Source organism: Neoarius graeffei, chromosome 20, assembly GCF_027579695.1.
Source record: "Neoarius graeffei isolate fNeoGra1 chromosome 20, fNeoGra1.pri, whole genome shotgun sequence".
Lineage (NCBI taxonomy): Eukaryota > Metazoa > Chordata > Actinopteri > Siluriformes > Ariidae > Neoarius > Neoarius graeffei.
In genome coordinates, this window is record NC_083588.1 from 54,531,650 (window position 1) to 54,603,738 (window position 72,089).

Consider the following 72,089-nt stretch of genomic DNA (forward strand, 5'->3'; position numbering starts at 1 on the left):
TTGTTTGCTTATCACCGCGGTGAAAACTGGCTAAGAAGGAAAGCCCCCAACTCTTTCAAAGAGCTAGCAAGCCATCTGACAAACTGCTAATTGTTACCCTCGTGATTACGAAGTGTTAATGCTCATCTGAATAGCCCTAAACGGCTTAACAGTGGACTTGAAAACACAGTCGTTAAAGGTGTGAAAACCGAAAGCCCTGACGAAGTTAAAAAGCATCTTATGGTGCATTCCAAGTCACTGTTGGACAATCCTCACTCATGCCATTATAAAAGTTTCAAGCAAGCTAAAAGGAAAATCTTTCTGGCTATAGCTGAAGTTAAATGAGTCACAAACAAAACGAAATACAGTGCTCAAATGAAATTGTTTTATTGACTACAATTCACCAGCTACAAAAAGTGAATAAATAACAACAACAAAAGGAAAAAAAAAAAGTAAACACTTGAGAATGACTGAAGAATTACAAGGCGCCACAGCAGAGCCTGTACAGGCTGATAAAGCCCCACAGTGGCTACAAGCATTACTGGATAACCAAAATCAGCAAACAAAACAACTGCAAATGATGCTGGCCCCCGTCCTAACACACATAAGTGGAAATCCAGTTACACATCAAGCATTACCCCCTTTTGCTGCTCCCACTGTAGATGGGGAAGATAGTGCACAACACTCCACATTGCACAGTCTTGTAGCTGAGCCAGGTAATGTTCCCTCTGCCCCTTGGGGAATGTCAGCAAGACCAAGCAGCCATACTAGTGGTCCTTTTGCATCCGAGCTGAATGTCATTAACCAGCGGGCTCGCAGCTCTGGTCCGCCTAGGCTTAATCTTAACTCTGAACCTGTTGTTAGACGTAGAAATGGCGGAAACTCAGAGCGTGAAGGCCAACACACATTTCCTTACCAAGACGGCCAAAGACTGAACAGCTTAGCTCGCAGTGGCCAACAGTTTATGCAAGATGTGCACAGGCCTAAACTTGCCATATATGACGGTAAAGAAGACTGGGATGCCTTTTTGTTACCTTTCGAGTGCCTGGCCAGGAAATATGGATGGACTGCTCCTGAGAGAGTAGATAGGCTGTTAGAATGCCTAAGAGGCGCTGCAATTACAGTAGGTATGTCTGCTCACTGCCAGAGCGTATAAGAGAGGATTATGTACTGCTAGTAGAGCAACTTACACAGCGGTTTGGACTAAAAGATCCCCCCACTACAGTAAGGAGAAAATTAGGCGAGCTTCGGCAAGGTAAAGAGACAACAGCTGAATTTGCAGAAGAAGTGCGCCGTCTTGTCACATTTGCATACCCAGGAGTAGACCTCCAACTACAAGATCAGCTCGCAACAGATGCCTTCCTGAAAGGTTTACGAAATCAAAAAGTGGCCTATGAAGTTATGAACCGGGACCCAAGCTCCCTAGCGGAGGCACAGAAGAGCGTAGAAGCCCATGAACATAACTTTAAAGTGACTGTGGGTCGTGACACTGAAATTAAAAATAGAACAAGGCGCATTTCGTGGGCTGATGAAGATTTTGCTGCCAGTGAAGATTGCACTGCCTCTTCACGTAGAGTACAGACTCCTCAGTATGTGACCACTGATCAGTTTACTGCACTGAAAGATGAAATTAAGACTCTCACAAAGATAATAGAAAAGTTGCAGTTGCAGTTGGGAAGTCTGCAGTCTACACACGCTGTGCACCAGCGAGCAAAATCCCCAGTGCAATCTCACATAGTAGCTCAGCAGCATGTGCAGTCAGACCGAACACGCTCTCGGTCACCAAGCCCAAGTCGTGGGGCACCTGCTACATGTTTCCTGTGTGGCGAACAGGGACATTTCAGGAGGGACTGCACAAAGTCGCTAAGCCCAGCGCCTGCTCACAACCATGGTGAAAACCACCTAGGCAATCATGTGCAGTCCAACAGCACATATGAGCTAAAACTGAGCTGTGCTAAAAGCAAAGGTGAGAGTCTGCAGATTCCCATAACTGTAAATGGCATTCCAACTGAGGCTGTGGTGGATACAGGAGCTCAGACAACCGTAATATCAGAGGCGCTGTACCAGAACTGTTCAGAAGAGCAGCCCACAAGCCTCTGTAAAACCTACCTTCTGAATGCAGGTGTTGGAGAAGGCATGAAAGCAAAACAGGGCCTGCCTGTGACATTTAAAATCGCATCCAAAACAATAAACTGGGCTGTACATGTAGCTCCCATACGTGACTCAGTTCTCCTTGGCCTGGACCTGATGAAGGCTCACGACGTCGTCATACACGCCCGCGGCAAAGTTTTCATTGGGAATGAACTTGTGCCTTCAAAAATAGTGGGAGGAGATGGAGCAGACTACAGTGTCGCTAGGGTGCTCTTGAGAGAGGCCACCACTATACCACCCACTTCAGAATGCGTGGTGTGGGGAGAAGTCGAGAACCCCAAGCCTGGTGTGCCAGCAGTGCTAGAGCCCTTGAACATCACAGAAGCCGTTGCATCTGGAAGTGTGGCTACCACAATGGAGAAGCAAGTGCCAGTCAGACTATGCAACTTCTCAACCAGCAAAGCAGCCCTGTTGAAAGGTGTGTGCCTTGGGCTTTTGGTGGAGGCCTATCCCGAGAAACCGAAAAGCCTGTGGGTGAAGAGAGCAGCGACTGATGGCAAGAGTGAGCTGGAGAACGTGTCACCACTGGTGATTGGAAGAGTGGCAACGCTTGCTGACCTGCCTGAGCATCTCCATTGCCTGGTGGAGGCCACGAGTGAAACTCTCAATGAAGAGCAACAACAACACTTCCTCCAGTTGCTGTTAACTTACCAGTCCCTCTTCGCTAAAGGTGACTCCTACCTGGGTTACCTCTCCGCTGTCACACACAAGATCGACACGGGGCTAGCCAAGCCTGTGCGGCAACCAGTGAGAAGAACACCGCTTGGATTTCAAGGCGAAGAAGAAACCCATCTCCAAGACATGCTGAGAGCAGGTGTCATCACGCCATCATCGTCAGAGTGGGCCTCTCCAGTCGTTCTAGTTCGAAAGAAAGATGGAGGAGTGCGATGGTGTGTGGATTACCGTAGCCTGAATAGCCTGACGATCAAAGACGCGTACCCCCTTCCCAAGATAGAGTGCCTTGATGTTCTTGGCAGAGCTTCTCTATTCTCCACGCTTGACCTGCAATCAGGCTATTGGCAAATAGCAGTGGATAGCAAGGACCGTGAGAAGACGGCATTTATCACCAAATGGGGCCTCTATGAGTACACACGCATGCCCTTCGGGCTTTGCAACGCTCCGAGTACTTTTCAGAGGGCGATGGAGCTCGTCCTCAGGGGGTTGCAATGGGAGACGTTGCTTATTTACCTAGATGACGTTATAGTCCTGGGTAGGAATGTGGGAGAGAGCCTCAACCGTCTTGCTCAAGTCTTTGAACGCCTGCACGAATATGGCCTGAAGTTGAAGCCTTCGAAATGCCACCTGCTTCAAGAGGAGGTTCTCTTCCTGGGCCATATCGTGAGCGGAGATGGAATCTGCCCAAATCCAGCGCTGGTCAGAGATGTACAGCTTTGGGAGCCTCCCAGCAACATTCAAGAGCTGCAAGCTTTTCTCGGATTATGTAACTACTACCGTAAATTTGTCCCATCTTTCGCCGAGATTGCAAGTCCTCTCCACAACCTGCTAAAGAAAGGAGCTGTGTTTCAGTGGACTGAAGCCCATGAAGAGGCTTTCACACAGCTCAAAGAGAGATTGACAGCTGCTCCAGTCTTGGGGTACCCCACAGCCGAAGGTCAGTTCATTCTCGATACTGACGCATCCAGCCATAGTGTTGGAGCTGTTCTGTCACAACTCCAGTGGGGGGAGGAGCGAGTACTGACATATGCCAGCAGTCACCTCACACCAGCTCAGCAGAGGTATTGCGTCACCAGACGTGAACTGCTTGCTGTGGTGCGCTTTACCCGTCAGTTCCGTCACTACCTCCTGGGAAGAAAGTTCCTGCTGCGAACAGATCATGGCAGCCTCACCTGGCTCTTTCGTTTCAAGTATCTTGAAGGTCAGCTGGCCCGGTGGCTGGAAGAGTTGTGCCAATATGACTTCCGCATAGAGCACAGAGCAGGTGTCAAACATTCAAACGCTGATGCCATGTCAAGGCAAGGCACTGGAGATCTGGACAAATGTGACTGCTACCAAGCTGGGAAGTACCTGTCTGAGTTGCCATGCCAAGGTTGTAAGTACTGCCAGAGACTTCACGAGCAGTGGGCCAGGTTCGAAGAAGATGTTGATGACGTTGTACCACTGGCAGTGAGATACCTGGAGCCCAGCAATGAGACCAACAGTGCTGATGATCACCGGGAGCAAACAGAACAGACAACAGTACCCCAACCGGCCACCCCAGTAGTCAACTGGTTGCAGTCTGTCAGCACTGACCAACTTGTCCAACTCCAGAAAGCTGACCCTGTCCTCTCCATCCTACATCAGTGGAAGGACTCGGGTACACTTCCTACTAAAGATCAAGCGATGCTCGAGAGCCCTGCAGTGAGAAAGTTCTGGCTGTGTTGGCCTCAGATCGTCAGACATCAAGGCGTCCTCTTCTATTGCTGGGAGAGAGAAGGCACCCAAGATCCAACATTGCTGTTGCTCGTGCCATCAGCCATGCAACAGGAGGTTCTACAGGCTTGCCACAACCCGCCCCACTCCGGTCACCTGGGAGAAGCAAAGACACTGGAACGTCTGCGCCAAGGCTATCAGATACCAGATGTTCATCTGTTCGTGAAAAAGTGTCAGCACTGCAACGAATGCAAAGCTGCTGGACCGCTCAAGAGGGCCCAGTTGCAAAGTTATCAAGCTGGCGCTCCTCTAGACCGTCTCCACTTAGACATCCTTGGACCGTTTCCTGTATCCAGCTCAGGGAACAAATACATCCTCGTCATAATTGACCAGTTTACTAGGTGGGTCGAAGCCTTCGCTGTTCCTGACCAGGGGGCCGAAACAACAGCCAAGAAGCTTGTGTACGAATTCATCGCTCGTTTTGGCTCTCCTCTTGAGTTGCACACAGACCAAGGTCGTAATTTCGAGAGCTGCCTGTTCCAGAGTGTCTGCAGGCTCTTGCAGATCACAAAGACCAGAACGACCCCCTACCACCCTGCTTCTAATGGGCAGGTGGAACGGTTCAATAGGACTCTGCTTCAAATGATCAGGTGCTATGTGGACAAAAATCAGAAAAACTGGGACGAACACCTGCCACTACTCACCTCCGCCTACCGCAGCTCCCGCCATGGAGTCACAGGCTTCACGCCCAACCAACTCATGCTTGGCCGGGAGGTCCACCAACCCCACGATCTTCAGTCTGGAACTGCGGAGCTCAAGTCTGATCGAATGGAAGTAGCTGATTACCTCTGCAACCTCAGAGAAGGCCTTGAAGAGGCCCAACACACAGCGCGAGAACATCTTCGTGCTGCACAAGAACGCCAGAAGAAGACATACAACGTGCGAGCACAAGAACAGTCTTACAGCGTCGGAGACCTGGTGTACATGAAGGATGACACAAAAAAGAAAGGACTAAGCCCTAAGCTCCAGGCGCCATGGAAAGGGCCCTTCATCGTCTCAGCTCGCCGTGGCCCAGTCATCTATGAGATTCAAGGTGCTAAGCGCAGCAAGATAATGCATCACGACCGACTCAAGCCGTACGCCAGTGAAGTGGTTCCGGCCTGGGTGGGTCGTCAGAGGAGCCACGTGCTACAGCAACGCCAGGACTCCGCAGACCCATCACCCAAAGAGGATGCCCCACTGGTGACGGACATGCTACTGCAGAGCGGCGTGGACGACGCATCGGCAGAACCAGATCCCCAACAACCTGAACCTGCAGAACCCGATATCCAAGAGCCACGCCAGGAAGATGGAGCGTCTCGATCCAGAGCTTCCAGCCGTCGGCGAGGAAGACCTACGAAGATCCATGGGAGTCCAGATAAGACTTTTAAGACTTTACGTGGGCGTATAGTCCACAAGCCTTTATAGATTCAGGAACTAGTTAAAAAAAAAAAAAGAGAGAAAACAGTTCATGCATAGATATCTGTAATTCCTTGAGTTTAAAAGTAACATGATTTGTGATCGTAATTAACAGAAAAGTAATCATTAGCGTTTAAAGAAACTAGGTTACTGTTTAATCTATTTTCTGAATATCCCTTAAGTTTGCCTACACTATTGCTAACTTCTGTTAAATGTTAAAATGTATTTCCTTGTCATGTTTAGTTGAGTCACCTGTACTGAAGGGACTCAGTACTCTTGGAGGGGGATAGTGTAGAATAGTTCAGTTTGTCCCCCCTCCCTCCCCCTACGGGATATGCGTTGCAGTGTTCTGATTGGCTACTGCGTTCTGGTGGCCATACTAGTTAGTGAATGTTCGCGTTGAATTAGTCAGTCTTTAGTTTTTTGATTGTGTGGCTCGTAGCTCATCGCATGGACAGAAGAAACATTCCTGTTCTGTGCCCGAGCAAGAGCCGACAAGTTAACCACCTGAGACAATCGTTTGCACTGTTGTAATTGTTATATTTAAGACCTCAGTAAACGTTCGCCAAAGAAGATATTTCCTTGTCGTGTGAATCTTTACCCACGTCTCACCACACTGAGGAGAACGCGCAGCACGACAACATATATATATATCTATGTGTGTGTGTGTATGTATGTGTGTGTATATGTATATATATATATATATATATATATATATATATATATATATATATATATGTGTATATATATATGTATATATTTATGTATATATATATATTTATGTATATATATATGTATATATATATTTATATATATATATATTTATGTATATATATATGTATATATATATTTATATATATATATATGTATGTATACATATATATATATATATATATATATATAAATATATATGTATATATATTTATGTATGTATGTATATATATTTATATATGTATGTATGTATGTATATATATTTATATATATATATATATATATATATATATATATATATATATATATATATATTTATATATATATATATATATTTATATATATATATATATATATATATATATATATATATATATATTTATATATATATATATATATATGTATATATATTTATATGTATATATATTTATTTATATATATATGTATATATATATATATATATATATATATATATATATATATGTATGTATATATAATAATCTCCTTCTCACCCCCGGCGGGGGGGTGGTATCCATGTCATCCTCAAGCTCGGGTCCTCTACCAGAGGCCTGGGAGTTTGAGGGTTCTGTGCAGTATCTTCGATGTTCCTAGGACTGCGCTCTTCTGGACTGAGGCTTCAGATGTTGTTCCTGGGATTTGCTGGAGCCACTCTCCCAGTTTGGGGGTTACTGCCCCAAGTGCCCCCACTACCACGGGGACCACGCAACCCTTGACCTTCCACATCCGTTCCAGCTGCTCTTTCAACCCTTGATACTTCTCAAGTTTCTCATGTTCCTTCTTCCTGATGTTGGCGTCAGCTGGGATCGCCACATCTATCACCACCACCCTCTTCTGCTCTTTGTCCACCACCACTATGTCCGGTTGGTTAGCCAGGATCTGTTTGTCAGTCTGGAAGCTGAAGTCCCACAGAATCTTGGCCCTGTTGTTCTCAGCCACCTTCTGTGGTATGGCCCATTGGGACTTGGGTATTTCTATTCCATACTGGTTGCAGATGTTCCTGTATACTATCCCAGCCACTTGGTTGTGTCTCTCCATGTACGCTGATCCAGCTAGCATCTTACACCCTGCTACTATGTGCTGGACAGTTTCAGGGGCTTCTTTGCACAGTCTGCATCTTGGGTCTGATCTACTCTGGTAGATCCTGGCCTCTATGGCTCTTGTGCTTATGGCCTGTTCTTGTGCTGCCATGATTAGTGCCTCTGTGCTGTCTGTCAGTCCTGCATTATCCAGCCACTGGTAGGATTTCTTGATATCAGCCACTTCCTCTATCTGACGGTGGTACATGCCATGTAGGGGTTTGTCTCTCCAGGTTGTCTGTTCCTCCTCCTCCTCTGCACTCTCATCAGGGTTCTGCTGCCTGAGACATTCACTTAGCAGTTCATCCTTTGGGGCCATCTTTCTGATGTATTCTCGGATTTTCGATGTTTCATCCTGGACCGTGGTCTTGACGCTCACTAGCCCTCGGCCTCCCTCTTTCCGCTTAGTGTATAGTCTCAGGGTGCTGGACTTGGGGTGGAACCCTCCATGCATGGTGAGGAGCTTTCTAGTCTTGATATCTGTGGCTTCTATCTCCTCCTTTGGCCAGTTTATGATACCAGCGGGGTATCTGATGACTGGTAGTGCGTACATGTTGATGGCTCGGACCTTGTTTTTACCATTCAGCTGACTTTTCAGGACCTGCCTTACTCTCTGGAGGTATTTGGCTGTGGTTGACTTCCTTGTGGCCTCTTCATGGTTTCCATTAGCCTGTGGGATGCCAAGGTACTTGTAGCTGTCTTGGATATCACCTATGTTGCCCTCTGGTAGGTCAATCCCTTCAGTCCGGACCATCTTGCCTCTCTTTGAGACCATCCGGCCACACTTGTCCAATCCGAATGACATCCCTATGTCATCGCTGTAGATCCGGGTGGTGTGGATCAGCGAGTCTATTTCTCGCTCATTCCTGGCATACAGCTTGATGTCATCCATGTAGAGCAGGTGGCCGATTGTTGCCCCACTACGGAATCGGTACCCGTAGCCGCTCTTCGTGATGATCTGACTGAGGGGGTTCAGGCCTATGCAGAACAGCAGTGGTGATAGCGCATCTCCTTGGTATATGCCGCACTTGATGTTGACTTGGGCAATGGGTTTTGAGTTGGCCTCTAGGGTTGTCTTCCACATTTCCATTGAGTTCTGTATGAAGGTCCTTAGGTTCCTGTTGATCTTATACAGTTCCAGACATTCCAGTATCCATGTGTGTGGCATTGAGTCGTAGGCTTTCTTGTAGTCAATCCAGGCAGTGCACAGGTTGGTCTGTCTCTTCTTACAGTCTCGGGCAACTGTTCTATCGACCAGTAGCTGGTGCTTGGCTCCTCTGGTGTTACTGCCAATTCCTTTCTGTGCCTCGCTCATGTATTGAGCCACATGCTTACTCATTTTTGCCGCAATGATGCCTGACAGGGCCTTCCATGTTGTGCAGAGACAGGTAATTGGCCGGTAGTTGGATGGGATGGGTCCCTTCTGGGGGTCCTTCATGATTAGGACTGTCCTGCCTTGGGTTAGCCATTCTGGGTGGGTTCCATCCCTCAGCAGCTGGTTCATCTGTGCTGCTAGGCGTTCATGGAGTGCAGTTAGCTTCTTCAGCCAGTACGTATGGATCATATCGGGGCCTGGTGCTGTCCAGCTCTTCATCTTTGACACTCTTTCTTGGACGTCTGCCATTGAGATGGTTACTGGTTCTTGTTCTGGGAGGTTGCTGTGGTCAGCTCTTAGGTCCACTAACCATTGGGCATCGGTGTTGTATGATGCCTTTCTTTCCCATATGTCTTTCCAGTATTTTTCCACCTCAGCTCTTGGTGGGTCTGACCGGTTGTTATTCCCCTGCCATTGAGAGTACACCTTGGCTGGTTCAGTGGAGAACAGCTTGTTTATTCTCCTGGCCTCTCCTTCCTTGGTGTATCTCCTCAACCGGGTGGCCAGAGCTGTTAGTCGCTGTTTGGCAGTTTCGAGTGCCTCTGGTATGGAGAGTGAGTTGTACTTCCTGGGCGCCACTATATTCACCATGTTCCCTTTCTGTAGTTCAGCTAGCTGGCTAACTTCTCTCCTTGCTGCCTTTATCTTGGCCTCTAATCGTCTCTTCCATGGTGGATACTGTTTGTTATGTCCCAAGCCCACCTTGTGTCCAAGCATCTCCATGATTACTGTTGCTGTACTGTGTATCAGCTTGTTGGTCTCAGTGATGGTTCTTGTGGAGATTGTCTTCAGAGCAGCATTCACATCTACTAGTAGATCTTCTGAAGGTACTTGGCAACTCAGCTTCGGTATTTGTCGGGGGCTCCAGGTTTCCAGTTGGGTCATGATCTTCCTTCTCAGGTCAGCAGCTCTTGTGTTGAGGCTGTTAGCTGTTGGGGCTTGGTACCCAATCTCTGGTTGTGGGGATGATGACATCTCCCCGCTGACCTGTCTTCCTGGCTCCCCCTTGCCGTAGCATCGTTGTTGTATTTCATTAATCTCTAGTTGTGATAGCAGATTTCGATTATGGATGTTGGAACACTGGGCTAATAGCTGTTTCTTTGTTAGCCTTGATTGTGGGTTTCGAAGTATCCAATGGTCCCACATTCTCTGCATGTATCCCCTCTCTCTGGGATTGCTTGTATAGTAGCATTCCAGCAAATCCATATTTTCTGTCCTCGTCCATCGATGTCTTGTTCCAGTAGCCCATTTCTCATCAGTTTGCCCTGGTTCCCTAGCAACTGACGCAGACCTTGTTGACCCGGGCGACGTCTGAGCCGGTATGACTCTATCAGTTATGTCTTCACTCATTCCTGAGGTAGGCTGATATATCATGAGGGGTTTTTGCCTAAGGACCCTTACTGGATGATGTTTTGCCCCGACCGGGATTCGAACCCCGATCTCCTGCGTCGTAGTCAGTGAGCATTACCACTGTACTATCCAGCTGATATTTATATATATATTTATATATATATATATATATATATTTATTTATATATATATATATATTTATTTATATATATATATATATATTTATATATATATATATATATATTTATTTATATATATATATATATATGTATGTATATATATATATATATATGTATGTATATATATATATATATATATATATATATATGTATGTATGTATATATATATATATATGTATGTATATATATATATATATATGTATGTATATATATTTATATATATATATATATATATATATATATGTATATATATATATATGTATATATATTTATATATATGTATATATGTATGTATATATATATATATAGATATATATATATATATATACACAAAACTGATTTGTATATAGGGATGTGTATAAAAACTGATTTATTATACATTCATGAGGTTATTTTATTCCTATGTTTTTAATATCAATGAAATGCAATTTAATCCCATGAATTACATATATGGAACATATATATATATATATATATATATATATATATATATATATATATAAAGAATATTACACGGTGGAGCGCAGATATGAAGCGTTGCTTCGCTCACTCGTGATAGGCTATATACATTCACCACTTGAAGATAAACTTCATATCTTCGCACAACCATACGGAAACCTGGATGTCTTTTTAAATCAGTTTATTTCGTAATGCAGCAAAAGGGACACACTCACCAAAACCCGCATTGATTCCTCCATCACTGACAGCGGCCTGCTGACAAAACACACAAAAAAAAAATTAAGTTTTGGACAAATGTAAAACACGCTAGTTTATTGAGTTACTTACGTTCAAAGTCAGTCAATATTTCAACACCAGCATTAACACTGTGATCCAAAGTGAAGCCAAAAATCACACAAACTTCAATTTCACTGATACATAAACCAGAACACACCACTGTGCTTAGATCACATAAAACACAACCGTACGGTTGTGCGAAGATATGAAGTTTATCTTCAAGTGGTGAATGTATATAGCCTATCACGAGTGAGCGAAGCAACGCTTCATATCTGCGCTCCACCGTGTAATGTTATTTATATTATATGGACACATCCACACAAAAAATACACAAGTTGATCAAAAGAATTTTAATTTTGAACTGGTTCACCATTTTGACAACGTGCATCTAGTCAGCGGGAAAACACCAGGAATGACGTCATCGGAGTGAAATATCGGGAATTATTATACATGCAGGACACTTTTTCGATGGAAAAAAAAAGTGTTCTCTTCCGTTCTAGCGGGTTTCATTCATTTGGTTTGATAGCATGCAATACTGTTAGCGTATCACTCATCCTACATGTATTACGTCACTTTACCCAATAGAGAATGAGCGTTGAATATGGTTTACGATATTGCATGGTTGTCAAGACAACATGACGTCACTAGTCGGAGATGTAAAACTTCCGCGCTAGCGAGCGACTGGGACAGTTTGTAAACAAACATGGCCGCCAGGTTTGCTTCATTAAATACGGAAGATTTTGAGAGAATTTTGAAAGAGAAAGACGGATTGAACACCCGAAATGAATGTATATGTATCATGATTTTTCAACACGAGAAGATAAACTTCATTTCTTCAAGCCAACATGTGATTTTCTTTTTATTGTATCGACACATTCACAAACAAAAAGTACACAAATTTATCAAAACAATTCATCGATTTCCTCACGAGTGACATGTAGAGATTTATGTCACGGTTTTGGTTCTCCATGTCCTGGATGGAGCTCGTATGAAAGCTATGAGTGGTGTACAGTATTTCCCAGTAAAACACTCGTGTCTGTGTAATATATATATATATATATATATATATATATATATATATATATATATACACATAAATTACTAAATAAAAAAATTATCAAAGTGTGCACATATTAATCTCCAAATATTCCTGTTTGTTTTGCAAAATTAATTTAATATTATTGAATAATATCACTTTTTTTATATTTGCTTTGTTCCTTTGGGCAGCAAAGCAAACTCGAATACTTTCATCTTAAATATCAGAATCAAGTTTATTGCCAAGTATGTTCTTACATACGAGGAATTTGCTTCAGTGATTGGTGCTTGAACAGTTAAAATAGAAGAATTTAGCAAAGACAAAAAGTAGCTAGGGGTGGCACGGTGGTGTAGTGGTTAGTGCTGTCGCCTCACAGCAAGAAAGTCCGGGTTCGAGCCCCGTGGCCGGCGAGGGCCTTTCTGTGCGGAGTTTGCATATTCTCCCCGTGTCCGCGTGGGTTTCCTCCGGGTGCTCCGGTTTCCCCCACAGTCCAAAGACATGCAGGTTAGGTTAACTGGTGACTCTAAATTGACCGTAGGTGTGAATGTGAGTGTGAATGGTTGTCTGTGTCTATGTGTCGGCCCTGTGATGACCTGGCGACTTGTCCAGGGTGTACCCCGCCTTTCGCCCGTAGTCAGCTGGGATAGGCTCCAGCTTGCCTGCGACCCTGTAGAACAGGATAAAGCGGCTAGAGATGATGAGATGAGATGAAAAAGTAGCTACGGTATATGCATCCATCCATTATTTGTAGATCATTATTTGTATATCCTGTACAGGGTTGCAGTCAAGCTGCAGCCTATCCCAGCTGACTATGGGCGAGAGGCGGGGTACACCCTGGACAAGTCGCCAGGTCATATATATTCTATATAGGGCTAGCTATATACATAGAATAGGAAATAGAAGAATCTGAAATATACAAATTTTGAAAAGTGGACATATTTAAGGGGTAAGTGAATGAGTGGTTGAAGTCCGAGATGTACAGTATGTCCAGAATGTGCAAAAACAGGTCATATGATGAAGATGGAGAAGAGACATGATAAGAAGTATCATGGGTTAAGTCAATAACCAAGCTGTAGAGTGTGAGTTGGAATGTGCAATAAAGGCTCACAGAATGGAGATGTACGGGATGGCCTTGAAATGTGCAAAACTGCAGTTCAGAGACGAAGTGCATTAATGTTACTAAATGGACGTGTGAGGTTAGAGTCAGTGCGGGTCTCTGACCTCATTGATGAGGGCAGCTGCAAAAGTGTCTGTAAAATTAAAACATGGAATGAAATGTTGAGTCTGATTAAAGTAGGTCAATTACGAGTTCACTTTTGGTGCAGATATAAATAAAATGTACATCTCTATCACCTGGGATCAATACTTTGTGCAAAAATGTACATATGATACAGTCAAGTAGTCTATTTATTTGATTCATCACATAGTTTGTGACAGGGGAGGAATACAGGGTGAAGCTCCAACTGATTTTCAACCCCTTTGATTTGGCATAGGTTTTACACCGGATGCCCTTCCTGATGTAACCCTCCCCAATCGATCTGGATTTGGGAACGGTGCTAAATATGCACAAGCTTGTGCAACTCCAGTGGCTGGGAATTTTACCTAATCTGCATGTCTTTGGACTGTAGGAGGAAACCAGAGCACCCAGAGGAAACCCATGCAGACATGGGGAGAACATGCAAATTCCACACAAACGGCTGTGAGGTTTGAACCCGGAACCTTCTTGCTGTGAGGTGACAGTGCTAATTTGAGACATTTGGACAGCAACACAATTTTCGTAATTGTGCTTCTGTACAAGTTACTCCTACCATGAGCTGGCCTAGTGGTTAGCGTGTCCGCCTCTCAATGGGGAGATCACGAGTTCTACTTGTGGTCGGGTCGTACCAAAGACCATTATAAAAATGGTACCTCCTGCCATCTGGCAAGGCACGCTGCAATACAGATGTGAGTAGGGAGTCAAACTCTTGTGGTTGCCAGAGGACTAGCCCCTCCAAGGGATATAGAAACGGAGATGGGCGCCACCCTAACCAGGCCTTAAAGGAACAGTCCACCGTACTTCCATAATGAAATATGTTCTTCTCTGAATTGAGACGAGCTGATCCATACCTCTGAGCTTTGCGCGACCTCCCAGTCAGTTAGACGCGCTGTTACTCCTGTTAGCAATGTAGCTAGGCTCAGCATGGCCAATGGTATTTTTTTGGGGCTGTAGTTAGATGCGACCAAACTCTTCCGCGTTTTTCCTGTTTACATAGGTTTATATGACCAGTGACATGAAACAAAGTTCAGTTACACAAATTGAAACGTGGCGATTTTCTATGCTATGGAAAGTCTGCACTATAATGACAGGCATACTAACACCTTCTGCGCGCTTCGACAGCGCATTGATACCTTCACTCCTCTTCGGGCACGGCCAGGCGGGCGAATGCCCTGGTCCGTCCGCCCTGTCTAAAAAAAAAAATGGTACAACTTGAGCCCCATGGTAAAATTGGGACTTTGTCATTTTTCCGCATGAGGCCCATGGTAAAACCACACTTCCAGGAGGGGCTGCCATCTGCCTCCCAAGCCGGCCGAGAGCGCTCCTTGTCGGGCACGGCCAGGTGGGCGAATGCCCTGGTCCATCCGCCCTGTCTAAAAAAAAAAAAATGGTACAACTCCGAGTGAAGGTATCAATGCGCTGCCGAAGCGCGCAGAAGGTGTTAGTACGCCTGTCATTATAGTGCGGACTTTCCATAGCATAGAAAATCGCCACGTTTCAATTTGTGTAACTGAACTTTGTTTCATATCACTGGTCATATAAACCTATGTAAACAGGAAAAACGTGGAAGAGTTTGGTCGCATCTAACTACAGCCCCAAAAAATACCATTGGCCATGCTGAGCCTAGCTACATTGCTAACAGGAGTAACAGCGCGTCTGACTGACTGGGAGGTCGTGCAAAGCTCGGAGAGGTACGGAGCACCTCGTCTCAATTCAGAGAAGAACATATTTCATTATGGAAGTACGGTGGACTGTTCCTTTAAGGGCCTGGTTAGTACTGGGATATAAGACTGCCTGGGAAGACCAGGTCCTGGCACGGGATGGACTTTGACTTTTTTTTTGACAAATTAATCTTGGTTTCATCTGTCCGAAGACGTTCCAGAACTGGGCAAGGTTTCTAGCAAAGTCTAATCTGGCTTTTCTGTTCTTGAGTGTACCAGGTTGTAGACTATGACAGTGATAGGCCTACCTCTCTGCGAGTGTTCTTAACTTGGCTAAATGTTGTGAAGGAGTTTTTCACCACAATCCTCCACTTTAGTTGTCTTCCATGCCTTTTGGTGTTGCTGAGATCGCTAATGCATTCCTTCTTTTTAAGTATGTAACAAATTCTTCTCCTTTCTCAGATAGGTGTGGTGTTTTGTTTTGTTTTTCAGCCTAAAGATGGCCTCCTTCATTTACATCAACACCTCTTTGGACCACATAGTGCTGAAAGTTCCTACGTACAGCTGCCAAATATAATTTCAACACTTGGATCAACTCCAGTCCTTAATTTGTTATGAAATAATGTGATCAAACAGGTCACACCTGGCTGTGAAAATGCTTAGCTGTCAGTAATAATAATAATAATTCATGTAGGGCGGCACGGTGGTCTAGTGGTTAGCACTGTCGCCTCACAGCAAGAAGGTCCGGGTTCGAGCCCTGTGGCCGGTGAGGGCCTTTCTGTGTGGAGTTTGCATGTTCTCCCCGTGTCCACGTGGGTTTCCTCCGGGTGCTCCGGTTTCCCCCACAGTCCAAAGACATGCAGGTTAGGTTAACTGGTGACTCTAAATTGACCGTAGGTGTGAATGTGAGTGTGAATGGTTGTCTGTGTCTATGTGTCAGCCCTGTGATGACCTGGTGACTTGTCCAGGGTGTACCCCGCCTTTCGCCCGTAGTCAGCTGGGATAGGCTCCAGCTTGCCTGTGACCCTGTAGAACAGAATAAAACGGCTAGAGATAATGAGATGAGATAATTCATGTAAGTCAGTCCAGATAAAGGTGTCTGCCAAATGCCATTAATGTTTCTGATATTACTGTGAAAATGGAGGCACGATGTAATACATGGCTGTAATTCCTAAATAGTTAATGCAATATTGTTGTTGAAGGTCTTGAATTAAAGCTATTCGGCCTTTCGATTTCATAAAATCCTGTGAAATTTATACCCTTTTTCCACTACCCTTTTTCAGCTCACTTCAGCCCAACACGGCTCACGTTTCGACTACCTCAGAGCAGCACGACTGAGCTCACTTCAGCCTTACTCAGCACCCAAAACTCGCACGGTTTTGGAGTAGGGCTGAAGTGAGCCCAACCGAGCCGAGTGGGGCTAGGGGCGTGAGGAGACACTCCCCTGTGCACTGATTGGTGAGGAGGAGTGTCCTCACATGCCCACACACGCCCTGCGAACACGCTGGGATCTGTAAACACCATAAACCCGGAAGAAGAAGAATTACGACAAAGAAGAAGAAGATGATTAGATTGTTGTCGGTGACAACAAGCCACAGCACCAAGACCAGCAACACTAACGACTCCATGTCCTCCATGTTTATTGTTTACTATCCGGGTCATGAGACTACCTCTTAAAAGGTCACTGATGTCACTGTTTGCGCCGCCTAACGACATCACGTGACGTCCACCCACTTTCGTAACTCCACCCAATGTGTCCACCCACTTCCAGCCAGCACGGTTCAGCGCGGTTATAGTCGAAATGTAACCCTAACAGCCCCGCTCAGCTCGACTCAGCCCAACTCATCACCGCACGGCTCGGCCAAACTCAGCCGCGTTGGTAGTGGAAAAGCCCCATTAGTTCCCTCTGAAATTTGGTCATTGATATATGTTTATTTCTGTAATATCTTTAAAAAAAAAAAACCAGGCCATTATGTGGCTGGGAAGTTATTTAATTTGAGGGGATTAAAGCAAATAATGTGCATGAAATCGATTGCTTCGCACATTCAAGCAGACAGAGGAAGTCCGTGTGCACAGGTTTACCTTCTTCTTTTGGGTTTTACAGCAGCTGGCATCCAGTGTTGCATTACTGCCATCTACAGGTTTACCTTGAGCGTGCACTGACAGTTCCATCATTCTGTCGCTAAACGAACAGCTGATCACACCGAGGTGCTCGCTGAGCGCCGATATTTATTAGTTTGGTCCTGCGTTTCCTTTCCTTCGTATATAACAATGTCTTTTCTTCTCGCTTTCCGTTACTGTAGTCGGTCTTTCACATTTCATTCGCACACTCACGTCCTCCATTTTTCTCTCCTGTTTCAAATTTGTATCCCACAATGCCTTGTACAAATGGGGAAAGCCCACCATGTCATGCATGACGTAGCATCTGGAATTGAGTCACGGTGAAGCAGGAAAAAATAGCGGCGAATTTAGGGCCATGTGGCCCTAAATTCATTAATTGTTCTATTAAAAAAATTAAATTGGAAGTCTGGGTGTCAGGGAAATTTTTTTTTATGACCTACACTTGGAAAAATGGGGCGGCACGGTGGTGTAGTGGTTAGCGCTGTCGCCTCACAGCAAGAAGGTCCGGGTTCGAGCCCCGTGGCTGGTGAGGGCCTTTCTGTGCGGAGTTTGCATGTTCTCCCCGTGTCCGCGTGGGTTTCCTCCGGGTGCTCTGGTTTCCCCCACAGTCCAAAGACATGCAGGTTAGGTTAACTGGTGACTCTAAATTGACCGTAGGTGTGAATGTGAGTGTGAATGGTTGTCTGTGTCTATGTGTCAGCCCTGTGATGACCTGGCGACTTGTCCAGGGTGTACCCCGCCTTTCACCCGTAGTCAGCTGGGATAGGCTCCAGCTTGCCTGCGACCCTGTAGAACAGGATAAAGCGGCTAGAGATAATGAGATGAGATGAGACTTGGAAAAATCTGAAAGGCCGTCTACCTATAAAGCTGAAGATCTACATGTCTTGATTGCTTGATGTCAAATCCATTGTGGTGTTGCACAGAGGCAAACTAATAAAAATTATGTCGCTGTCGAAATACTTATGGCCCTAACTGGATATGTTTATAGGATTATAATACTGAAAATAATTGAATAGAAGACAGTCACCGACTGGAGAAAGAAAGGAATGCAAAAACAGATTAGATCAAATGACACCAGAAACTAGTCTGTCATGTGAAACTTAAACTGACTTGTTCTTTCTGTTCCTGTTCTTCCACACAAATCTTTTCCGCATATGGTGCTGAAAAACCACAAAGACCTGTAGTGTGTGGGTGTGTTGACGTGTGTGTGTGTGTGTGTGTGTGTGTGTGTGTGTGTACATGTGCACACCAGCATACAGTACAACATGACTATAGAATGTACTCCACATTATATAGACAGGAAGATAATGTTCAGAAAAAGAGAAGGAAGAACAAAAGAAATCAAAGCATTCTGAGAAGATGAGGAAAGAAAAGAAGTACAACAAGTTACTACTGGAAAAAGATGAAATCTTATATCCCTGTCTGACTGATTACAAACATCCGTGTCATGTTTTAAAAAAAAAAAATGTTTCAAATGCATCTCATCTTATTATGACATTTCAGTACAACAAGACTAAATGAAAACTTTATTAAAAAGTGTATGGAAGAGTGTAAGAGATGTGCGTATAATATGATCCTGAGCTGATGGATTTATTGATCAAGGACAAAACTCTGTGAGCCAGATTCTTTCTATTATGACGTCACATTTTACACAAATGCAGTATTTATCTATAACTTGTACATGATGTCTAGCATGTGTTCTTTGACCAAATGTGCATAAATTGGGGCGTAAAAGAGTAATTTATCCAAATTAGCCAAACTTGTGGCGGTAGTGCAGTGCATAAAATCACACACATGGGTAGTTCTTCGGTAACAGAATTGCATTCACAGCAAAATGTGGTACTTTTTTTTAGTTGCTCAAGATAAACGAGACCGTCAATGATGGCGTAGCTCACTCCGGCCCCATCTAGTCCAGAAGGAACGATCTAAAGTAGGCCACCTTGCGCAATAAATGTTGCAAGCGATATCCACCCTAGGAATACCGACCTATTTGCCAGAAAGAATCCAAATCGGCGAGGAATTGACCGCGAAGAAGTGATTTTTGTTGAACTGCTCATTAAGGCTTAATTAGTCCATAACTTCATTAATAATTGTAGTTAAGCAAATCTGGGTAGAAGTTCTATGCACCCTAGGTATCCCTATGTTCATGCCAGAGAGAATCAAAATCGGTGAAGAATTGAGGGAAAAGAAGTGATTCGTGTGGAAACTGCTCGTTAGGGATTGATTAATTACTCCATATCTTTATTATTAATTGCAATTATGCAAATTTGGTTAGAAGCTCTATACACTCCAGGCAGACCTACCTTCCTGCCAAAAAGAATAAAAATCGGTGAAGAATTGAGAGAGAAGAAGCAATTTTCGTGAAATGTAGACGACGCCGGACGGATGAGAGACAACACATGATGGTGTAAACTCATCTGTCGGTTGGATGAGTTATTTAAAAAAATTTCATAGTGTACGCGGTATCTTTTGACCCTAAAAAAGCACAGAAAAATTGTCTATGTTTAACTCTGAAGGCAAAATCTTTTACGTGGAAAGAAAAGTCAGTAACGGAATTACGTCGGAAAAAAACTGAACTTTCATTTCTTAAAATTCAAACCAAGATTCCTCTGAAGCGACACTGCTATAATCGGGGTGATGATTTTTAAATATGATTTTTAGTACATTACGACTGAGCTGACGAGTTAAGGCAATCTTAATAATTTCATAATTTTGGTCTCTGTGCTGAAGAATTGCCCAGATACAGGTCAAGAGCTTCAGTTAATGTTCACATCGATTATTAAAATGAAACGGGACATTGGGGGGAAAAAACAAACAGGAAAAAAAAACAAGAAGTGACATTTTTCCAATCTTCAACTGTCCAGTTTCGGTGATCCTGTACCCACTGTAATATTCTCAGCTGATAGAAGTGGAGCTCAATATCTTCTTCTGCTTGGAGCTCATCCACCTCAAAATGCTTTTCTGCTCACCACGGTTGTAAAGAAGGTGTTTGGTTTTTTTTTTTTTTCAGTTGTCAGGTTGACCCAGTCAACAAACCATTTTCGCTCACTAAACTACTGCTCACTGGACTTTTTCCACACCATTACGGCTTTTTCTTTCCCTTGCACCATTCTGTGTAAAATCTAGAGATTGTCGTGTGTGAAAATCCCAGGAGATCAGCAGTTTTTGAAGCACTCAAATCAGCAAAAGCTACGCCACAGTCATTAAATGTTTTTTCCTGTTCTGCAGCCGGTTTCACTAAGTTAGATTATGGTGGGGTTTACATTAGACCGTATCAGCGGATCATCAGATTAACGTTTTTAAAACGATTAGCGTGCACACAGCAACGCCAATACACGATTCGCGTGCACACAGCAACGCCAATACACGGATACGCTCGGCTCCGCAGGCATCCTGCGCTCCAAATCACTCCGCCCTGAACAGCGAGTCCCCTCTGGAGGGTGCGCACTCCGGCCCTGCGCAGCTCACAGAGCGCGCGAGTGAAGTGCACAAGCAGTGTTTTCGGGACTGAGCCGCTGTGTGTGTGATCCCAGCGCATATCACTTACCACTTGCAAGTGGAAGGATGGCAAGCCTAAAGACAATCATAACTACACAATGGGCAGTATTTGCATCAGTATTTGCAGTATTTTCATACTTTTATACTCTTTAATGAAAGGTGATACAAGGCGGAAGTCCGCGCCGTTTTTCAGCAGTCGCGTCACATGACCAACGCCAGCGAATCAGGAAGGTGGATGTCACAGTGACGTTGTCCAATGACGACGCCAGCTAGAGCTCAGCACAGCGTATCCGCGTATCTCAATGTTTACACAGCACCGGACCAGACACGATCTGGATTGAATACGTGGACGCTGGCGGATTCCCGTTTCCCGGCGTTTCCAGGCGGTTTAATGTAAACGGACAGTGCATCCGCGAAGAAAACGAGACAGATACGGTCTAATGTAAACTTGGCCTATGACTTTAACTTAGACAGCGGGTATAGTCAGGCTTAGCATAGACGTCTAACAAATACTGTTGCACAAAGCAGTTAAGACTCCGACTATCTTAAGTCGTACTATGCTGCAAAGGATTGTGGGTATTTTAAGACTCTTTTCAAAACAAAAAAAATGGCGGACAGTGGTCGTTCAGTGCCGTTTAGCCACTCGGAAAATCTGGCTATATTAGAGGAATTTAATTCCTACAAAGACGTTTTATTAGGCAAATTCAGCGAAGAATGTAGCAATAAGAAAAAACATGAAGTGTGGGGAAAAAAATAACGTCGTCTGTGAATAGCGTTAATTCATCTGCGAGAAGAGATGTTGCTGCCGTGCAGAAACGGAAACTAAAAGTAACCACCGAAATGGTCATCAACATTTATGGCGATGAGTCGCCCTTATTCTGGGGAGTGAAAGGAGAGCGGAGTAACCGGCTTCGCCAGACCCAGCAGCAACTCCCCTAGCAACGTTGAAGCTGAGGCTCCTTCACCCTTAGAGTTGTCATCACCCAGTACCTGCGCGGATGTGACACTACACGAAGAGCCTACCGATCAGGAGGAAATTACAGGTAGAGTCTTGTTTAAGTTATAAACGTTGTCAAGTGGGGTTTTATTGTCATTTCAGCATAAACAGTAGGGGCGATTATGTTCCCACAGCACTGAGCTAAGCTACAGTTACCTTGCGATGGCGAAATAGCTATTCCACTCGGTTGATTCCAAGGTCTGTTACTAAACGATGGAACATAGGTTTGACCCATAGACTATACAGTCGTTGGTTTGACCAACGTTGTATAGTTGTTGGTTGAATTGATATATTCATCTCATCTCATTATCTCTAGCCGCTTTATCCTTCTACAGGGTCGCAGGCAAGCTGGAGCCTATCCCAGCTGACTATGGGCGAAAGGCGGGGTACACCCTGGACAAGTCGCCAGATCATCACAGGGCTGACACATAGACACAGACAACCATTCACACTCACATTCACACCTACGGTCAATTTAGAGTCACCAGTTAACCTAACCTGCATGTCTTTGGACTGTGGGGGAAACCGGAGCACCCGGAGGAAACCCACGCGGACACGGGGAGAACATGCAAACTCCACACAGAAAGGCCCTCGCCGGCCCCGGGGCTCGAACCCAGGACCTTCTTGCTGTGAGGCGACAGCGCTAACCACTACACCACCGTGCCGCCTGAATTGATATATTTTTATATATAAATAGATTTAAATTCTGCTACAGTAGGTAGTACATGTAAAGAAAGACGTTTGGAACAAGCTGACTTAAATACTATGTGGTGTGACTACAGTTTCTAATAATGAAAACCTTGGTCTGATTTTTTTTTTTTAAGTTTCCTTGATCCCTGAACCGGTTGTGGAGGACTCCCAGACATCTGCCACCACCACCATGGCCATGGTGCTTGACAAGCAATACAACAACCTTCATCTGGAGGAGAAAAAACTTCTTCTGGAGATTGAGGTCTTGCAGCTCGAAAAGGAAAGACTGCAACTTAAATTGAAGAGACTCGTGCAGATGGAGGAGTGATGTAGTAATGTGAGTTTATGAGAGAGATAAGTGATGAGTGGTGATGTAATTATATGCATAAATGAATTGATATATTTATATTATTTATATATATTTATTTATAAGTAATAAAATGAATAAGCTGGCATTACACTGTTTGTTCTTTATTGAATGCTTTATAGTTAGATTATAATAGCCTAAATTTGTGTATTACATACTTGCAATGTACTTCACTGCCTTAACATTTCAAGCTTTCTTAGACCCATATTAGACTGGGGGGAGTGTGTCTTACTTTTTAAGCCTAAAATTAGACTTAAAAAATTAGTCTTAACTTTTTGTGAAACTGTCTTACTTGCATTAGACTGGTCTATAAAGAAACTTAAGACCTATCTTAACCCATAGACCAGTCTAAACTACTTTAGTGAAACCGGCTGCTGGTGTTTGATGTGAAAATTAATTGAAGCTTATGTCTTCTTATAACTGCATCAGTTTATACATTGCACATTTTTTACATTGATTGGTGAGTATATTAGGATATTAGTCCCCAAGGAACATCGATACTTCAGCCTGTGAGGAGAATGATGCTTCCTCACAAAATATGTGAAAGTTTACAAGACTACTCAACTCTTCATATCATATTAAAAACTCAATACACACTCACCGGCCACTTTAATAGGAACTTGTTCTTGATTCTGAGATCCCTGTTCTTGGCTGCAGGAGTGGACCCCAGTGTGGTCTTCTGCTGTTGCATGCTGAGATGCTTTTCTGCTCACCACGGTTGTAAAGAGTTGCTATGAGTTACTATATCCTTCCTGGCCATTTTTGGTTATCCTTCCTGGCCATAATTGGTTATTTGAACCAAATTTATGTGTGTGTGTGTGTATATATATATATATATATATATATATATATATATATCTCATCTCATTATCTCTAGCCGCTTTATCCTTCTACAGCAGTGGTTCTCAACCGGGGGGGCGCGCCCCCCTGGTGGGGCGCGGAGGTACTCCAGGGGGGTCGCGAGTAGGCTTCATGTATGGAGGAAAAAAAAATCTGGGGCTAACAGGCTATAGTAGCTAAGCAGATGCAACACATTTACCCATGTCAAAATGCAGGACATTGGACTATTACATACAAATCAATACTATTATAAAATCTATCATCAATCTATCATAAAATCTTGTGTGTAGGTTATTTTAAGCCCGTGACGCGAACATGACGCAACGTCATGTGAGTGAGTCTGCATACCGTGGCCACCGTGTGAGTGCTTGCCACACACGCACTAGTCTGGTTTCTTGCCGAGTTAACTCGTGCCGACTCTCGCTAGTCTACTATCATCAATTCATCGATACAGCACAAAACCCAAACAGTCTTTTTAAAGACTACTACCCCACACTGTATTTTTGCTTTCCCCATTTCAGCTCTACCCAAATAATTTGTTGTTTTTGTTGTTTTCTTACTGCTAGTCTACTACCCCTTTGCCTTTTTCACCCTGCGTGTGAAAAATCCAACTGTCCCACACACACTAACACACACACTCACACAAGTAAGTACACCATTCACACCTCGTTAAAATTTGCAACTATAAAATCCCCGAATAAAGATATTGATCGTGTTTCTCACTGATAAGCCCCATACGTTCCCTCTGGTTAGCCCCCTTAGCCTACTACAGACTTAACCTACTACAGACTTATCGTTACAACTTTATTACACACGTTTATTCACAAATACTTTAACAAAATGGATAGATTTCTTGTCAAAAAACCCAAGACAACTGACGTAGGTCTACCACCAGCTGCGAGAAAGCTTCGGAGGTACGATGAATCATACCTGCAGTTTGGTTTTACTGTCACCTCTGATCTTCGTCCTCAGTGTGTCGTGTGTGCCGAGGTGCTGGCAAACGAAAGCATGAAGCCATGCAAACTTAAAAGGCACCTCGAAACGAAGCATGCTGGCCTGAAGGACAAACCGCTTGAATACTTTCAAAGAAAGCGTGATGGCCTGCATCAGCAACAGGCAACAGTTTCCGTGCACAGCACTGTATCTAAGCAGTGCCTGGAGGCATCATATGTGGTGGCAAAAAGAATAGGTAAGCTAGGCAAACCGCACACTGATGCCGAGAAATTCGTTTTGCCAGCTGCGCAGGACATGTGCAGAATATTCTTCGGGGATAGTGCAGCAGACAAATTAGGCACCGTGCCACTTTCAAATGACACAGTTGCTCGGAGAATTGCTGATATGTCCAATGATATCAGAGAGCAATTAATACAGTTTATTAAAAATAGTCCATACTATGCCTTGCAGTTGGATGAGTCTACCAATATTGCTGGACAGGCACAGCTTCTTACATATGTCAGGTATGTCAGGGATAAATTAATTGAGGAGGATGTCCTTTTTTGCCACCCTCTTCAGTCACACACAACTGGAGAGGCCATCTTCAATGTCCTTGATTCATTTATTCGCGAGAATGGGTTGGCGTGGGACCGATGCGTTGGCTTGTGCACGGATGGCGCATGAGCAATGACGGGCCGTGAGCAAGGTCTAGCTGCTCGCGTTAAGCAGGTAGCTCCACTTGTAAAATGGACCCATTGCATGGTTCATCACGAAGCACTCGCTGCAAAAAAAATGCCGTCTCTGTTGGAATCCGTGCTGAACCAATCAGTAAAAATGATCAACCTCATCAAGTCACGGCCGCTAAACTCTCGCTTGTTTGAGGTCCTCTGTCAGGAGATGGGGTCAGAGCACGAACAGCTGCTTCTGCACACTGAGGTTCGCTGGCTGTCCAGGGGGCGGGTGTTACAACGTTTGTATGAGCTGCGAGATAAGGTGAAGCGGTTTTTGACACAAATCAATTCAGACCTGGTGAAAAATCTGGATGACCCTTTGTGGCTGGCGTGTCTCTCCTATTTGGTTGATATATTTGACCGCTTGAATGGCTTGAACCGGTCTTTGCAAGGCCGAGAAACTCACATTTTGCTTCTCGCAGAGAAAGTGGATGCCTTCAAGCAAAAACTTGACCTCTGGTGTGGCCGCATCAGTCGGGGGAACTGTGATATGTTCCCAAGCCTTGCAGACTTTATCAGTAATGCAGGCACTTCCCACGATTTCTCATCTGTCTTTCAAGCAGCGTCAGAGCACCTGTCGGTAATGAGAAAACAGTTTGCGGCATACTTCACAGAGGATTATCGCTCTTTTGCGTGGGTTCGAGATCCATTTGTGTGTACTGCTGACGAACTTCCAGTTGACATGCAGGAACAGCTTATTGAGCTGAAGAGTGACAGTAGACTTAAGGCAGTCTTCACCTCATGCCCTCTTTCGACATTCTGGGCAGCATTGATGCAGGAGTACCCGCAACTGTGTGACGTAGCCTTGAAACTGCTCATCCCATTCGCATCGACCTACTTGTGTGAGGCAGGATTTTCAAAAATGACTGCGCTCAAAACGAAATATCGCAATCATGCGCAAATTGAGGATGACTTGAGACTGTGCTTGTCAAACATTTCGCCAAGAATTGAGGATCTTTGTAAGGCAAAGCAGGCTCAGGTCTCGCATTAACGCAAATGCAGATCACAAAGGCACAGTAAAAAGTAAAACCTAAATTCACGCCTGGTCCCAATTCCCAATGATATCAATAGCCAGCTAATGATAAGCCTAATAAAATACCTAATAAAAACACTAATAATAATAATAATAATAATAATAATAATAATAATAATGATGCTTATTAATAATAATAGCATAATAATAATAATAATAATAATAATAATAATATCAACAACAGCAATAATAATAATAATAATAATAATAGGCCTAATAATAATAATAATGCCTGAAAGAACATAAGTCTTGTACTACTGCCAACAGCTTAGTAATGATAATAGGCCATAATAATAATAATAATAATTATAATAATTATAATAATGCCCGAAAGCAGATTAGAAATGTGGTGCTACTGCCAATTATAACAATAGCCTAATAATGATAATAGGCCTATGTATTTCTATGGAATGGATAATGCTACTACTGCTGCTACTACTACTACTACTACTACTAATAATAATAATAATAATAATCTAGCCCAGGGCTATCTATCTATCTATCTATCTATCTATCTATCTATCTATCTATCGGTCGATATAAGGTGCTGTAGGTCGGGTGGTGTCACTGCGGGTGAGTGTGTTTGGGGGGGATGGGGGCGGGGCGAGAAGAGGGGCCCCCAACTGCAATGAACCAGTTTTGGTGGGGCCCAGGTTGCAAAAGGTTGAGAACCCCTGTTCTACAGGGTCGCAGGCAAGCTGGAGCCTATCCCAGCTGACTATGGGCGAAAGGCGGGGTACACCCTGGACAAGTCGCCAGGTCATCACAGGGCTGACACATAGACACAGACAACCATTCACACTCACATTCACACCTATGGTCAATTTAGAGTCACCAGTTAACCTAACCTGCATGTCTTTGGACTGTGGGGGAAACCGGAGCACCCGGAGGAAACCCACGCGGACACGGGGAGAACATGCAAACTCCACACAGAAAGGCCCTCGCCGGCCCCAGGGCTCGAACCCAGGACCTTCTTGCTGTGAGGCGACAGCGCTAACCACTACACCACCGTGCCGCCCCATATATATATATATATATATATATATATATATATATATAGTTAGTCTATGTCTAGTTCATATCTAGTGTTTACTCTATTTATATTGTCTGAGTGTTTAGTCTGTCTTCTTATCTAGTGTTTATACTGTTTATATTGTTTGAGTGTTTAGTCTATGTCTAGTTCCTATCTAGAGTGTTTATACTGTTTATATTGTTGTTGTTTTTTTCCAATTATTCTATTTTTATTTATTGCATTGCCTGTTTGCACCGTGGGTCAGAGAGGACTGATATTTCATCTGTGCTGTATGTCGAGCATGTATAGCATATTTGACAAAGTTGACTTGACTTTTCCTCCGACCTCTCTTCTCAATAAGGCATTTGTTTCCACCCACAAAACTGTCACTCACTCACTCACTCAATGTTTTTTTGTTTTTCGCACCATTCTGTGTAAACTCCCAAGACTGTTGTGTGTGAAAACCGCAGGAGATCAGCAGTTTCTGAAAGACTCAAACCAGTCCATCTGGCTGAAACCAACACTCATGCCACAGTGAAAGAAAGTCACACTTTGAGATCACAGTTTTTCCCCATTCTGATGTTTGAAGTGAACATTAACTGAAGCTCTTGATTTGTATCTGCGTGATTGTATGCATTGTGCTGCTGTCAAGGGATCGGTTGATTAGAGAACCACATAAAACAGCAGGTGGATGCATGGGTGTTCCTAATAAAGCGGCCCGTGTGTGTATAATCGCATGTAAAATAATCATATCTAATCCTCATATCATTCAAGTACTCTTTTCTCTAGATACTGGTCAGAACGTAAATCAAATAATTTTATTCAGGAGTATCTTTTGATAAAAATCATCAGCTATTATTAAAGTTAACAAGGTGAAAAATGTCAGTGTACAACCAAAGCACATTTCATCTTAACCTAATTCTATGGACAGCGTTCTTGTGATAAACTCCGGATTCACTGCAGCCGTGACCAGGAGAAAGAGGTAACTGAACGAATTCGCTGTGGACCTGGTGTATAGGAGAAAATCTTCAACTGAAATGGGACAGTAGGCAGGAACACAAATGGCGTGCACACGTTTAAAAATGAAAACATTTATTTAACAGTTTAAAGACGATACAGCACACAAATACAAAAATAAAATAAGAAATCCATAAAATCAATTCTAGAAAACTAGTGATAGTGCTGTCACAGCAGAAATACACAGGACACAGCAAGTGCAATATCATTACTGTAAACACAGTGACTTCTGCTTATTATTTCAAATGGACAGATTAAAAAAAAAAGTGTCAGAACCACAAAAACACGGTTCCCTTTGTCAGCTCAGTTCTATATATCTGAATAAGTACAACCCTGATTCCAAAAAAGTTGGGATCCTGTGTAAACTGTAAATAAAAACAGAACGTGATAATTTGCAAATCATGGAAACCCTATATTTCATTGAAAATAGTACAAAAGGCAACATATCAAATGTTGAAACTGAAAATTCTTAATTTTTTTAAAAACATATGCTCATTTTGAATTGGATGTCAGCAACACCATTTCAAAAAAATTTGGGACAGGGGCATGTTTACCACTGTGTTGCATCACCTCTACTTTTAACAACACACTGTAAACGTTTGGGAACTGTGAGGACCAGTTGCTGTAGGTTTTGAGAAATGTTGTCCCATTTCAATTTCAGTTGCTCAACACTTTGGGGTCTCCTTTGTCATATCTTGCGCTTCATAATGCACCAAATGTTTTAAATGGGAGACAGGTTAGACTGCAGGCAGGCCAGTTTAGCACCCGGACTCTTTTACTACGGAACCATGCAGTTTTAATATGTGCAGAAAGCAGTTTGGCATTGTCCTGCTAAAAGAAGGAAGGCCTTCCTTGAAAAAGATTTTGTCTGGATGGCAGCATATTGCTCTGAAACGTGTATATATCATTCAGCATTAATGATGCCTTCCCAGATGTACAAGCTACCCACGTCATATGCACTAATGCACCCTCATACCATCACAGACGCTGGCTTTTGAACTGTACACTGATAAGCCGGATGGTCCTTCTACTCTTTAACCTGGAGGACACGGTGTCCATGATTTATAAAAAGAATTTCTACTTTTGATTTGTCAGACGGGGCGGCACGGTGGTGTAGTGGTTAGCGCTGTCGCCTCACAGCAAGAAGGTCCTGGGTTCGAGCCCCGTGGCCGGCGAGGGCCTTTCTGTGTGGAGTTTGCATGTTCTCCCCGTGTCCGCGTGGGTTTCCTCCAGGTGCTCCGGTTTCCCCCACAGTCCAAAGACATGCAGGTTAGGTTAACTGGTGACTCTAAATTGACCGTAGGTGTGAATGTGAGTGTGAATGGTTGTCTGTGTCTATGTGTCAGCCCTGTGTTGACCTGGCGACTTGTCCAGGGTGTACCCCGCCTTTCGCCCGTAGTCAGCTGGGATAGGCTCCAGCTTGCCTGCGACCCTGTAGAAGGATAAAGCGGCTAGAGATAATGAGATGAGATGAGATTTGTCAGACCTCGGGACAATTTTCCACTTCGCTTCAGTCCATCGTAAAAGAGCTCGGGCCCAGAGAAGGTGGTGGTGTTTCTGGAAATTGTTTATATCTGGTTTTAACTTGCATTTGTGGATGCAGTAATGAACTGTTTTCACAGACGATGGTTTTCTGAAATGTTCCTGAGCCCATACAGTGATTTCCACTACAGACACGTATCTGCTTTTAATGCAGTGTTGCCTGAGGGCCTGAAGATCACAGGCATCCAGTGTCAGTTTTCAACCTTGTCTCTTGCATACAGAGATTTCTCCAGATTCTCTGAATCTTTTAATGATATTATGTACCGTAGATGATGTGATCCCCAAATTCTTTACAATTTTACATTGAGGAACGTTATTCTTAAATTGTTTGCCACCACCCCACCCCACAGAGCGTGAACCCCTCCCCATCTTTACTTCTGAGAGACTCCACCTCTCTTGGATGCTCTTTTTATACCCAATCATGTTACTGACCTGTTGCCAATTAACCAAATTAGTTTTTCAGTCTTTTGTTGCCCTGTCCCAACTTTTTTGAAATGTGTTGCTGACATCAAATTCAATATGAGCATATATTTTTCAAAAACACAATAACATTTCTCAGTTTCAGCATTTGATATGTTGTCTTTATACTACTTTCAATGAAATATCGAGTTTCCATGATTTGCAAATTCTCACATTCTGTTTTTATTTATGTTTTACACGGTGTCCCAACTTTTCTTTGCTATAAGAACTTTCAATCTCATGGATAAATTAAAAAGACTGGATATAGATATATAATGCTGGTATAAACGGTGGGAAATTCAGCACGGGTAATATCTCACGTTTGCTGTTAATAAACACTGGAACAAAGCCTTTACTAGGTTAAAGATCAGAAGAAGGCAAGAACCTGAACACTGACATGAAAAAGAAAAAAAAAGCATGGAATGTCAGTAAACATAAATCACGAAGGCATTCGAAACAAAAAGAATGTGTTGAACTAAATGTGCAATGAATGAAGAAAAGAAGCACATACTGTACTCACTGTAAACATAAGAACAAATGCACTTCTGAACACATGATCACATCGATGGATCCATCGGTCTCTGGAAACCTTTTGTACTTGGAATGTACAAATCCTCCGTTCTGTCTCTATTTGAACTTGATCTCGCAGCATAAGCAGTTGATGGAGTCACACTGCGGTGGCTGAGGGGTGCAGGTGCAATCCCACATGGCACACTGCAGCACACAGGGTCATTTCATGAAACCAGTACATTCAAACAGAATGTGATGTGTGTTTGTTTTTTCTGTGTAGTAAATCAATCAGAAAATGTTACGCATCACCTTTAAATATTATGAGACTACAGATATATCGGTACTATTTTTCTAGCCTGAGTACGAGTATTTTTTTTTAAGTACACGTAGAATAACCTCCTATTCAATATTAACTCTGTTCATGTTGGATGTTGCTGTGTGCTGCTCTTAAGGAACGCCTCATGCCGAGTTTTATACAATATCTGAGATCTCATAGTGTTTAAACTGTACCTTTTAAAGGAGAACTGAAGTCATTTTTAAATTTGCTTTATTTCTTAATTAATGTGTTGTTCAATTACGTTTTCGGGTTTTACAACCCCGATTCCAAAAAAGTTGGGACAAAGTACAAATTGTAAATAAAAATGGAATGCAATGATGTGGAAGTTTAAAAATTCCATATTTTATTCAGAATAGAACATAGATGACATATCAAATGTTTAAACTGAGAAAATGTATCATTTCAAGAGAAAAATTAGGTGATTTTTAATTTAATGACAACAACACATCTCAAAAAAGTTGGGACAAGGCCATGTTTACCACTGTGAGACATCCCCTTTTCTCTTTACAACAGTCTGTAAACGTCTGGGGACTGAGGAGACAAGTTGCTCAAGTTTAGGGATAGGAATGTTAACCCATTCTTGTCTAATGTAGGATTCTAGTTGCTCAACTGTCTTAGGTCTTTTTTGTCGTATCTTCCGTTTTATGATGCGCCAAATGTTTTCTATGGGTGAAAGATCTGGACTGCAGGCTGGCCAGTTCAGTACCCGGACCCTTCTTCTACGCAGCCATGATGCTGTAATTGATGCAGTATGTGGTTTGGCATTGTCATGTTGGAAAACGCAAGGTCTTCCCTGAAAGAGACGTCGTCTGGATGGGAGCATATGTTGCTCTAGAACCTGGATATACCTTTCAGCATTGATGGTGTCTTTCCAGATGTGTAAGCTGCCCATGCCACACGCACTAATGCAACCCCATACCATCAGAGATGCAGGCTTCTGAACTGAGCGCTGATAACAACTTGGGTCGTCCTTCTCCTCTTTAGTCCGACTGACACGGCGTCCCTGATTTCCATAAAGAACTTCAAATTTTGATTCGTCTGACCACAGAACAGTTTTCCACTTTGCCACAGTCCATTTTAAATGAGCCTTGGCCCAGAGAAGACGCCTGCGCTTCTGGATCATGTTTAGATACGGCTTCTTCTTTGAACTATTGAGTCTTAGCTGGCAATGGCGGATGCCACGGTGAATTGTGTTCACAAATAATGTTCTCTGGAAATATTCCTGAGCCCATTTTGTGATTTCCAATACAGAAGCATGCCTGTATGTGATGCAGTGCCGTCTAAGGGCCCGAAGATCACGGGCACCCAGTATGGTTTTCCGGCCTTGACCCTTACGCACAGAGATTCTTCCAGATTCTCTGAATCTTTTGATGATATTATGCACTGTAGATGATGATCTGTTCAAACTCTTTGCAATTTTACACTGTCGAACTCCTTTCTGATATTGCTCCACTATTTGTCGGCGCAGAATTAGGGGGATTGGTGATCCTCTTCCCATCTTTATTTCTGAGAGCCGCTGCCACTCCAAGATGCTCTTTTTATACCCAGTCATGTTAATGACCTATTGCCAATTGACCTAATGAGTTGCAATTTGGTCCTCCAGCTGTTCCTTTTTTGTACCTTTAACTTTTCCAGCCTCTTATTGCCCCGTCCCAACTTTTTTGAGATGTGTTGCTGTCATGAAATTTCAAATGAGCCAATATTTGGCATGAAATTTCAAAATGTCTCACTTTCGACATTTGATATGTTGTCTATGTTCTATTGTGAATACAATATCAGTTTTTGAGATTTGTAAATGATTGCATTCCGTTTTTATTTACAATTTGTACTTTGTCCCAACTTTTTTGGAATCGGGGTTGTAGTAACCTTATATCGTGACTCGTATTGGCAGCTAATTGCAATTAAATATTATACTTATCGGCCTATTCGGTTTTTAGCCGTGTTGAATTTAGTTCGTTTGGTCCACGGCAGGCGTCGCTTATCCGCGTGATCTTCACGAGACTTGTGCGAGACTTTGAAACGTGAAGTGTCAGCCACGTGTCAGAGCCACCATTTTGAAAACTGTTTTCCAAACGAAATATTGCACAAAACCGAGTTTAAATGACGATTACGGCCTACTTTTTTCAAACTTACCTGATTGCTATCAAAACAAACAAAACTTCCGGCTTGATTACATCAGCATTCGAAAGAGGGCGCGCGCGTCTTTTGAGAACGTTGGCAGATGTTGGTCGCTTTGATTTCCGCTGTACGTTTTACTACCGTCCTCCGATGTCTCGCACAGGTCTCAACGAATCTCGTTTACGGCCGTTGCTTTGACATATGGACTGATATATTACAGAGCATATTTCAAACACTCATAACTTGCTATAGCAGCGACAAAATGGCGATCAAAAATGCGCTCCTATATTTAATAAAATGAGGGGTCATTCCATGTCAAATCATAATAAATCAATCATAATAATCCATAATGATGATAATCAATTCTACTGGACTGTCAAAGACTTTTTATCATGGATAAATACAACTGAAGCATACAGTTTGCTTTTTCTTCTAAATTATGGTACAACAGAAATGTTGTAATGAAAACAAGTTTCAGTTTTCACCCATATTGGAGCTCCAATATTTCAGTATCTAAAGGTTGCTTATAGGTTATCCTTCAGGTATAGTTTACCATGAACCAAATGAAGCATTTTGTTGAGTTTAAGTTGTGTGTCATTAATTCGGGGCATTTTGTTAGCATTTGAAAATGCTTTCATAGGCTATGAATCGTGTATGTGTATGTGTGTATGCGAACACCACATTTTCAAAAAATTATTTTGCAAAAATAAGGCAGAACACCATCACAAATTTTGGATATGTTAAAAACAGACGTCTAATCTTTCTCAAACAGTCAATTTTATGTTGGTGGATGCTGTCTTTTTTTTGCTATAACATGCCAAAAACGTCACCAAATTAATTTTTTCCATTTTTAAACTTTAATATCTTCCAAACCGCTCATCACAGAGGGGCAGTTTTAGAATACAAAGTACACAGTATATATGGGAAGGTGTCTGTGCAATATCAAGCCTCTGTCTTTGAAATTGCACTTTCCACAGTCCTTCAAATATGCTGCCACAGAGCGTAGTGTAGAATTTCCGAGCAAATTCAAGCCCCCAGAATTCTATGATAAACCAAAAGCACACACGTAAAGGTCCATATTCTACAAGTACTGGTGCCAGATTTTGGCCCTTGAAAATTTGAAGGTCCTAACTTAAAATACTTTTCTAGATACAGCAATCTCAAAGTGGCTCCCCAAAAACTCTGCTCAAAACGGGTCCGAGGTTAGTTGCAAAAATATTTTTTATGACAAAACTATAAGGAGTTGGGAGCTAAAATTTGGGACTTTTCCTGGGAAGTGTGTGAACCTCCTGGAATTTTTTCAGCCAAATCTGAAATGGTCGAGTGGGAGCATTTGGAGATTTGACATGGAATGACCCTGAGATAAATAGAATTTTGATGATAAAAAAAAAATTTGCCTTCAGTTCTCCTTCAATAGCAAGGATGAGGGCAACTTGGGCGCACAGTGACATGTGATCTGCACCTTGACTTGCAAGCAAAGTGCTATCCAGGAGTGTACATGTCTCAGTAGGTTTCCCGAAAGCCTCTTAAGGCTAAGAGTGACTTTAACTGCCTCTTAAAATCCATCTTTAAGCGAACATAGTTTTCCCGAACAACGTCGTAGCCAAAGTAGTACTTTAGTTTGCTGCCAGTTTCTCTGCACACTCACTCCACTGCTCTCTGAACCTCTCGCGTTACCTTCAACCACACGTGCTGCCTCTTCATCAGAGCAGCGACATACACCAGGCTTACGTCATATCATCGATCTGATATATGGCGATATATGATGTTACAAATACAAGATGATGTGGAGATCGTTTTGAATTTGGACAACTTCTTATTTCCTACCTGGTCCAAAACCTCAACAGAAATCTGATGGTTCTTACATTAGAAGTGGGGCAGGAGTGGTCAAGGCACGTGTGAAGAGTCGGTGGGCGGCAGTCACATGACTGAGCGCACATGTGACAGTACTCTAAAGGAGATACGCTCGGGCAGCAGAATGTACACTGAGGATTGCACTGGGTCTGCAAGAAAAGAGATCAGAAGATACATACAGTCACATCGCTATCTGTTGATATGTGCAATATCTCACTCCTCTTGTACCCTATTTATTAATGGAAAGAGACCACGGTAGGACCACCACTGACCAACGGTGACCCTGAAACGGCAGTGTGTATGATGCAGGTACAGGTGTATCAGCTACAGCAGCTTTGCAAATGGAAGGGACAGAGCAGCGCTAACATGAGGAAGCCATGGCCTAATGGTTAGAAAAGCAGCTGTGGGACCAAAAGGCCACCGGTTCAATTCCCTGGACCATCAGGAATAGCTGAAGTGCTCTTCAGCAAGGCACCTAACCCCCAAATGCTCCCCAGGCTGCTCTGGGTATGTTGCATGTCACTCTGGATAAGAGCGTCTGCTAAATGCATGTAATACAACACAGCCAGTCATTTTTAGTCATGCTCAACAGTAAAAGCTACATTTATATTTCTCATGAGCACCAAACAGGACTCTTTGCCTTTAGAGAAGTGACTTTGGAAAAAGGTGCTCACCTTGAGACAGTGATGGCACCATAAGACACCTGCAAGAAACAGCATATAGAGTCCAACGGAGATCAGGATGATGGCAGGGAGTGGAAGGGAGAGAGCCCATAATGGGACGGCCTGAGAAAGAAACAATTTCCAAGTTAATTAGTCTTTATACCACATGGCCTGAAGGTTAGAGAAGCAGACTTGGGCCCAAAGGGTTGCTGGTTCGATTCCTGGGACTGGCAGGAAAAATGTGAGGGGAGTTGAGTGAATGAACGGCACTTCCCTCTCCCTCTGTATCATGGCTGATTAGTGCTCTTGAACAAGGCACCTAAACCCTAACTGCTCCCTGGGCGCTGTAGCATAGCTGCCCACTGCTCTGGGTATGTGTGTGTGCTCGTTGCTCACTTGTGTGTGTTCACTGCTTCAGATGGGTTAAATACAGAAGAGGAATTTCACTGTGCTTGAGTGTACATGTGACAAATAAAGCCTTCTTCAATGCTGTTGAACTCTCAATTCTGATTGGTCAAAAGGTGTTGAATCATTTTCTAAACTAAGAGCTCGGACAGTAATCCTAGCTTCAAGGCAAATCACAGATTTATATTAACACACTCATTCCTATTGCAACAACACAATTACAGGGACTTGTATACTGGACACGCCACATAACCTAAGCCTAATAATAAATGGATTAAAAATGTTATTTTAAAGAAAAATATAATTATTGATATGCTGACGGTTTTTCCGAGATGATGTTTATTGAACATTTAAAACACTGAAGGAGTCTCCAGTGTCAGCGTTTTGTAATCATCTGCACATTTTCTGAAATTCTTTAGGACAGAAGACTTTGTGCTTTGCTGTTTTGCAGTAACATGACAAGCAGCTTTTTTCCCCCCTTTTTTGTTTTACTAACTTCAAAATAGAAGGGAAAAAGAGAAGCTGTTGACAGAACACCTGCTTATAGCTGCTATAACACAAGTGAGAACAAGAACATTCAACATACCTACAGTACTGTACAAAAGTCTTAGGCACCTGAAACTTTGTTATAGATTTCTGTTTTATGACGTCTACATTATCGAGTCGGTACAAAAACATTTTAGAGTCCAAACGTTTGTTTTCCAGCACAAAATTAAATCTCATCTCATTATCTCTAGCCGCTTTATCCTGTTCTACAGGGTCGCAGGCAAGCTGGAGCCTATCCCAGCTGACTACGGGCGAAAGGCGGGGTACACCCTGGACAAGTCGCCAGGTCATCACAGGACTGACACATAGACACAGACAACCATTCACACTCACATTCACACCTACGGTCAATTTAGAGTCACCAGTTAACCTAACCTGCATGTCTTTGGACTGTGGGGGAAACCGGAGCGCCCGGAGGAAACCCACGTGGACACGGGGAGAACATGCAAACTCTGCACAGAAAGGCCCTCGCCGGCCCCGGGGCTCGAACCCGGACCTTCTTGCTGTTAGGCGACAGCGCTAACCACTACACCACCGTGCCGCCCACAAAATTAAATGTTACAGAAAAAAAAAAAGTTTGTGTCTGAGCAGCATATTACATAAGAGAGCACTTTTCAGATTAAAAAAGAAAGCATAATGAAGGCTGCTTGGTTTTGGTGCAAAATGAGGAAGCGAGTGAGACAGTCAAAGTGTCCAGAAGAACTGTGGCTGGTTCTGGAAGATGCTCAATAAAACCTACAGCTCACTTCCGCATAAAACTGCACTCTTTTTTTTTTTTAAAGCAAAGGGTCGTCTCACACCAAATATCGAATTGGTTTCATTTATTATGGCTTACTGCTTATAGTATTATTTTTAAAATGCTGAAACATTTCATTTTATTATTTTTAAGCCATTTTTGGTCTACAGCATTTCTTTTACATGTGCACAGGACTGTAATATATATATATATATATATATATCTCATCTCATTATCTCTAGCCGCTTTATCCTTCTACAGGGTCGCAGGCAAGCTGGAGCCTATCCCAGCTGACTACGGGCGAAAGGCGGGGTACACCCTGGACAAGTCGCCAGGTCATCACAGGGCTGACACATAGACACAGACAACCATTCACACTCACATTCACACCTACGGTCAATTTAGAGTCACCAGTTAACCTAACCTGCATGTCTTTGGACTGTGGGGGAAACCGGAGCACTCGGAGGAAACCCACGCGGACACGGGGAGAACATGCAAACTCCACACAGAAAGGCCCTCGCCAGCCCCGGGGCTCGAACCCAGGACCTTCTTGCTGTGAGGCGACAGCGCTAACCACTACACCACCGTGCCGCCCTCTATATATATATATAAATAATGTGGATAAAATGAATGGGGAAAAAATAAAACGACAGTTCATATTATTGGTTTATTCATTAATAAATTAGAAAATGTAACGATGGGCAGATTGCTATGTTATGAAGGATGATCTTTAATATTAGACTGCTTTCCAACAAACTGATTACTTATAATCTGTACTTGAGTTGAGGAGGGATGGGGGGGATGCCATCCCCCCTGGAATAAAAAATGGTCAAAATCATCCCCCCTCTAAAACAGGCATCCCCCCCTCCCTTCCCTTGAGCAATTTTATCAATAAATGTGGACATTACTTCTATTTAACATTGGAATTAGAAATGCCATTCCACGTAGCTTTGATGAAACTGAGCATACAATAAGCTACCGCGAGAGAGGGCACGCGCAAGTGAAGCGTTTGAGAAGGTGACATTCAGTTGGGGTTCCGTTATTTTTTATTTCATTCGGCGTCAGTGACAGCAGCGGATTGCAGCATCATGGCCAAGCGGAGTGGACAGCAAGACCTAAGCAAGTTCGGATTTAAGATCGCAAGAAAAAACATTTCAGGAGGTAAGTCAAGAGTTACGAATATCAGTCACACTTTCTGTGAGCCCACTATCATGCTGTAAAGTTACACTGTAAAAAAAAAAAATCCGTTGTTTTTACGGAAAAACACTGGCAGCTGTGGTTGCCAGAATAATCCTGTTAAAAATACAGTGAAATGTAAACAACATTACAGAATAACTTGTACATTTCACTGGGATTCCATGTACAATTAATGATAACTAAATGTAAATTTTACAGGTATTCAATGTACAATAATCAATACATAACTGTTAATTTTACGGATATTCATTGTACAATAAACAATGATTCAAAATGGTTACAAGCAATGATCTACTTGACATATTTTTTGGGGGGGCTTTTTTCACCTTTATTGGATAGGACAGTGTAGAGACAGGAAATGAGCTGGAGAGAGAGACAGGGAGGGATCGGGAAATGACCTTGGGTTGGAATCGAACCCAGGTCCCCGGATTCATGGTATGGCACCTTAGGTGGGGTTTACATTAGACCGTATCAGCGGATCATCAGATTAACGTTTTTAAAACGATTAGCGTGCACACAGCAACACCAATACATGATTTGCGTGCACACAGCAACACCAATACACGGATACGCTCGGCTCCGCAGGCATCCTGCGCTCCAAATCACTCCGCCCTGAACAGCGAGTGCCCTCTGGAGGGTGTGCACTCCGGCCCTGTGCAGCTCACAGAGCGCGCGAGTGAAGTGCACAAGCAGTGATTCGAGACTGAGCCGCTGTGTGTGTGATCCCAGCGCATATCACTTACCACTTGCAAGTGGAAGGATGGCAAGCCTAAAGACAATCATAACTACACAATGGGCAGTATTTGCATCAGTATTTGCAGTATTTTCATACTTTTATACTCTTTAATGAAAGGTGATACAAGGCAGAAGTCCGCGCCGTTTTTCAGCAGTCGCGTCACATGACCAACGCCAGCGAATCAGGAAGGTGGATGTCACAGTGACGTTGTCCAATGACGACGCCAGCTAGAGCTCAGCACAGCGTATCCGCGTATCTCAATGTTTACACAGCACCGGACCAGACACGATCTAGATTGAATACGTGGACGCTGGCGGATTCCCGTTTCCTGGTGTTTCCAGGTGTTTTAATGTAAACGGACAGTGCATCCGCGAAGAAAATGAGACAGATACGGTCTAATGTAAACTTGGCCTTAGTCGACTGAGCCACGATGGTGGCCATTTTTTAATTCTTTTAACAGGGCAATGATGTAATTTTACTATCACATTCTGTTTTAGTATTACAGTTTGTCTGTGTTTAAACTACAACAATTTGTAAATTCTACAAAAAAATATGATCAGTTCTTACTGTTAAATTAACAGTGGTATTTGGTTAGGAGTTTTACAGTATATTGATGTAAATTACACACTGCTTCATTGTTTTTGTATTTACAGTTTTTTTTTTATGTCATGATTTTACATAAATTCACTGTTAATTCTACGGACATTTTTTACAGTGTACCGATATGTAGCCTAATTTGTGGGCGGCGGATAACAACACAGCTATCATAATGAATGTTAGTTTGGAGTCTAGCCAGCTATCGACAGCTTACTCAGGTTCATGTTAGCTTTGATTTCTTGTATAAGGCCATTAATTTAATCAGCCCGGACGGTTGTTTGTTATTCTTCAGGCAACACAAAGTTTTATTCAAGACAGGAAGGCTAAAATAAACGACACTAGCAGTTTTGAAGGCTTCATTGCTTCATTAGAGAGCCGGTCACAACATGTAAGGCTGATTTACAATTTACTGTTGCTTGTTTTAGCTTATTCGTTCCCTACCTACCTCTGTATTTAACTCAATGTTCCCAATGTTCAGCTTTGAATAAAAATTCTATTGACTTGATATGAAAAGATTCAGTTGTTCATTTACATTGCCTGCTGAGGTTTTAATAAATTATTTACCAAACGATTTAAAAGAAGCCTACCATGACTATGAAGTTACACTTCAAATTTGTCATCTGCATTTCACCCTAGGCAGCACGGTGGTGTAGTGGTTAGCGCTGTCGCCTCACAGCAAGAAGGTCCTGGGTTCGAGCCCCGTGGCCGGCGAGGGCCTTTCTGTGCGGAGTTTGCATGTTCTCCCCGTGTCCGCGTGGGTTTCCTCCGGGTGCTCCGGTTTCCCCCACAGTCCAAAGACATGCAGGTTAGGTTAACTGGTGACTCTAAATTGAGCGTAGGTGTGAATGTGAGTGTGAATGGTTGTCTGTGTCTATGTGTCAGCCCTGTGATGACCTGGCGACTTGTCCAGGGTGTACCCCGCCTCTCGCCCGTAGTCAGCTGGGATAGGCTCCAGCTCGCCTGCGACCCTGTAGAAGGATAAAGCGGCTAGAGATAATGAGATGAGATTTCACCCTAATATGGAGAATGTGGTAGGTATGTCAGCCAGGAGACTGACTAAATATGACACATGACATCCACACTGTGCATGTTTTACAGTAAAATACCAGTGTATTATGTTTTTTACAACAATAAAAAGGGTACACAGTGTGTACTATCAGCACAAAATACTGTATGTCTGGTAAATGAACAAGGTCCACAGACCTACGTTGTGTGCAAACCCTCCAAGCAAACCAGTTTCCCAACGACGGACCAACCGATGGGTCGACACGCGACTAAAAATTTCACCATCCCCCCGGTTTGATTTTACAACTCGACCACTGCGTATAATTTCTATTTATCGTTTTAGTATTTTTTGTAACTTCATTTAATATTTTTGTCACTTGAGTGTATAATGAAGTCTGATTTTAAGGTTAAGTAAATATAGTCTCTATATAGACCTAAATAATGAAATATAAAAGCTTGCACCATTGTTTTTAAGTACAAATTTCAAATAATTAACTTCAGAGTAGTGACAGGAACTCAACTTTCCATTGTTGATTATTTTCCTATAACAGCACGAGTCACAAGTGTTATTTTCCTCTTATATCATACACAGCAAGGTCTGAGGAAGATAAGGGCAATTCCATGTAAATGTCAACCTCACCATGCAAAAATAAAGCAACATGTAATACATCAAAATCACTCCCAGAGATCTCACCTAGGCCTGTATTTTACAGATGTGAATAAGTTGAACCAATTTGTAACCAACCTAATATGTCACTGTCAGTCTTTCTTTCTTATAATGTAAAACCCAAGTGAAAATCAACTTTGATGATGTACAATTCTATATTATTGCCACAAGCCACAGAAATGTATGCTAAAATCCACAAAACAGCAAAACAATAGCCATCCTAAATATTATTTAAGAACTTTGATAGTTTTAGCTGATATTTAGAGAGTTTTTCAAAGGGTTATGGTGGTTAAATTGCTGATTTTCTAAACATATGCCATGTCTATTTCAGACGCGTCACATCCATAACGAAATTTCGTCACATCCATAACGCTGACTTTTCCTTCCGAAACTCTGCATGAAATACAAAATATTTTAAACAAAGATTTTTTAATATTCACTTTGGACCCCTCTATCAAATGGATATCTCCATTTCGACATTAGGTTTACGATTTCACAGAGTTTGATAAAAATGTACAGTCACCCAAGAAAAGTGATACTTTTTCTGTCACATCCATAACGCATCTTTTATTGGCATTTTCTGGCATGCCCTAGATGTACTATGGGAATTGTTCTTGTTCTATCACTTCTCCAGTATGGTACAGCCTTAAAATATGCAACACCTGTTTAAATACTGGGAGACAATAAAACATGCACTGGGTCGTTTGTTGCCATTTTGAGTTCAAGTGTCACGTCCATAACGCTGGAATTGCTCATTACTATATTAAAAATAAATAAATAACCACATTAGATTTGCTTGCTAGCATAAAGCTTGCAAGGTTATGTTGCTTAGCTTGACTAGCTAACCGATTAAAAGGAAACCCGAGAGTAAATTTTCCTCTCTATTCATAAAAATGTAACTAGCCAAACAGCTTGCTAATGTTGCTAATGATGCTATTGTTCATACACACCGTCATTATCACACTCGTATATTCCACCGTCTTTATAATCATCGTATTAACTACATCATCTCGGCGTTTTACTGTCGAAAATTAAAAAAAAAAAACACGATACAATAAATAAAGTTAACTTTCCATCAAATAAATTCTCACTAAACGTTTCAACGCAGTTCATCCGCGTTGTCCTGGCAACCAGGTAGCTCGCGCGCAGCTTCCGCTTCTTCTTCTTCTTCTTTTGGGTTTAATAGCAGTTGGCATGCCAGCTTAAAGGCGCGTTACCGCCACCTACTGGATTGGAGTGTGGAACAGAAGATTGGCAGGGGGGAAAAAAGAAAAAAAAACACCTAAATGTACTCTATTACACCTGTTTCTTTTAAAAATGTTATTAGTTGGCCATATATGTGTCCTAATGCCTTACCTAAGATGTTCTTTAGTCTAGGGTGACCAGATTTCTCGTGTCTAAAACCAGGACACTTTGCGCGTGACTGTGATACTTGTGCACGCACACGCGTTTTGATGTGAACATGCGCCTAATTGTTGTCACCTCCAAACCTTTACCCAAAATGACTCTGTTTAATCTTAACCAGTGTAGGCTATTAACTATTTTGAAAACGTGAACCCTGAGTGGGTGGCACGGTGGCGTAGTGGTTAGCGCTGTCACCTCACAGCAAGAAGGTCTGGGTTCGAGCCCCGTGGCTGGCGAGGGCCTTTCTGTGCAGATTTGCATGTTCTCCCCGTATCCGCGTGGGTTTCCTCCGGGTGCTCCGGTTTCCCCCACAGTCCAAAGACATGCAGGTTAGGTTAACTGGTGACTCTAAATTGTCCGTAGGTGTGAATGTGAGTGTGAATGGTTGTCTGTGTCTATGTGTCAGCCCTGTGATGACCTGGCAACTTGTCCAGGGTGTACCCCGCCTTTCGCCTGTAGTCAGCTGGGATAGGCTCCAGCTTGCCTGCGACCCTGTAGAACAGGATAAAGCGGCTAGAGATAATGAGATGAGATGAGATGAACCCTGAGTTGACAACAGCATCAAACAAGTCAAGACAATCTGTGATACAGATTAAAGACAGATGAAAGACAAGAAAAAATGTTTCAGAAACACAGCCACCCACCCTAAAGAAGATGCCATTTTATTGCATATATTTACATGATGAGTGAATTTGCTCCAGTAGCGCTTTATTGCCCAAGAAACTGTGAAACTGTGAGCAAGTATCATCGAAATTGGCCCGGGTAATGAGCAAGGCTTTGAGAGGAGGCATGATCATGCGATTCCTCTCGTCAGTCAGGTGTTACTCATGAGTGAAAATATTCGCTCAACTGGAGCATCGGTGCCAGGTAGGCACATGGCAAACTGGCAAAGCTGGCTGACATTCCTGGCTGACATTGCTGTAAGGAATCTCCCTACTTTTGAAGTGCGCGAACATCTCCGCCCAGCGCTCATCCGTTCGGCATTGCCGCTAGTGAAAAAAAACGTTATAATGCGGCCTCTATATTGCAAGATTGTACAAATAGATACATTGTAAAGTTGACTGCGCACACACGCTCATTGATGCTGAATTGCTAGAAGCTTTATTGACATCTCGTTGGCTATATATAATCGCTGTAACCGGGACAGTTTATTAGTGTTTGGTGTAAACCGGGACATTTCAGCGTCCCAATGGACCTTTGTCGGGACTGGGGACACGTGACTCAAAATCAGGACTGTACCGGTCAAACCGGGACGTCTGGTCACATTACTCTAGTCTGAAGTTAAAGCATATACGCAGAGCCATGGCCTCACTTTCATTTATAAATGTCTCAAGAATGGCACAGGAATAGTTTTAAGCATTAACAATAAATCTAATACAGGTAGTCGTCGACTTACGACCTATGCGACTTATGACCGATCGACTTTACGACCGTCTGGTTATGACTGGCAAGTGTTTCCCAGCTGAGCTAGCTGAGCGTACGACAGTTTCCGCCCCAGCTCCCGGCAGTGCCTCTTGCCGCATACAACAGTTTCCGCCCCAGCTCCAGACACATGCGCAGTCTCCCTCGCGCACTCCGTCATACAGTTTCCGCCCCAGCTCCTGGTTTATGAAACGAGCAAATGCTCCCGCCAGCCCGAGCGCTGCAACAGCTGATGATGACGTAGACGACCCACAGCCAAGCACCAGTGATGTCAGCGGTCACTAAATTTTGTATTTTGCTATGTTTTACATTTGTATTTTGGTATGTTTCAAACTAAAATGTTTTCTATTTTTCACACCTGTATTTCGTATTTTTTGTTTTGCACATATTAAACGAATTGTACTGTACGCAGTGTAGTATGCAGTGTTTGATTTAAACCAAATAATGAGCCAAGGTAATGAAATAAGAAAATGTTGATAAAATAAGACTTTAAGATGATTACAATATCATTACACATCACAATATACTTACGTTCATTTAACATAGGCCGACTTACAACCAGATCAGTTTACAACCGGTCAGTCGTAACCAAACGCAGTCGTAAGTCGACGACTACCTGTATAGTAATTTTTTTTACAGTTAAAGTGGTTCATATAGGTAGTGGTCTGAGTGAATGACCTTGACTTCCATAACGTCACAGTAGGAAGTCTATAGGTCTCATCGCCATTTCCGGTATATTAAAGCACAGAGCTGACTGCAACTCCGATCCTCCATTTTGAGTTAATTTATCGCCATGCCACGTAGATGTGTTGCTGGCCGGTGCAGCAGCATGACAGAAGATGGATTTATGTTGCATTCATGGCCCAAGAATGTTCAAACTGCAAAGATTTGGATGCGTTTTGCGAGAAGTTCATGGGCACATATGAGACCTCTGATCTGTTGAGGAGCGTTGGCTATAAGCCTGTATTGAAAGAGGGTGCAGTACCAACAATTAAAGGAAAAGAAAACTACAAGAAAAGGAAAGTATTTTATTTATTTATTTTAGAAAAGGAAAGTAAGTTCAGTTGCACCAGGTCTCCCGTTGTTGGTAAAACCCGGGATGGAACGGGATGTGACATATTATCGCTCGGGCAGTGACCTCCCTGGGGTTGTTGCTAAAACCAGCGACGTCCCATCCCGTCCCGGGTTTTAGTAATTGCCTGAGCCAAGCAGTAATGGCGGAGTACTCAGTATGGGGAAAATGGGGAATGAGTGTAGCAGCCATCTGATTTCTCCACTGGATATTGCTGCCATCTTGCCCTTACGTGGAAGAAGCGAATGAATGGAGAACTGAATGAACAACTGAAAGTCAAATTGTTTCAACACAATTGGCCACAAGGTCGGCCTTCAAGAAGTGAGAACACAGACGGGTAAGCTCCGACTCTCATTTGGATAAAAAAAACAAAACACTTTGTTTACCTGCATTTAGATTAATACATGTAACTTGTATTGTGTGTTTAAGTTACCGGTATAAGATTATTTAATTTGCTTCAGAATGTGATTGTGTCAGTTCATCTGATTATTTAATTAGCCTTTTACATTTTATAAGTGAAAATGCATGCATGTACATGTATGTTGCATAAGTTATAACACCTATCCTGTTTTAATGAGAGTCAACCCACAATCAGTGAAGTCAAATCAGTCTTAGTTGAGCAAGTTGGTGACAGTATTTCTTACTTTCACCATAAATTTTTATTTATATGACTTTGGTCTATAGCTGCCAAAGGCCTCGGCCTTAAAATTGGTTCCTGCTGTGACGTCACGCGCTCAGGGCTGGCTGGCTCAGCGGTGCAGCTCCAATGCCAACTTTGCGGTCAATTTTAACTCTCAAATATATATATTTTTAAATTCCCATTTATGCAGCATACAAGAGTCAAGGATGGAGATACTATCCACTCAGAAATTTATTTAAAAATAAAGGTTCTGTGTATATCCTTTAAGTGCTTCACTTAGTTTCTTTCTCTCTTCCTTATAGAAGTCACATTCCATTACCACATGCTGCACTGATTCTGGCTGATTACACTGTCTGCATAACCCAGTCGGATGTTTTCCTATTCCACGAAGTGTCTTGTTGAGTGCTGTATGGCCTATTCTTAGACGGGTGATGATGGCTTCCTCTCTTCTGTTTCTTCCTACCTTTCTCCCAACATCCACATGCTTTTGTATATTGTAGAGATGTTGTCCCGTATCACTGGTGTCCCAGTCCTCCTGCCATACTTTTTCTGTTTGACTTTTAATGATGGTTTTAGCCTCAGCTTTACATAATGGAATTTGCAGATGAATTGTTTGCGATTTCACTGATTGTTTTGCTAATATGTCTACTTCCTCATTTCCTTCTACCCCTACATGATCAGGAACCCAAATGAAACATGCATTTGGGGTCCCATTCTGTATATGATATGATATATTTCATTTACAATATCTTGCTTGCCTGATTTCCCTGACCTCATGCTCATGAGTGCTGATAAACTATCTGTTGCTATTAGTGTATTGTTTTGGTTGTTTTCCTTTACCCACAGTAATCCTAGCATTACGGCTACAAGCACTTCTGTGTATACTGAAAGATGATCTGTTGTTCTCCTTTTTATAGCTGTGGGATATACTGCAGCACCAATGCGTCCAGATTCAGTGTTTTTTGAACCATCTGTCAAGACCACTGTCTTATCTGCAAAGTGTTGTTGTACAGTGGTGCTTGAAAGTTTGTGAACCCTTTAGAATTTTCTATATTTCTGCATAAATATGACCGAAAAAATCATCAGATTTCCACACAAGTCCTAAAAGTAGATAAAGAGAACCCACTTAAACAAATGAGACAAAAATATTATACTTGGTCATTTATTTATTGAGGAAAATGATCCAATATTACATATCTGTGAGTGGCAAAAGTATGTGAACCCCTAGGATTAGCAGTTAATTTGAAGGTGAAATTAGAGTCAGGTGTTTTCAATCAATGGGATGACAATCAGGTGTGAGTGGGCACCCTGTTTTATTTAAAGAACAGGGATCTATCAACATCTGATCTTCACAACACATGCTTGTGGAAGTGTATCATGCCACGAACAAAGGAGATTTCTGAGGACCTCAGAAAAAGCGTTGTTGATGCTCATCAGGCTGGAAAAGGTTACAGAACCATCTCTAAAGAGTTTGGACTCCACCCATCCACAGTCAGACACATTGTGAACAAATGGAGGAAATTCAAGACCATTGTTACCCTCCCCAGGAGTGGTCGACCAACAAAGATCACTCCAAGAGCAAGGCGTGTAATAGTCGGCGAAGTCACAAAGGACCCCAGGGTAACTTCTAAGCAACTGAAGGCCTCTCTCACATTGGCTAATGTTAATGTTCATGAGTCCACCATCAGGAGAACACTGAACAACAATGGTGTGCATGGCAGGGTTGCAAGGAGAAAGCCACTGCTCTCCAAAAAGAACATTGCTGCTCATCTGTAGTTTGCTAAAGATCACGTGGACAAGCCAGAAGGCTATCGAAAATGTTTTGTGGACAGATGAGACCAAAATAGAAATTTTGGTTTAAATGAGAAGCGTTATGTTTGGAGAAAGGAGAAACACTGCATTCCAGCATAAGAACCTTATCCCATCTGTGAAACATGGTGGTGGTAGTATCATGGTTTGGGCCTGTTTTGCTGCATCTGGGCCAGGACAGCTTGCCATCATTGCTGGAACAATGAATTCTGAATTATAGCAGCGAATTCTAAAGGAAAATGTCAGGACATCTGTCCATCTCAAGAGAAGGTGGGTCATGCAGCAAGACAATGACCCTAAGCACACAAGTCGTTCTACCAAAGAATGGTTAAAGAAGAATAAAGTTAATGTTTTGGAATGGCCAAGTCAAAGTCCTGACCTTAATCCAATCAAAATGTTGTGGAAGGACCTGAAGCGAGCAGTTCATGTGAGGAAACCCACCAACATCCCAGAGTTGAAGCTGTTCTGTACGGAGGAATGGGCTAAAATTCCTCCAAGCCGGTGTGCAGGACTGATCAACAGTTACCGGAAACGTTTAGTTGCAGTTATTGCTGCACAAGGGGGTCACACCAGATACTGAAACCAAAGGTTCACATACTTTTGCCACTCACAGATATGTAATATTGGATCATTTTCCTCAATAAATAAATGACCAAGTATAATATTTTTGCCTCATTTGTTTGACTGGGTTCTCTTTATCTACTTTTAGGACTTGTGTGGAAATCTGATGATGTTTTCGGTCATATTTATGCAGAAATATAGAAAATTCTAAAGGGTTCACAAACTTTCAAGCACCACTGTATGTAGCTTTGGACAATGTAATAAGCGGGCATCTTCTTCTTCTTCTTCTTCTTCTTCTTTATTTTAATGCAGCTTTATGATGCAACAGCCCCACTCTCTGTCCTGGCGGATGGTGCAGCTTCTCACCGCCATGTGGAAAGAGCTGGAAACTCTGATTTGGTAAAGAGAAGTCAGATAAATTCTCTAAATTCTCTAAAACTCATTAAAAAAATAAAAAGGACAGTTTATTCCCAGAGTCACTGAGTCGCTTCACATACTTTTTTTCTATTCCCACGTGCTCACTTTACTCATTTTACCAATATTTTTCTCTCATTTCCACCAATTATGTATATTGTAGGCTATATTGTTTGTTACATTATAGCCTACAATATACATAATTGGGGGAAGTGAGAGAAAAACATTGGTAAAATGGGAAAATGTTTGCGACATTCAGGCAGCATGATGGTGTAGTGGTTAGTACTGTAGCCCCATCGGAAGAAGGTTTCGGGTTCAAACCTAACGGCTTTCTGTATGGAGTTTACAAGTTCTCCCGTGTCTGTGTGGGCTTCCTCAGGGTGCTCTGGTTTCCCCTACGGTCCAAAGACATGCAGATTAGGTAAAATACCCAGCCACTGGAGTTGGACAAGACAGTGCATACTTATGGCCCTTTTCCACTACCCTTTTTCAGCTCACTTCAGCTCGCTTCAGCTCACTTCAGCCCGACACGGCTCGCGTTTCGACTACCAAAAACCAGCACGACTCAGCTCGCTTCAGCCCTGCTTAGCCCCTAAAACTCGCACAGTTTTGGAGTGGGGCTGAAGCGAGCCAAGCCGTGCCGAGTGAGGGTGGGGGCGTGAGCAGACACTCCCCTGTGCACTGATTGGTGAGGAGGAGTGTCCTCACATGCCCACACACGCCCCGCGAGTGCGCTGGGATCTGTAAACACCGCAAACCCGGAAGAAGAATAATTACGAATTACGAGAATTTCTGAAGCCTTATGCGCCTCGCCTCATCTATACGCTCTTGCCAGTATCTGTCCGCGTTGTCGGTGACAACAAGCCACAGCACCAAGACCAGCAACACTAACGACTCCATGTCCTCCATGTTTATTGTTTACTCTCCGGGTCGTGAGACTACCGCTTAAAAGATCACTGAATCAGTGACATACAGAGCATCGTGGACGAGTTCGCGGAGCACAAGGCTCGTCGTATGCCCTTCAAATAATGCGCGCAGTAGGCTATTGATGTTTTATTATGAGCCATGTACAGTATGTCACCTAATGTTTTTTTGTTTCTGAGTTACATGTTTGTTTGAAGGACTTAATGTACAAAATAACATAGTTGCACCCCGTAGTGTTGAAATTGGTAAACACAGTGCATTCAGTGAGGTTTGCACCACCCTCCTTTTATTTCTGACTCTTCCTGTCACCGTTGCAACCTCTGAGCGCTCATTCGTATGCCCTTCAAATAATGTGCGCAGTATAGGCTATTGATGTTTTATTATGAGCCATGTACAGTATCCTAATGTTTTTTGTTTCTGAGTTACATGTTCGTTTGAAGGACTTGATGTACTAAATAACATAGTTGCACCCGGTAGTGTTGAAATTGGTAAACACCGCAGTTGCGGACATTTTGTAGCCTAAAATGATGTCATGATAAGCTTTAATAAAGGGCCCGGTCATTTGCCCCGCCCCCGGCCCGGCTCTGACTTGTTCCGCCACTGTCACTGATGTCACTGTTTGCGCTGCTTAACGACATCACGTGACGTCCACCCACTTTTGCTAACTCCACCCAATGTGTCCACCCACTTCCAGCCAGCACGGTTCAGCGCGGTTGTAGTCGAAATGCAACTCCAACAGCCCCGCTCAGCTCGACTCAGCTCGACTCAGCACGGCACGGCTCAGCCGCGTTTGTAGTGGAAAAGCGGCATTAGTGTTGGTCCCAAACCTGGATAGACTGGGGAGGATTGCATCAGGACGGGCATCTGGTGTAAAACCTGTGCCAAATCAAACATGTAGAAGAGAGCTGCTGTGGTAACCCCTAATGGGAACAGCCAGAAGAAGATTATATTGTAATATTTTATTGGTGATGGGTAAATAGGTTCTGTGTTCGAGCCCTGGGGCCGGCAGGGGCCTTTCTGTGTGGAGTTTGCAAGCTCTCCCTGTGTCTGTGTGGGTTTCCTGTGGGTGCTCCGGTTTCCTCCACAATTTAAAGACATGCAGTTAGGCTAATTGGCTACTCTAAATTGTCCATGACCAAAAACAGTACAGCAGAGGCATGTACTTACTTAACCATGAAACCCTAGGAAAGGGACTCAACCCAGAACACACTGGATGGGTAAAGAAGAAGATAAGAAGAAGATGGGTAAATTAATTCCACAACACAAATGAGTGTGTTCTTATGTCTCTCCTAAACATTTTTACCCTTCTTTAATAAACTCAACTAATTCATTCATTATTTCATTTATCTTCAGTAAGTGATTTATCCAAGGGCGGCATGGTGGTGTAGTGATTAGCGCTGTCGCCTCACAGCAAGAAGGTCCGGGTTCAAGTCCTTGGCCGGCGAGGGCCTTTCTGTGCGGAGTTTGCATGTTCTCCCCGTGTCCGCGTGGGTTTCCTCCGGGTGCTCCGGTTTCCCCCACAGTCCAAAGACATGCAGGTTAGGTTAACTGGTGACTCTAAATTGACCGTAGGTGTGAATGTGAGTGTGAATGGTTGTCTGTGTCTATGTGTCAGCCCTGTGATGACCTGGCAACTTGTCCAGGGTGTACCCCGCCTTTCGCCTGTAGTCAGCTGGGATTGGCTCCAGCCTGCCTGCGACCCTGTAGAACAGGATAAAGCAGCTACAGATAATGAGATTATTATTATTATTATTACTATTATTATTATTATTATTATTATTATTATTTTGTTATTATTACCATTCCTTGATTAATAAAATGTGCAGGAGTTAGGTTTGAATGTGCAAATTCTGTAAACCTTTGTGCACTGCTGTTTATGAAAAGGTTAATAAATTATTTTGAATATAATTGAAATATTTATGGAAATATTACTACAGTAGGTTAATATGTCATTTATATATATAGTGAAACATCTGCCAAATAATGTTGAATATTACCTGAATTTACCCGGTTATGTCCATCAGCTGTATTATTTGCTTCATAAAAAGTTACTTTTATTGTCATTGCAAGTATTGAACTCAGATAAATGTAATATAAATCAACATAATTCTTCCATTAATGTTCTGGCCAAGACGTGTCTTTGCATGGATATTTATAAAGGCACAACCGTGATTCATCCTGACTCTCAGGCAAACAAAAGATAAAGAATCACAAATACAAACAGTTCATAAGTAGTTGCATGAAACGATGACTCACTGATAGAAATATGTGCTTGGCCTGCTTGAAACTGGTACAGGCTGTTCTGATTGCCACTTGTTTTGATTAAGTTACATCTGTGAGATTTATCTTCGCTCTCACATTCTGTTCTCTGCTTAAAAAAGGTTACTTTGACAAGTAATGTCTTTCTTCTTTGCATAAGATAAGATCCTGACAGGTGATGTAATGGGACATAATGTCTCTCTTCTTTCATAAAGTCAAAAAAAAAGTCAAAGTCCTTCCCGCGCCTACAGTACCTGGTATTCCTGGGCAGTCTCCCACTCAAGTACTAACCAGGCCCAACTCTGATGGTAGCGCATCGGGCGGCGCCGATCTCCGTTTCCGTAGCCCTCGGCCTCTCGCCTATTACATAGCTAGGGTTACAGTGGGGGGCTAGTCCTCTGGTAACCACGAGAGTTTAACTCCCCATGCACATCTGTATTGCAGCGTGCCTTGCCAGATGGTAGTAGGTACTATTTTTGTGATGGTCTTTGGTATGACCCGACCGTGAATAGAACTCATGATCTCCCGATCAAGAGGCAGACACGCTACCACTAGGCTACTAGTCGGTCTTTCATAAAGTAGTGTAGTGTAAACCAGTGTTGTAATGTTTCATCACTATTTACGTTACCCTGTTGTACATAGATAACTTAGCTTCAACAATCACATCATCGTCATCAGCATCTAAACACAAACTGCATCTACCACACACTCTTGAATGTGAATATATACTCATGTTTGTCTGACAGTAAACTGAGAAACATATCTGAACAGCTGTGTCTGTGTCAGTGACTGTTTGCTCCCGGACCAATCCGTGAGGCAGAATCTCTTAGGCACCAGAGGTCTACAATCCTAGATCATACTTTGTCAATTCAACCTCCTTCGGTTCAGACAGTTCAAAACCTAACAGCTTTTTGGAGGCTCATCCGGGATATCTGTGAGGTAGAATCTCTTAGGTGGCAGACATATCACTTTTATGCAGATGATATACAGTACTTACTTACTGATTGACTTACTTACTGACTGACTGACTGACTGACTGACTGACTGACTGACTGACTGACTCACTTACAGTGGTGCTTGAAAGTTTGTGAACCCTTTAGAATTTCTATATTTCTGCATAAATATGACCGAAAACATCATCAGATTTTCACACAAGTCCTAAAAGTAGATAAAGAGAACCCAGTCAAACAAATGAGGCAAAAATATTATACTTGGTCATTTATTTATTGAGGAAAATGATCCAATATTACATATCTGTGAGTGGCAAAAGTATGTGAACCTTTGCTTTCAGTATCTGGTGTGACCCCCTTGTGCAGCAATAACTGCAACTAAACGTTTGTGGTAACTGTTGATCAGTCCTGCACACCGGCTTGGAGGAATTTTAGCCCATTCCTCCGTACAGAACAGCTTCAACTCTGGGATGTTGGTGGGTTTCCTCACATGAACTGCTCACTTCAGGTCCTTCCACAACATTTTGATTGGATTAAGGTCAGGACTTTGACTTGGCCATTCCAAAACATTAACTTTATTCTTCTTTAACCATTCTTTGGTAGAATGACTTGTGTGCTTAGGGTCATTGTCTTGCTGCATGACCCACCTTCTCTTGAGATGGACAGATGTCCTGACATTTTCCTTTAGAATTCGCTGCTATAATTCAGAATTCATTGTTCCAGCAATGATGGCAAGCTGTCCTGGCCCAGATGCAGCAAAACAGGCCCAAACCATGATACTACCATCACCATGTTTCACAGATGGGATAAGGTTCTTATGCTGGAATGCAGTGTTTCTCCTTTCTCCAAAGATAAAGCTTCTCATTTAAACCAAAAAGTTCTATTTTGGTCTCATCTGTCCACAAAACATTTTCGATAGCCTTCTGGCTTGTCCACGTGATCTTTAGCAAACTACAGACGAGCAGCAATGTTCTTTTTGGAGAGCAGTGGCTTTCTCCTTGCAACCCTGCCATGCACACCATTGTTGTTCAGTGTTCTCCTGATGGTGGACTCATGAACATTAACATTAGCCAATGTGAGAGAGGCCTTCAGTTGCTTAGAAGTTACCCTGGGGTCCTTTGTGACTTCGCTGACTATTACACGCCTTGCTCTTGGAGTGATCTTTGTTGGTCGACCACTCCTGGGGAGGGTAACAATGGTCTTGAATTTCCTCCATTTGTTCACAATGTGTCTGACTGTGGATGGGTGGAGTCCAAACTCTTTAGAGATGGTTTTGTAACCTTTTCCAGCCTGATGAGCATCAACAACGCTTTTTCTGAGGTCCTCAGAAATCTCCTTTGTTCGTGGCATGATACACTTCCACAAACATGTGTTGTGAAGATCAGATGTTGATAGATCCCTGTTCTTTAAATAAAACAGGGTGCCCACTCACACCTGATTGTCATCCCACTGATTGAAAACACCTGACTCTAATTTCACCTTCAAATTAACTGCTAATCCTAGGGGTTCACATACTTTTGCCACTCACAGATATGTAATATTGGATCATTTTCCTCAATAAATAAATGACCAAGTATAATATTTTTGTCTCATTTGTTTAAGTGGGTTCTCTTTATCTACTTTTAGGACTTGTGTGGAAATCTGATGATGTTTTCGGTCATATTTATGCAGAAATATAGACAATTCTAAAGGGTTCACAAACTTTCAAGCACCACTGTATTTACTGACTGACTGACTGACTTACTTACTGACTGACTGACTTACTTACTGACTGACTGACTGACTGACTGACTGACTCACTCACTGACTGACTGACTTACTCACTCACTGACTGACTGACTTACTGACTGACTGACTTACTGACTGACTGACTGACTGACTGACTGACTGACTGACTGACTGACTCATTTACTTACTGACTGACTTACTCACTTACTTACTGACTGACTGACTTACTTAGGTCCATATCTCCTGGATATCCATGAGGCACAATCTCTTAGGTGCCAGAGCTCTACCTTCCTTGATCCTACTTTGTCAATTCCACCTCCTTCAGTACAGACAGATCAAAACCTAATAGTTTTATGGCGGCTTGTCCGGGATATCTGTAAGTCAGTATCTCTTAGGCAGCAGAGGTCTACATTCATAGATCCTACTTTGTCAATTCAACCTCCTTAGGTACAGACAGATCAAAAACCTAACACTCGCAAGATATTAAAATACACAGTGACTAATAACAGTGCCTGACGGACTTTTTAATTCCCCCTTATGCTCAATTTCTGTACTTTATAATACAAAAATAATTTTTGAGCACCGATTTTTCTTCTGCAAAATATAAAACATTAAAACAAATTTTAAAAATGACACACAACCCATCAAACATTTTTTAAATGCAATGGCATTTAATTTCCCAAAGTAATTACAATACAATTAAACAGCTATGTAGCAAAATACAAGACTGTACAGTTTCATCGGTACATTCAGCATACACTCAGCCTGTACAAGGTGTAATTTCACTACTAAAAAAATAATAAACATAAAAATAATGTTGCTCCTAAAATATGAGCAAAGTTCATTTGGTAGGAATTACTGGAAAAAAATATCAACCTGACCTTAAAAATCTTTTAGCCCAGTTTATTACTGATTTTGCAATATGGATATTTCATATTAATGAACCTTTTCGGAGAATGATCATGCTTGTAGCTTCATCTTCGTATCATTTGATACAATTTTTAGCTGTCTCGTGCAAAGCAGAAGGATTCTGTTCTTAGGATTCTCACCTTATACAGTTCCATCTTTAATTTAGCTGAATAAATGTCCCCTAATTATGGGACATACTGTATGAAAGTAAAAAAAAAAAAAAATATATATATATATATATATATATATATATATATATATATATATATATATATATATATTATTCTGAATCAGTTAAATTTTAAAAGCTGCCTCGTTGAGTTTTTTTCATGATTTATTTATTTTAAATTATGGCAGATATTTCTCCCAGTTTAATCGCTGCCTTTCACATGACATCCATCACATGACATCATATCACTAAAAAAAAAAAAGCCTGTAACCTATTGAGTCATTTACCAGACAGTGTTTAAAGTGCTATCATTTTCACAGTAAATAATTGTAAAACATTTTCCATAAAGTACTGTGATTTTACAAGTTACAACTTTAGACTACCTTTTATAGTTCATCAGTGTAAGTTTCCAGTCATATACGGTAAAGTTTAGATTAAAAGTAATCTGCTACACTTGCCTGACACTTTTATTCAAAGTGACTTCCAGCTGAGGCAGGATACAGCTGAACAGTTGAGGGTTAAGGTCTTGCTCAGTGACTCAACCATGGCAGCTTGATGGCACTGAAATCACAGCTTTTCAATGCCTAGCCTCTGGTATTTTATTCTCAAGCAAAGTTTTTCTCAGCGTAGGAAAGCTAAATGTACTCAGAGTAGAGCATTAACTATTTTATTCCATATACAACTGTATATGAACATATAGATGCCTATGATTGCCTCGTCTTTGTTTTTTTCTTATCTTGATCTTGAACTCTGTCTATGATTGGTTAAAGATTTTAACTTGCGACAATAAGGCTCACTCTTTGGAAGCCTCATACTGGCCTGTTTTATATAGAATTCAGCTTACATATCCAAAACTTATATGTTGGCATTTGTAACAAGAAAGTCATGAAGAATGGGATATTTATCTACTGATATGATTTAGCTGTAACAGAACTAGAACGGAAACCCCTGCACTGAGCTTGCTGCATCAAACCAGGCAGGTAAAAAGTGCAAAAAAGATTTATGAAAAAAAAAGATCAGTGTACTGGCAGCACGGTGGTGTAGTGGTTAGCGCTGTCGCCTCACAGCAAGAAGGTCTGGGTTTGAGCCCCGTGGCCGGCGAGGGCCTTTCTGTGCGGAGTTTGCATGTTCTCCCCGTGTCCGCGTGGGTTTCCTCCGGGTGCTCCGGTTTCCCCCACAGTCCAAAGACATGCAGGTTAGGTTAACTGGTGACTCTAAATTGACCATAGGTGTGAATGATTGTCTGTGTCTATGTGTCTGCCCTGTGATGACCTGGTGACTTGTCCAGGGTGTACCCCGCCTTGCGCCCGTAGTCAGCTGGGATAGGCTCCAGCTTGCCTGCGACCCTGTAGAACAGGATAAAGCAGCTAGAGATAATGAGATGAGATGAAAATCAGTGTAAGAATTTTCGCTTTAAAATAGGAAGTCTGCAATATTGCTCCTTACATTCAGAGTTTTCTCGGTAAACATGAAAGATGAATCAATAGAGATATAGTATATTTTATCCGTTAGCTTAATTTAATTTTTCCTGATTAAATATATCACGTTATTAGGGGTGCTTATTCTAAACCAAAGATTTGGATGATGGCAAGAAGGGACAGTAGAAAGACTGAGGCAACTGAAAGGGATTGCAAAGGTTTGTAGCCTGAAGTTGTGGAAGGCGAATCTGTGCTGCTGGCTTGTGAAGGGAAAGAACCCACTACAGATTCCAAGAAACTTTTGAAGCTGGATGTCTTAGTGAAGACCTGTATTGTGTTACGAGATGACACATCAGACAAGCTTTCAGTGGAGCGACGGGTTCTTTTTAAGCTGCTGGTAGAATTATTGGTGCTGTTGGAGCTGCTGGTAGACTTATTGGAGCTGTTGGTAGAATTACTGGAGCTGTTGGCGCTGTTGGTAGAATTATTGGAGCTGTTGGTAGAATTATTGGAGCTGTTGGAGCTGTTGGTAGAATTATTGGAGCTGTTGGAGCTGTTGGTAGAATGATTGGAGCTGTTGGTAGAATTATTGGAGCTGTTGGAGCTGTTGGTAGAATTAGTGGTATTGTCTGAGCTGTTGTTGGATCCAGTTGTGCTGTTTGTGCTGTTGTTGGATCCAGTGGTGCTGTTTGAGCTGTTGCTGGTGAGGGTTAAAGTTGCACCCTGGATCCATGATGTCCCAATCTTACACATTAGAGGACCTCCTGTTTGAGTCTGATGGAGAAAAAAAAAAGACCACAGGTCAGTTTTTCTTATAGTGCATTTGCTAACCGAGTAATTGAAATGTAAAAAGAGTAAACAAGTAAAAAGTCTCAGAGACCTGCTCTAAAGGAATGGCTTCTGTACAGATGCTGTTTGGTGAAGATGCATTTCCACAGTTCACTATAGTAGTGTTGAACTGCTGAAGTGTTTGTTGAGCTATAGCAGACAGATAACAAAAATGAGGTGGAAAGGATCAACAGGAGCCTAAAAAATGCTGACATTAATTGGTTTGATATGGAACTAGACGCTTATTTTGTTTCATACAAAAATAAACCTGTACCTCCTCCTCCTGAGCCCCAGCCAGCTGCCCAGCACTGAGTACCAGTGGCGAAGTTGGTATTCCCCAGGTCTACGCATATGGGCTGGATGAAGTTGGAAAGTGTTGGCGCGGTAGACAGTTTCAGCACTGCTATGTTATTGCTGCTATTTTTGCTGAATGTGATATTAGCCACAGTGACAGACACCTCGTTGGGGTTGGAGCCGTTCTGATTGAGCTGACCCAGTTTCACAGTCCAGTCAGAGGAATTGGTTGAGCTGGATGGAAAGATCAAAATGCAGTTTAAATATCTGGCTAAAGTTTTAATGTTTAACAACTACTCTGCTGTTTCGGTTGCATTTTTTTTTTTTACCTAGAGAAGCAATCAGCTGAGCTCATGACAAACTGCTCAGCTATCAGTGTTCCACCACAAACGTGAGTACCATTACGGTGCAGGCTGGCTATCCATGGCCACGCACCTGCTGACGCCAAAGGGCTGCTTGCTCCTGAAGGAGTATTGAGCGTAGCCCTGCCACACACCACAGCTGAAGAGAGAGGAAATGAAATGTTTGTTTATTTTAGCACAGTATGCTTCTGGTAACTTCATCAGGAATAGTTTAGGGAAAATGCAGATAAGCTTACGTGCGACAGTAGTAGGTGTGATTGTGGTAACAGGCGGCAGGCCATTGCAGGACACCTGCAAATCGCTATTAGTGCCACTGGATGTAACTTGGATGAAGCCTGGCTGGTTTGTGGTGATTTTTTGATCGATCCAATCCTGATACTGAGAAACTTTTGTATACACACCAGGGGAATTTGGGCGAGCGCATTCAAAACCAAAACTCACAATGCCAACCTGGATCCACTTAGAGTCCTTTTTGATGACCAGTGGACCTCCAGAGTCACCCTGTGCAGTACAGGCAGACATGAATACCTTCTAATAAAACAAACCTTCAAATGGAAAGGGCTATAATACAAGAAGTAAACTGATTAAGATGACAATACCTGACATGAGTCCTTGCCCCCTTCCAAGGCCCCAGCACACAACATATTGCTGGTGATACTGCCAACTCCATTAAGACAGTTACACTGTCTGTTTCCAATAATTGGGACTTCAACTTCCTGTAATATCCCAGAAGAGGGTTGACTTCCTGTCAAAACACAAGTTGAGCATCATTAAAACTACTTGCTTTCTTAATGGCCTAACCAAATCTCTCTGACAGTTTTAAGAATTAAAATTTGAATTCAAGAATATTCTGGATATGACACTACTTGACTTTTAAGTTATAACAACAGCTACACCAGCCATAATCATTCTCACCTTGAAAGCTGGTTGTTCCCCAGCCAGTGACCCATGACATGGTGCCATTGAAAACACTGCTTCCTGTTGCAGCCAGGCAGGCAGGACTGATATAATCATTGAACGTTACAGCAGTAGACAGCTCCAGTAGACAGATGTCATTGTCAGATGTTTGATTATTGTAGTTTGGATGAATGATGATTAAATTGATGGACTTTGTCACAATATTAGGGTTGCTTCCAGACAGAGTATGCATCCCCAGTTTCGCAAGCATTTGGGAAGCTGTTTTACTGGAAAAAGCAGATAACCATTCCTGTCACCATCACCTCAGAATTATTACATTGCATTATTACATATGTGAAGCACTTTGGGCTGTTTGTATATATTTTTTTATTCTATATAACACCTTCCAATGCAGTGAGCTGCCGAGAGGATCCAGCGATCATTGATGAGGGATCCACCACAGAAATGACTTCCTTGTCGTTGCAGGCTGACTTGCCAAGGCCAAGACCCCTCAATAGCATTCTGTCCTCCTACTATCCTGGTGTTCAGAGTAGCCTGGCCACAGACTGATAAAGACAAACAAACAAACAAAGAAAAACAGTATTTCAGTGACATCAGTGACTCTGAAATACTCTTTCTCTGTTCATGTCTCAAATAATCCTTTATGCTCTCTGACTTTGCCCCAGTTTCATTGGCCCTGAAATAGAAGCAAGCTATGTAGTTTGTGCCAGTATATTTTGCTGACTAGGCTCTATACCAGAGAAACCATGGCAACCAGCAATAACTCAAGATAGGAACATCCACTAGTAACAAAGTTTAAAATGACGCAAGTCCTGAATTGATGCTAGTGGAAAAGCAATTCCGGGTAAAGAAAGAAAGCAAGTTCCACAAGGGTTCCTTGACTCAAATTTTCTACTTAGGGCTTTTTTGTGAAAGGGAACCCCTCAGTTCTAGGTTTAACACCAAACGCTTTCACCAGAGAGACAAACTGAAGAAACCTTTTGATAGCTGAAGCAAATTTAGGAGAGGTGGGAGGAAACTAGAGAACCAAGAAGAAACCTACGTGGAATATTAGGTGGATGACCTACAATATCTCATCCACCAAGCTACAATTCGTGGTTTATTTCTGTCCATCCATTATCCATAACCACTTATCCTGTGCAGGGTCACGGGCAAGCTGGAGCCTATCCCAGCTGACAATGGGCAAGAGGCAGGATACACCCTGGTCAAGTCGCCAGGTCATCACAGGGCTGACACAGAGACAAACAACCATTCACATTCACACCTACAGTCAATTTAGAGCCATCAATTTGCCTAACCTGCATGTCTTTGGACTGTGGGGGAAACCGGAGCACCCGGAGGAAACCCATGCAGACACGGGGAGAACATGCAAACTTCACATAGAAAGGCCCTCGCTGGCCACTGGGCTTGAACCCAGAACCTTCTTGCTGTGAGGTGACAGTGCTAACCTTTACACTGCCGTGCCGCCCTGGTTTATTTCTGTGTGACTGCTAGAATTTTTTGTTAGCAATGTTGGCACCTCTGCATTCCTGAATTATTATTGATCAAATATTTTGTATGATGTAAGCAAAAACTTACCATTCAGCTGTGAGTGGCACCCTGAAAAACAGGAAATGGTTTAGTACCACATTAGCCATTACTTACATCAACAAATTTTATCTATGCTTGTTCTACTGATGGTTTGCTTATGTTGTTAACAGGTTATCATTTATTTCTCCTGCCGCTCTGGTTTGTCTTTCATCAACATGGATAATTAGCATAATTCTCTTATTCCTTCACTCATTCTGAGAACACGTTGTACAATCCCTATTCCAAAAAAGTTGGGACAAAGTACAAATTGTAAATAAAAACGGAATGCAATAATTTACAAATCTCAAAAACTGATATTGTATTCACAATAGAACATAGACAACATATCAAATGTCAAAAGTGAGACATTTTGAAATTTCATGCCAAATATTGGCTCATTTGAAATTTCATGACAGCAACACATCTCAAAAAAGTTGGGACAGGGGCAATAAAAGGCTGGAAAAGTTAAAGGTACAAAAAAGGAACAGCTGGAGGACCAAATTGCAACTCATTAGGTCAATTGGCAATAGGTCATTAACATGACTGGGTATAAAAAGAGCATCTTGGAGTGGCAGCGGCTCTCAGAAGTAAAGATGGGAAGAGGATCACCAATCCCCCTAATTCTGCGCCGACAAATAGTGGAGCAATATCAGAAAGGAGTTCGACAGTGTAAAATTGCAAAGAGTTTGAACATATCATCATCTACAGTGCATAATATCATCAAAAGATTCAGAGAATCTGAAAGAATCTCTGTGCGTAAGGGTCAAGGCCGGAAAACCATACTGGGTGCCCGTGATCTTCGGGCCCTTAGACGGCACTGCATCACATACAGGCATGCTTCTGTATTGGAAATCACAAAATGGGCTCAGGAATATTTCCAGAGAACATTATCTGTGAACACAATTCACCGTGCCATCCGCCATTGCCAGCTAAGACTCTATAGTTCAAAGAAGAAGCCGTATCTAAACATGATCCAGAAGCGCAGATGTCTTCTCTGGGCCAAGGCTCATTTAAAATGGACTGTGGCAAAGTGGAAAACTGTTCTGTGGTCAGACGAATCAAAATTTGAAGTTCTTTATGGAAATCAGGGATGCCGTGTCATTTGGACTAAAGAGGAGAAGGACAGCCCAAGTTGTTATCAGCGCTCAGTTCAGAAGCCTGCATCTCTGATGGTATGGGGTTGCATTAGTGCGTGTGGCATGGGCAGCTTACACATCTGGAAAGACACCATCAATGCTGAAAGGTATATCCAGGTTCTAGAGCAACATATGCTCCCATCCAGACGACGTCTCTTTGAGGGAAGACCTTGCATTTTCCAACATGACAATGCCAAACCACATACTGCATCAATTACAGCATCATGGCTGTGTAGAAGAAGGGTCCGGGTACTGAACTGGCCAGCCTGCAGTCCAGATCTTTCACCCATAGAAAATATTTGGCACATCATAAAACAGAAGATACGACAAAAAAGACCGAAGACAGTTGAGCAACTAGAATCTTACATTAGACAAGAATGGGTTAACATTCCTATCCCTAAACTTGAGCAACTTGTCTCCTCAGTCCCCAGACGTTTACAGACTGTTGTAAAGAGAAAAGGGGATGTCTCACAGTGGTAAACATGGTCTTGTCCCAACTTTTTTGAGATGTGTTGTCATGAAATTTAAAATCACCTAATTTTTCTCTTTAAATGATACATTTTCTCAGTTTAAACATTTGATATGTCATCTATGTTCTATTCTGAATAAAATTTGGAATTTTGAAACTTCCACATCATTGCATTCCGTTTTTATTTACAATTTGTACTTTGTCCCAACTTTTTTGGAATCGGGGTTGTACCTTGAACCTTGACTTCAGCTCACAAAGTAGGTGGATTACAGTGATTTCTCGCTAGTTGGCTAGGAGTGGACTGTTAGTTCGACTAAAAGTAGCATGTCAAAAGTAGCTAGGGTTCGCTTAATATTATCCTAAACTAATCTGATCTGATTGACTTAGTGGCAGTGGGCAGCGTTATGACGAAGCCGACTCTTTTTTAATTGAGTTGCAAGAGAAGAACCAGCAAGGATGCATCACTTTGGTATTTGTTCACAGCAAATTATTGTAATGATTTTAAGTCTATCTTTAAAATAGGTTAATTACATACATACCGTAACTCTTACCCTCAAGCATGTGCGTGAGTGAAGTTATGACTAAAGTTACTGATTGACACAATGATGTCACAGACATTTTGTGGAAAAGATCCCTCAAGGGTGCGTTGTAAAGTTAAGTGTTCTTAGCTTCCTAAAGTGTATTGCTTGGAGATCTGTTGTGGGTTTCGTTAAACATTTATCCAGAGGAACAAACCTTTATGTTGGATCCCTTTATGATTTTAAATTTCTTGACGAACTTGTGCCCTTGTAGTGGCACACACAGGGTTAAATGATTCACCTGTGCTAATGAGAAAGGTTTGGGGAAGAAGAAGGAAACTGATTTAGGACAGATCTTTGTCGGAAATGTTTGGAAAGTTTGACGCCAGTAGGCATACGGTTTTTCAATTGATTGGATCAAATGACTGATTTAATTATTTTTCACCACTGATTTATCCCAGTTTAAACAAGCATATCCTTTTCTTTGTTATTAGTGACGAAAGCTTTTTATTTTTATCACATTCACATTCAGCAGAATAAACCTTTGGAATCGATTGAAACCCCTGAAGCGTCTCCATGAAATGACTTATTGGAAGGCACTACACCTTCTGAAGTTTTTTTTTTTTTTTGAAGTGTATCTGTATTTTTATCTTCAGATCTAGTGACCTTGTCTGGTTACCTGTTGTGCTAAAATAGGCCTTTTTTGTAACAAAGACCTAACAGGATGTTCAGCTCATATGTCTGTATACACCTGGCATATTTATCTTTTTTCTAAAAATTATCAGTACATGCATAATACCACCTATTATTCTATCCACATTCACTGGTTATGAGCAATTGCGCGCTCTGATTGGCTACTCTACTACTAGGATATCAGTTCATATTCTGTGAGTAGAGAAAAACAAAATGGCAGAGCGCATCAAGTCAGATATATCACTTTGTTATCAAGTATTTCAAAGAAACAGAAATAGTGAAAATAATATAGTTTTGTTTCCCCTCCCAATATCTCCTGGTCCACACTCCAGCCCAGTCAGTAGCGATAATGCACCTTTAAGTTAGTTTGCCAACCGCCAAAAAAAAAAAAAACCTAAAGAAGAAGAAAATGGAGGACTGTTTTGCTGAACCAACCGAGGATGAAATAAAAACTCTACTCGAAAACAAAACTCCAAAAAATACAAAAAAAAAAAAGCAACAAGATATGGAATGAAAGTATTTGGTAATTTTCTATTTTGTTTACATTCTAAGCGGAAATTATTTTGTCGGACATTTTGTATAAAGTTTCTATTCATCGAATTTGCAAAAAATAAAAATAAAAATGCTCTGTTTCTCAAAATCCAGTGAATGTAGATAGAATAAAATTTATTCCACTCAATCTCGTCAGTCATGGCTTATAGCTGACTCCGTGCTACGCGCCTCATCGACTATCAGCTCATGTACGACTCGATTTCATGGAATAACTGTTAAATATTTTACCCCTTGCATTATAATTCACAAAGTACATTAAGTTTCTGACATTCATGCCAATCAAAATACGATTAATTGTGTAATCACAGGTCCAACATAACAATGCGTGTAATCATATGACACTTTCTGTTTCTTGCACACAGAAGTGTGACTTCCAGGTTCAAGTCTGTCCTGTTTGGTAAATCCCTGCTTATTACCTTTCCTTCTTTTATGTTTGAATACTGTGTGCCTAACTTATGGTAGTGTGTAATTTTTAAGTTGCATCCAACCACGGTAACAATGTGAAATGTCTGCACTCACATTTAGCAAAAAAAAAAAAAAGACTCATTCATATAAGATTTAATTAATTTGTTGTCAGTAACTGCTTTATCCTGGGTATTGTGTAACATTTGTTTGAGGTTAACTCAAATGATATAAATTTGAGACCTGATTAGTTTCTAAACTAAACCTAAACCGATAACACATTTTGTGTGTGTGTGTGTGTGTGTGTGTGTGTGTGTGTGTGTGTGTGTGTGTGTGTGCACTACTGTGCAAAATTCTGAGCAGCAGTTAAAAAAAAAACAATGCAGATATTCAAATCACGTCTTCGGGGAAGCATATTTTAACCTTTACCTTGCCACGTTGTTATAGTCAAAAGATAGGGAAGAACTAGCTAGTGGGTAGGAATACACTGATGACCAAATTGGGGAGAAAATCAGTCTCTGTATTGTATATGAGACGTACAGTTTATAATCCAGTCTTCTAAAATCACATCTGTACACAACTCTACATTAAACCTTTCCAATTACTTTTATGACCACATGCCATGGTCCTTCCTGCGTATTTAAATAAGTGATCTTCCTGTATGTTTGTCACCACATCTACTGGATTGGATTTCTTTGGCAATAATACAGTACATAAAAATGATAAGCATAACAAAACAATCCAAAATAAACTTAAAATACTGTAACGTCACTATGGCTTTGATTTGGATCTCATGATCTCAAAACGACTTGTTAATCCTATTGGTTTTGCATTAAAAAAAGTAAATTGACCCTTACTGAACTAGCCTAAAGTCTTAGCTCACCTACATCGTCTACAGTGTCCGGATAACATCAATTACCTTTAATAATACGGCTGTTAGTATAAATAGGGATATTAATAATCAGAGTTAAAAATATGTTATGATTAGCATTATTAATGGGAATTCCTAAACGACTCCATTGACTCTAAATGTATTAATATATAAAGTATTCATACTATATTGGTTATTTGTGCACCTTAGAGAAAAGTGTTACTGTTCTTTTGATGTGTAGTGGCCTTCGAAAAGCTTTCACATGGTGACATTTTGACAATTTTTCTTATATCTGCTAGGAAAAGAGGAAAAATTGTATTCAAAGGTTCCAATCCGACTGCAGCAGCGCAGGAGCATTGTGAACATTTTGACAGCTCATATCTGATTACACAACCGAATTAATTAAACTTATGTCCATTTTGCTATGGAATATAGCTAGCCATGAACTTGGCAATCACTGTGTGAGGAGATCACTTTTAGCAAACCATTTTTTTTGACATCTTGAGGCTGATTGACTGTTAAATTGGCTCCGTGCACAACGACAATGATCTTTTCTGGAACGTCACAAGATTATAAAGTCTATGAAAACATTTCCAGGTCATTTTGATGAAGTGTCTGTTAAATAATTGTACTCAACAAATTTTCACATTCTGAGATGGATTTCAAAGAGAAGGAGAGAATTAGTAGCAAAGACATCATTAAATCTTTGGTTTTACTATGGGCTGGCAAATATTTTGCAGTCAGCGACCCTTTTAACGACAAACATTTATTTATTGGGGCCTATAAACTTTCTATGAGTGAAATTTACACCAACAGAACACTAATTCCAAGCTGACTCTCCTAATAAGCAACTTGTTCAAATAAATATAGTAAAACGCAATAATGAATATAATAATTTTCTTATATGTATAAATTACCAGTAATCATTTCAGTGTATTCAATCTCAGAAAGCCTGTTGTAATTCCTTTACCATTTTATATAATCATACTTTTGCTGTATAAAAATTTTATTTGGTCCTGTTTTCATCACCAAAGGACTGTCATACCTATAGCTCCTTAAAATGTTTCAGTATACATTCTGGTTCATCCTACAATATTCTTACATCCTACGCCATAACCATAAATTATATCCTTATAATTAATCTCAAGTAGTAGTATTTACTTATCCATAAGTAAGAATAAAGGAATCGTTTGGTTGTTCAATATGAACTAACAATTAACTGCAAAGTCTTGTATCGCTCCTAAAGAGCGACTAGTTATGTCATTACATTATTTTAATGGCATTGAGCAGACGCTGTTATCCAGAGTGATGTAACATACCCAGAGCAACCTTTGGAGCAGTTGGGGTTAGGTGCCTTGCTCAAGGGCACTTCAGCCATTCCTGCTGGTCCAGGGAATTGAAATGGTGACCTTTTGGTCCCAAAGCTGCTTCTCTAACCGTTAGGCCATGGCTTCCCCCATCATGTCATGTGGTGGTATATATATGCTATAATATATACTCATTTGTACAACTCACATCAAAGACCAAAATAAAAGTAAAAGTCAAAATAAAAGCAGCACATGTCATGCGAGGTTGGAACTTACCTTTGGCAAGGAATAGAAACACCACACACAACGTCCTGAACAGCATCATGGTCAAACTCTCTCATACTCTTTAACATCATTACATCTGTACTTATACCTCTCTTTGGTCCCTCTCTCTCTGATCAGCTCATAAGCCACACCTCTCCAAGTTTCTCTCTCTCTCTCTCTCTCTCTCTCTCTCTTTCTCTTGCTCACACACACAGACAGACACAGACACACCATTCTGTCACCTGACTGCTCATATATATATATATATATATATATATATATATATATATATATATATATATGCTAAACTGCAAATGCATACTTGGTTCAATCCTGACAATTTGACTTTAAAGGCTCATAATGCCTTCTGGCTTGAATTCCCTGAAAACAAACAAGTAGTTCTTCATTCCTATGTCCTGACTCTGCTCGATCATTAGCGAGGATTCCACTTACTGTGAAAAAAAAAAAGAAAACAGGTCTTATACCGCCAACTGTCAACACAAGGAAGTTCAGTTGGTTAAAAATTACTACGTTGGGTTCAAAAAACCTATTGTTGAAGATCATATCTGTATTTTGTGTGGCGTCATTGTTACTGTTGAAATAGTTTTAAGGTAAAATAACTTGAGGGTATTTTTCTTTAAATTAAGCATTTTAACAAAGAGGCCTTTTTTTTTTTTTACCCCTTTTGTGTCTTGAAAAACAATGCAAGGAGTTGTTTTCAAAAAATTTTATGCCTAAGTTGTTATGACATTACAGTTATCGCCCTCAGAAATGCATCACTGGTGATGAAAATCATCCAGTCCAAAGACTAATCTTAATTTCATTTCATTTTATTAAATTGAGAGCAGTAATGACAGCTTAAAAGCTGATCTTAAGGAAGTAATATCCTTAGATTTCATAATAATTATAGTCCTTAGTTTTGAGGAACTTCTGATTTTACATTACAGACATTTGGTGGACACTCTTATCCAGAGCAGCATGGGGTTAGGTACCTTGCTCAAGGGCATTTCAGCCATTTCTGCTGGTGCAGGGAATTGAACTAGTAACCTTTTAATCCCAAAGCTGCTTCTCTAACCATTAGGCCACAACTTCCCCAACTAGAGTTGATGAATGAAGTGGAAAGAATATAACTCAAGAATACAATTGTTCAAAAAAAAAAACCCAAGACTTTCAGGCACTTTTAGTTATTGAACCACATTTAATGAAGATCCAACAGGGTGTTTGGCTCATAGATTTGTAAAGACCTGATAGATTTTGTAAGATGTTAAACTTTTCATTTTTTAAAATGTAAAGGTTCGACCACTTATGTTAATATAAGGAAGAGCAATAATGACTGCTTGCTTGTCTGATCTAATACAAAGAAAAAAAATTCCTCAATTTGTAATAAGAACTGTAACCTTTATTTTCATGGCACTTTTTATTTATTAAATTAAGCTGAAAGAATGTATGTATGTAAAAAAAAAATCAATTAAAATGTGTTTAGGGACTCTTTTCCTTCACAATTTATGCTCTTCATACCCTAAAGTCTCCTTATGCTCCTGTCTATTCATGGTTCTTGTAATAATTTCTAACATCTTGTCACTCACATGTGAGTAAACAACCCTGAAGCATCAGAGAGTTTCCTCAAAATGCAGGAGGACTGGTAGGACAGCACTGACAGGCTTAACAGGAGACACAGAACAAATTTTCTTTTGTGTACCAAAATCTTTTTGGCAAGTTAAAATCCATAATGGAATTTGAGTTACATGATTCTACGTAACTGAACCAATCTTCCTCCACAATGTGCTAATCTTTATTGCCTATCAGAATCAGATTCAAAATAAAAAATACTTTAATAATCCCAGAGGGGAAACTGAGTAAACATACAACATCTTGCTTCTTCTTCTTCTTTTGGCTGATCCTAATTAGGGGTCGCCACAGCGGATCTTTCATCTCCATTGCTCCCTGTCTTCCACATCCTTCTCTACCACACCTGCCACTTTCATGTCCTCTCTCACCACATCCATGTATCTCCTCTTTGGCCTTCCTTGTTTTCATGTGCCTGGCAGCTCCATCCTCAACATTCTCCTTCCAGCATGCTCTACATCTCTTCTCCAGATGTGCCCATACCATCTCAGTCTCATCTCTCTTAGCTTAATTCCCAAGCTCTCCACATGTGCTGTCCCTCTGATGTGCTCATTCTTTATCCTGTTCAACCTTGTCACTCCCATTGCAAACCTTAACATCCTCAACTCCGCCACCTCCAACTTTGCCTCCTGTCTCTTCGTTAAGGGTACAGTCTCCAATCCATACATCACAGCTGGTCTCACTACTGTCTTATACATCTTACCTTTCACGTTTGCTGGGACTTTCCTATCACAAATGACTCCCGAAATCCTTCTCCAACTGCTCCACCCTGCCTGCACTCTCTTTCTCACCTCACTATCGCAGCCCCCATTTTCCTGCACAATTGACCCCAGGTACTTGAATTCACCAACTTTCTTTACATCTACTCCTTGCATCTTCATTACACTCTCATCCCCATTCTCATTGATGCACATGTATTCTGTTTTGCTACTGCTCACCTTCATTTCTCTTCATTCCAATGCATACCTCCATCTCTCCAAACCCAACTCAACCTCCTTTCTACTTTCACCACACATCACAATATCATCTGCAAACATCATGTTCCATGGTGACTCTTGCCTCACTTCGCCCGTCAAACTATCCATCACGATGGCAAATAAGAAAGGACTCAAAGCAGATCCTTGATGAAATCCCACCTTCACCTTGAACCATTCAGTCGTTCCAACTGCACACCTCACTACTGTTATACTTCTCATTCACTCTCTCTGATATACTTCTCATTCACTCCACACTTTCTCATACAATACCATAACTCATCTCTCGGCACTCTATCGTATGCCTTCTCCAGGTCTACAAACACACAATGTAGCTTTCTCTGGCCTTCCTTGTACTTCTCCATTAACATTCTTAAAGCAAAAATTGCATCCGACGTGCTCTTCCTTGGCATAAACCCGTTCTGCTGTTCACAGATTGCTACCTCTCTTCTCAATCTCGCCTCCAATACCCTTTCCCATAACTTCATGGTGTGGCTCATCAATTTTATCCCTCTGTAATTACTGCAGCTCTGTACATCTCCCTTATTCTTGTATATTGGGACTAGCACACTCTCCATTCATTTGGCATTTTCTTCTTCCCTAGGATCTTATTAAACAATCTCGTTAGGAACTCCACAGCCGTCTCACCCAAACATCTCCAAGCCTCAATCGGGATACCATCTGGTCCGACTGCTTTCCCAGTCTTCATTCTTTTCATGGCTGCCCTCACCTTATCCTTACTAACCAACTCTGCTTCCTGATTTGCTGTCTCCAACAAATCTGACCTTTTCTCTCTTGGATTCTCCTCATTTAATAAATCCTCAAAGTACTCTTTCCACCTTCTTAATACTGTCATGCTCCGCCCCGGACATCCACTCCGGAGATTACGGCTCTCTCATGCCAGCGCCGATCCGGGACAGGAATTCCTTCTCCCCTGAACTTACTTCCTGGTTTTCACTGCTGCTTATTTAAAAGCCATTCTCAGGCTCTGTTTTTGCCAGAACGTTTCGTTTGCTACTCTAGCTGTTTCTGTGCCGCTCTTGCTTCTCATGTTTTCTTTTTCTTTCCTAGTTACTTATCTTGTTCATGGTTTTTGCACTAGCATTTTTTCTGGTTCATGGTTTTTGCACTAAGGGTTTTTTCTGGTTCATGGTTTTTTGCACTCGTGTTTTTGTCTTTGCCTGTCTTGTGTTTTTGTCAAGTTGTTTGTCTCTTTTTGCCCTGACTATTTTTGCCATTTGTTTATTGTCCTGTTTGTTTACCTTTTTGTCACGCCCTTTCTTCTCTGGATTAAATCATCTTATTTATTGGATTACTGTCTGTGTTCTGCTTTTGGATCCTAATTCCACCACACCTCCACCAATCCTGACAGTATGTTCTGGCCAACATGGATCCAGCAGAACTCGCCCATCTGAGAACAGCCATCCAGCAGCAAGGGACTCTCCTCGGGACCCACCAACAAGACCTACAACAAATTACCCAGAACCTCACCACCCTGTCCAATGCACTCAAACTTCTCACCACGCAGATGCAGCACTGTCAAGCTGTGCCTACCCCTGCTCAACCGTCTCTTACTTCAGCTCCTGCCACCGCTTTTCTCCATGAACCGAGACTTCCAGCACCTCAGCCCTACAATGGAGAACCAGGTACTTGCAGATCG

The 72,089-nt window shown here is 41.9% G+C and overlaps 3 protein-coding genes across 3 annotated transcripts; 1 reads left to right on the forward strand and 2 right to left on the reverse strand.

The window, feature by feature from the left end:
* The first annotated feature begins 256 nt into the window (after positions 1-256).
* Positions 257-6,525, forward strand: LOC132868818 (uncharacterized). The gene has a single exon (XM_060902021.1). The coding sequence runs from the start codon at positions 1,078-1,080 to the stop codon at positions 5,965-5,967; it is 4,890 nt and encodes a 1,629-aa protein (XP_060758004.1). The 5' UTR covers positions 257-1,077; the 3' UTR covers positions 5,968-6,525.
* Positions 6,526-28,654: 22,129 nt separating this feature from the next.
* On the reverse strand, positions 28,655-43,127 carry si:ch211-198p11.6 (uncharacterized). The gene is made up of 4 exons (XM_060902668.1): positions 42,918-43,127; positions 36,091-36,201; positions 35,428-35,565; positions 28,655-31,311 (listed from the first exon to the last, which is right to left on the reverse strand). The coding sequence occupies exons 1-4, from the start codon at positions 42,957-42,959 to the stop codon at positions 31,225-31,227; spliced, it is 378 nt and encodes a 125-aa protein (XP_060758651.1). The 5' UTR covers positions 42,960-43,127; the 3' UTR covers positions 28,655-31,224.
* A 12,672-nt stretch (positions 43,128-55,799) lies between these two features.
* Positions 55,800-67,924, reverse strand: zgc:100868 (uncharacterized protein LOC554458 homolog). The gene is made up of 10 exons (XM_060902022.1): positions 67,842-67,924; positions 61,627-61,647; positions 60,431-60,593; positions 60,046-60,314; positions 59,730-59,875; positions 59,367-59,631; positions 59,098-59,269; positions 58,749-59,002; positions 58,527-58,624; positions 55,800-58,420 (listed from the first exon to the last, which is right to left on the reverse strand). The coding sequence occupies exons 1-10, from the start codon at positions 67,888-67,890 to the stop codon at positions 57,788-57,790; spliced, it is 2,070 nt and encodes a 689-aa protein (XP_060758005.1). The 5' UTR covers positions 67,891-67,924; the 3' UTR covers positions 55,800-57,787.
* Between the last annotated feature and the right edge of the window lie 4,165 nt (positions 67,925-72,089).

Bases quoted from the DNA above. Each gene is read 5' to 3' on its own strand.
- LOC132868818 (XM_060902021.1), top strand. From the start codon at position 1,078: ATGCCTAAGAGGCGCTGCAATTACAGTAGGTATGTCTGCTCACTGCCA.
- si:ch211-198p11.6 (XM_060902668.1), bottom strand. From the start codon at position 42,959: ATGATTATAAAGACGGTGGAATATACGAGTGTGATAATGACG. The intron at 36,202-42,917 runs GTGTGTATGAAC...TTTCTTTCTCAG, and splicing joins ATACGAGTGTGATAATGACG to GCCGTCCCATTATGGGCTCT. The intron at 31,312-35,427 runs GTAAGAACCATC...TGTGTGCTGCAG, and splicing joins ACTCCTGCCCCACTTCTAAT to TGTGCCATGTGGGATTGCAC.
- zgc:100868 (XM_060902022.1), bottom strand. From the start codon at position 67,890: ATGATGCTGTTCAGGACGTTGTGTGTGGTGTTTCTATTCCTTGCCAAA. The intron at 59,876-60,045 runs GTGAGAATGATT...GTGTTTTGACAG, and splicing joins GGGAACAACCAGCTTTCAAG to GAAGTCAACCCTCTTCTGGG. The intron at 59,003-59,097 runs GTAAAAAAAAAA...CTTTCCATCCAG, and splicing joins TCAGCTGATTGCTTCTCTAG to CTCAACCAATTCCTCTGACT.